The sequence below is a fragment of the Coregonus lavaretus genome (genome assembly GCF_964263955.1).
Source record: "Coregonus lavaretus genome assembly, contig: HAP1_SCAFFOLD_3698, whole genome shotgun sequence".
Taxonomy (NCBI): Eukaryota; Metazoa; Chordata; class Actinopteri; order Salmoniformes; family Salmonidae; genus Coregonus; species Coregonus lavaretus.
In genome coordinates, this window is record NW_028160527.1 from 1 (window position 1) to 59,550 (window position 59,550).

Sequence of the window (59,550 nt, forward strand, 5' to 3'; positions counted from 1 at the left end):
GGGAAAACAAGAGAAGAGGATAGGAGGAAAACAGGGGCGAGAAAGAGGACAGGAGAAAGAGGAAAGAGAGAGAGGGTAGGAAAAGGCCATTAGGAGGGAGGAAACAGAGGAAGAAAGAGGGATAGGCCAAGGAAACAGAGAGAAGACCAGGGAAACAGAAGAAGAAAGAGAGAGAGACCAGGGAAACAGAGGAAGAAAGAGAGAGAGGACCAGGAAACAGAGGAAGAAGAGAGAGAGGACCAGGGAAACAGAGGAAGAAAGAGAGAGAGGACCAGAGAAACAGAGAGAGGATCAGGGAAACAGAGGAAGAAAGAGAGAGAGGACCAGGGAAACAGAGGAAGAAAGAGAGAGAGGACCAGAGAAACAGAGAGAGGACCAGGAAACAGAGAGAGGACCAGGGAAACAGAGGAAGAAAGAGAGAGAGGACCAGAGAAACAGAGGAAGAAAGAGAGAGGACCAGAGAAACAGAGGAAGAAAGAGAGAGAGGACCAGGGAAACAGAGGAAGAAAGAGAGAGAGGACCAGAGAAACAGAGAGAGGATCAGGGAAACAGAGGAAGAAAGAGAGAGAGGACCAGGGAAACAGAGGAAGAAAGAGAGAGAGGACCAGAGAAACAGAGAGAGGACCAGGGAAACAGAGAGAGGACCAGGGAAACAGAGGAAGAAAGAGAGAGAGGACCAGAGAAACAGAGGAAGAAAGAGAGAGAGGACCAGGTAAACAGAGAGAGGACCAGGGAAACAGAGGAAGAAAGAGAGAGAGGACCAGGGAAACAGAGGAAGAAAGAGAGAGAGGACCAGAGAAACAGAGGAAGAAAGAGAGAGAGGACCAGGGAAACAGAGGAAGAAAGAGAGAGAGGACCAGAGAAACAGAGAGAGGATCAGGGAAACAGAGGAAGAAAGAGAGAGAGGACCAGGGAAACAGAGGAAGAAAGAGAGAGAGGACCAGAGAAACAGAGAGAGGACCAGGGAAACAGAGAGAGGACCAGGGAAACAGAGGAAGAAAGAGAGAGAGGACCAGAGAAACAGAGGAAGAAAGAGAGAGAGGACCAGGTAAACAGAGAGAGGACCAGGGAAACAGAGGAAGAAAGAGAGAGAGGAACAGGGAAACAGAGGAAGAAAGAGAGAGAGGACCAGAGAAACAGAGAGAGGACCAGGGAAACAGAGAGAGGACCAGGGAAACAGAGAGAGGACCAGGGAAACAGAGGAAGAAAGAGAGAGGACCAGGGAAACAGAGGAAGAAAGAGAGAGAGGACCAGAGAAACAGAGAGGACCAGGGAAACAGAAGAAGAAAGAGAGAGAGGACCAGGGAAACAGAGGAAGAAAGAGAGAGAGGAACAGGGAAACAGAGGAAGAAAGAGAGAAAGGACCAGAGAAACAGAGAGAGGACCAGGGAAACAGAGGCAGAAAGAGAGAGAGGACCAGAGAAACAGAGAGGACCAGGGAAACAGAAGAAGAAAGAGAGAGAGGACCAGGGAAACAGAGGAAGAAACAGAGAGAGGACCAGAAGAAAAGATGTCAGTAGTATGAGTCACTATTTCACATTCAGTTATCTATCATCCAGATATATTGACATGCAGGGATGTTGTACCTACCTCTGTCCGTCCACTGTACACAGGGACACACCCCAGAGATCAGGACTGAACTTGGCCAGGTGAGGAATGTAGACGGCTACCTGGAACCAGGAAGTACAGACCATCAGAACCATATCACATGTAGCTAATACTTATCGTGGAAAACTTTGTTATGCACATGCGCTGTATTCCTGGGTAAATGCGCATTATTTGGCAAAGTACTAAATTTATATTAATTGATATGCCATGGTTTGCAATCGTCAGATGTAAGTGAATGTGATTCCAGGACAGGGTCCTGAGTTAGAAGTAAGAAAATATTCCTGCAGGTTAGCACATTATTTTAGAACACCGCAATTTGACCAATGGACCCGTAGGAGAATTGGATATACTTGGGAAATAATTGGTTACGTGCATAAAACACATACATTTTGTAGTGGGAAATACTGTATGGGTATAGAATTCTCAATTACATAAAGAAATAAAAAGATATTTTGCATGCGAAGAAACGCCCCCTTTTGAGTTGAGTTAACCCATTATCAATTTATTTTTGAGTTAACCCATCATTAATTTTAAGAAAGGAAGACGTTCCTAACTAAATACTGTTCGTTTTGTGTGTGTGTGTTTTTGTTTGTCTCCGAGTATGTGTGTGTATAGATGGAGTTTCACAATGGGAGCCAAGAGCAGCAAGGGAGAACCTTGTCTGCCCGACCCGCTGACCGGACCGGTGAAGGTAATGGTGGATGAGTGGTGCAGGAACATTCTGGAACAGGCAACGCTCTGGCCCAAGGTAGCAGATTTACCCCTTAAAAAGGCACATCAAGTGAAGTTTTATTAGCAGAATGTAGAAAGAAATTGCAGGACTTTGAAGAAACCAAGAAAGGCAAGTAGAATAGAGGGGGATGATTTTAGGAAGTGGGAAAGAGAAGCAGAGAGAAGGGCAGACAAGAAAATGAAAGGGATCATGGTGAATGATAAGAAAAGGAGAAACAATTACTTTCTACCTCCCGGATCGGGTGGGGCAGGGCGAGGAAACTGGAGAACAGGACCGCCACCGAAAACGACCCTATACAACCCACACACAGACTGACGCAAGGTTGAGACAGTTGACACCCTTGGACAGCATTTAAAGATTTGTTCAAGCCCCCGTGAGGAGCCAATGGTTTGTCTCTTTGTCAATGTTGAGTCAATTGAATTTCTAGTAGATACTGGCGCTGCAATGTCTGTCATAAATTCAAAAATGATGTCCAATCCTCCCATGTCAAATGAATCAGTTAGCACTGTGGGGGCCTTGGGAGTGATTATGAAAGAAGTTCATCACGATGCCCCTGCCGGTTAAAATTGATGATACATGCAGGACACATCAATTTATTGCCTCCGCATGTTGCCCTGTAAATTTGGCAGGAAGAGATTTTCTCTGTAAATTGGGAATTCATATTATTTTATCCAAATGTGTGATTGGTACTATGCATGGGACATACAGGACATTGATGGATCACAATGTGACCCAATTGAAGAGATTTTCTCAACGGCCCTGTTGGAAAAAGAAAGGCAGTTTGATGGCACAGACAGACCTACAGACAGACCTACAGACAGACCTACATTGCACCGCCCATTTCTCACCAATTACGAGAGATTTACACTTTGAGAGATTTATATTATGAAAAAAATTGGCTGAAGGAAACTGCCCCCCAAGAATGCTTACTATGCAGTGATACTCACGACCTTCAGATTATAATGGGCCTCAGTTTTATTTTATGCTCTTAGTATTAAGATGTCTAAAGAACAGGCTTTTTAAAAATATTTTTAGGATACTGGTGTCTGGTTGAAATCCGTCTTGCAGGTCACTGACTGGGAACTCAGAGCGGATGGGTCTAAATTCTGTGGAGACTGAGTCACCCTTGTTGGCTGGTCTCCCAGAGTCTCTGTGGGCTAAGGATAAGTATGACATTGGGCGAATGAGGGGGGTGAAACTGCTTACGTCACACCTGAGAGCACACAGACCCGGCCAAGCCCAGCATTCTCTGAGTCAGGAGGCAGTGCGGGGGATTACCCTGTTCATGCTTCATTGGTAGAAATAGGAGAAATTGTGCCTTGTCCAGACTCTCCCTGCAACACCCCCATTCTTCCTGTCCGAAAAGCCTCGGGTGATTGGCGTTTTTGTTCAAGATCTTAGAAAAGTTAACGATGCAGTTTATGCAAGAGCTTCTGTTGTGCCAAACCCCGTACAGTACTATCTGCCGTGCCGGCGTCGGGTAAATGGTTTTCAGTTGTTGATTTGGCTAATGTTTTCTTTAGCATTCCCGTCGCTCCAGAATCACAGTTCTGGTTCGCGTTTACATGATACTGAATCGGACCGCCTGCGGTGTTTTCTGTCGCTTTGGCGCAACATTTAGAGGCTTTCATACCGCCCGCTGGGAGTATGTTAACCCAACGAGCATGCGAAGTCGACACAAGAGCTCTGTTAGCGCTCCTTGCTAAAAATGGCCACAAAGTTTCTAAGAAAAAAGCTGCAGCTTGTGTCTCAATCCGTTAAGTATCTAGGACATGATATTACACCAAATGGTAGGAAATTGGGTCTAGAGCGTGTGGCTGCAATTCTATTCTATTCAAAACAACATATGTTGACACTCACAGGAATGGCAGGCTATTGTAGAGCCTGGCTGCCTGACTATGCTGAGATGGCAATGAATGACACGATACAGTGGACTCCAGGGGGACTCAAGGAGAACCATCAGTGGCTTATGCAGTAACTATGGCTGCCACTACCCTAGAGTGCTAAATTACCACCACATATGTCAGCCCAAGCTGCAGAATTGTTTGCTCTCACTAGAGCATGCATTTTGGCTTTGGAATTGAATTTAAGTTAACCTAATTTAATTTAAAATAGATCTGGAATTAGTTAACTGATTGATCTAAGAGTTGACTGCTGTTAAGAAATGTAGATACCGTTAAAGAACTAAACAAATAAGGAAGGGTACCCAATGAATGTGTGGACGCACACAATAACAGAATGATTGTGAATGAATGATTGTATAAGGATGTTTAACACATTTTTCTTAAGGACAGGTCGAATACCCGTCAAGTACACTGCTGGAATGGTAAGTTACTATGCTCTGTGCTGCACTTCACAATGCTCTATTTTCTCAGGGTAAAAGCAGCTTTGCCTGAACCAAAGGGAGGACAGCTCCACAAATTGCAGCCAGGCAATTGGGTGGTCACCAAGGATCTCCGCAGAAAGACTCGGCACCAACAGCGCTGGACTGGTCCATTCCAAGTGCTCCTGACGACCCAGACAGAAGGTTGTGGAGAGGTCTACGTGGCTTCACGCCAGCCATTGCAGCTGTTGTATGGGCCCTGGGAGAAGTGGCCACAATGCAACTGAAGTACACAGCACCGGCAAAGTCCCACGGCGGGACTTAAATAACAGCCACTCCAGCTCGAGCCAACGGCAGGCTCAGGACGGGAGTCCAGCAAACAATAGCCGCCCCATTGTTTAAGAAGACGGAGATTCGATGCATCAACGTGATGATTGTCCTCTTTGTACAGATGAAGAGTGTACTTCTGTATAACTGTTTCATTGTTTAATGATTCCCTTAAGAATGTTTTGCACCGTGTGAAGGTAAAAAACTCAGTGGCTCAACAGAAGCCATTTACAAAGATAATGTACTAGTGTATGTTTCATATTTTGCTTGGTTGAAGTTTTGCTTAAATGATGGTATAATTGGCTTATATTATGAATTATTACTTAAATGCGTACTTGTAATTTTGTATTAGGTTGAGATTAGTCTCAAAAGGGAGGAAAAACGTGAACAATTACAAACTTTGTTATGCACATGCGCTGTATGAGCCTTAAACCTGCACATTTCCACTGTCTGTTTCTCTCATGTAAGACGAAGCCAGCGTTTTTCCTCTCTTGTTTCTGAGTAACTTAGTCAAGAGGCCAAAGATAAAGGGCCGTCTGAGAGTGACCAGTTTTTGGTCCATCGTGTTCCTTTCGTATCTTCAAGGGCACAGCTGTGTGGAGATATGAAGAGAACAGAGGCTGGCTTGAGCAGCAGCGACAATTCTATTAGCAGAAAGGAGTAACAAAACTGGCGTTATCAATTGTTTGTACGCTATGTTCCCACTATGATCTCACACACCTGCTAAACTGCCACGTAGACCGAGGTTGTATTTTCCTATATAGGCTGAGACCCAACTCTTGCTTGTTGGGTTCTTAACAATCACCTTTTGAGTGGTTGTTGACCAGCTCCAGATTTGCAAATCTTATAATAAAGTTGTTGTTTGAAGAATCTACAGTCTCGCTCTTCCTTTTGATTAGAATTTCCACAACATACTCCACACTTAAAACGTTTTGTGTGAGTATGTGCCATAGAACAACAGACACACACTGATGGAAAACATATCAGAGAAAAAAGACAAAGTAAGAGGACAGATGACAAAAAAAGAGAGATAGTGAGAGACAGAGATGGAGAAGAGTGACATATATGAAAGGTGTAGAGGTGGAAACAAATCTAATTACATGTCCGTTGTGGTTTTTGTGAACGGTGTTGTAGATTTGATCTATTTTTGTAACGAAGGAATCAAACTCAGGGATGATGAACTTCTTTCTGAAGGCCTGGATCAGAAGCACTATGTTCCCACCTACGCACCTGAGGGTTGGTACAACAAACAAAAACAGTATTAGATCATCAATACAGAAACCCTGTCATTGAACAAGCACTAGAGCATTCTAGAAATTCTAGAAATCTAGTTCTGTGAATGAGATTAACTGTGAACTTTTCCCAGATGTTTGCTTTGAAGTGGTGACACTTCCTGAGGTGCAGTGGATGGACTGCTGTTCATGACTGAATTATGACCTCTGACCTTCTTCTCTGTTGTTGTTTGCATGCAAGACTTGGTGCTCATAAGTGGTTTGAATTGTTGTGGAAAATAGGGTTCAGCGGAGCAATGTGAGAATGTGAACTCGATTCTCTGTGACACACATGGCTAATTATACTCCTTGTGTATCCTATTAACAGCCTGACCAAGGCCTTATAAAATTTTTTAAATATGTTTTATTGTCACATACACCGGATAGGTGCAGTGAAATGTGTTGTTTTACAGGGTCAGCCATAGTAGCACAGCACCCCTAGAGCAAATTAAGGTTAAGTGCCTTGCTCAAGGGCATATTGACAGATTTTTCACCTTGTCGGCTCTGGTTTTTTGAACCAGTGACCTTTCGGTTACTAGCCCAACACTCTAACCGCTAGGCTACCTGCTGCCTTATGTGGTCCTCTGTAGCTCAGCTGGTAGAGCACGGCGCTTGTAACGCCAAGGTAGTGGGTTCGATCCCCGGGACCAGCCATACACAAAAATGTATGCACGCATGACTGTAAGTCGCTTTGGATAAAAACGTCTGCTAAATGGCTTATTATTATGTGCCCTATATTATTTCCTACCCCAACCTACGTCTCATCTTTTTTTTTTTTTTTTACCTTTATTTAACTAGGCAAGTCAGTTAAGAACAAATTCTTATTTACAATGATGGCCTACACCGGCCAAACTCGGACAACGCTGGGCCAATTGTGCGCCGCCCTACGGGCAAACAAAGACATTTGATAAGCCTATAACTTTGTTTAACCTCCACTCTTAGAAAGAAAGACGCTATCTAGAACTAAAAAGGGTTATTCGGTTGTCCCCATAGGATAACCCTTTGAAGAACCCTTTTTGGTTCCAGGTAGAACCTTTTTTGGTTCCAGGGTTCCAGGTAGAACCCTTTTTGGTTCCAGGTAGAACCCTTTTGAGTTCCAGGTAGAACCCTTTCCACTGAGGGTTCTACATGGAATCCAAAAGAGTTCTAACTGGAACCAAAAAGGGTTCTACCTGGAACCAAAAAGGGTTCTCCTATTGGGACAGATGAAGAACCCTTTTGGAACCCTTTTTTCTAAAGAGTGTAGACTACTGTGCAGATATAAGGAACATTGGTTTTCCCCACTCGATCAAGATGCCTGGACTGTCAAAGTCTACTTTATACGTCAATAATTTACTCTTTAACTGAATTTTCATGAAACGACATGCATATCCACAGCTGAAACACAAAGCTGTAACAGGTCAACTGATAAAGGGTTACATCTAATTCCAATCACAATTTACTTTGGCTGTGTGTCTGTGTGTGTGTGTGTGTGCGTGTGTGTGCGTGTGTGTGTGTGTGTATGTGTCCCCAAGGACCAAGGCAGCTGGCACCTATCTATCTGAGTCATACCCTGCTCTGTTGCCCACACAAGACTACCCGTATCCTCCCACTGCCCTCAGCCCACTGTCCTCAGCCCACTGCCCTCAGCCCACTGTCCTCAGCCCACTGTCCTCAGCCCACTGCCCCTCAGCCCACTGCCCCTCAGCCCACTGCCCCTCAGCCCACTGCCCTCAGCCCACTGCCCCTCAGCCCACTGCCCCTCAGCCCACTGCCCCTCAGCCCACTGCCCTCAGCCCACTGCCCCTCAGCCCACTGCCCTCAGCCCACTGCCCCTCAGCCCACTGCCCCTCAGCCCACTGCCCTCAGCCCACTGCCCTCAGCTCACTGCTGAGTGGACTGAGAGCACATATACTGTTGCCTCTAGCTAACTCTTAAAATGACTTGATGTATTGAAGATTAAATGCCAGAGAGAGGAGCCGTGTGTGTGTGTGTGTGTGTGTGAGTGAGTGAGGTGGCTCTAGAAGCAGGTCCCAAATCCCCCCCCCCCCACACTTGGCCCTAACCCTTGGTTTATACAGACTAGCTGTAAGCAATATGGTGGAAGCTCCACTAATGCACTACTTGTACCTATCCAGACCCTACAGATCTGCAAACATCGAAGGGTTAGGGCCAGGGGGCAGGGGGTATGGAGCAATTTGGGAACGTCTAAATCCAACTAGTCGACAAGCTAGGCGACTCACTTGTGGAAGAGTTCCCGGTCCAACATGACGTCATGAAAGGATTCCGATACGGAGCGTTGCAGCTTGTCCATACAGTCCTTCAGTCGTGGGTCGGATGTATTAAGACCAGTCCTCTTGAGGGCCTGATCAAATCAAATCAAACTTTATTTAAATTGCATTTAAAGTCACAAGACACTTTACAGTAAACACCAATACAATGAAGTGGTTAAAATAAACAAAAGGCGATAAAAGAGATGAATAAAAGAACAAGGGTTTGGTTGGGGAGAAAGGAATTATTATATTATCAGCCATACTGCAAAGCCATGTTGTAGTTTTATTTAGAGTGTACTGTAAATCATTCTGCCTCGTCATGTCTCTCCACCCCTCTCCAGAACAGGGCAGCACGGCTGGCCCTTAAAAGTACACGGAGAGCTAACATGTCAGTCTCTCCTGGCTCAGAGTGGAAGAGAGATTGACTTCATCACTGCTTGTTTTTGTGAGAGGTGTCGACGAGCTGATTGTACCGAGCTGTCTGTTTGGAATACTGGCACACAGCTCGGACACCCATGCATACCCCACAAGACATGCCACCAGAGGTCTATTCACAGTCCCCAAGTCCAGAACGGACTATGGGATGCGCACAGTACTACATAGAGCCATGACTACATGGAACTCTATTCCACATCAGGTAACTGATCAGATTTTTAAAAAACTGGTAAAAATACACCTTGTGGAACAGCGGGGACTGTGAAGAGACACACACACACAGGCACATACACACATACATATAGACACTCACTCTACACACACGTACACATGGATGTTGTATTGTAAATATGTGATAGTGGAGTAGTGGCCTGAGGGAACACACTAAATGTATTGGGTAAAGTGTTATGAAATAATGTCATGTAATATTTTAAATTGTATATAACTGCCTTAATGTTGCAGGACCCAAGGAAGAGTTAATGGGGATCCTTAATAAATACAAATACAAATGTTGAGTCCACACCTCACACAGTAATTAGTACTGTTACGCGAGGCACTTGGATGTGAACTAACTTTATATGAACTAACTTGAACTCATCTTGAGGCCCACTGACATACATGCATCTTGTTGCAAGTTGAGCACCTGAGTCCCTTTTATTGTCCAAGCTGGACTGAAGCTTGTTTGGGTACGCTTTCAGTCACTTGTTGCAAGTGTTTGGATTCAAACAGTGCAGTAGTGCTGGTGCAATATGAAACACAGATCAAATCAGAGCTTTGACTATCATTAACATCTTCTACAATTGATTATTTCATTTAACAAGTTAGTTATTTTGGGGTAATTTCATTACATGTTGGAAGACAAAACACCCATGTTATTGTTGCATGATGATACAACCTAATCTCTCTCTGCAGGGTAATCTTTAGACTGATGTGTTGTGATCTTCACCAAACCCATTCCATCCAGTCCTTCATCAGGCCTGGAGACATGGAGACTATTTCATTCAAATAACATAATGAAATAGCCTACTGTTCCATGATACACCTTATTGTTTCTATTCACTCAATTGTTGCCTACTGTTTCTTGTGACACAGTATACATTGGCAGGGAGGGAGGGAGGGAGCGAGAGAGAGAGATTGTGCTTTTGTGTTTGTGGCTGTATGTCTACATCGAGAGAGAGTTTGTTGTCAAGGAGGGTTGTGTGACAAGAGTAACCTTTTTAATTTACAACCTAGTCTTCTTTCTTGTATAGGTTAGCTGATGTGTGTACTTACTCACAGAGATAAAGTGTGAGACGGGGACTTGTTCCTGACCCTCCGTGATGGTGTAGAAGAGCATATCTTCTACCTCTGAGAAGAGACCCTTCCCATTGCTCCTACATATACATACAGTGAAGAGGAAAGTTGTCAGCTTCAAACAACACAGACATACACAACTTGAATGGCTATGTATAGAGTAATGGATGATTGAGGAGAAAGCATTGTTTTGGAGATACAATAACATAGGCCTATATGTGATTCCCACACACAGTAAACTAATATCTGGCAATCAATACATTACACAAATGAACTGTCTGAACTGGACCAATAAAAACACAAACTCACAGTTTGGAAAACACTTGGTCCATGTCTAAGGTTGTTCCGATGCGGTGAAGATCTGTTGAGCTTGAGTTGAAACATTGTGCCGGTTGAACTTTCACATTAGGACGACAACCAGGTAATAAACCCTTATAACAAACCTTTTTGAAAACTATTTTAGTCGTGTCTTTTAAGGTTTCAACAGCTGCTGCGTTGGTCACCCGTAATATTTTCAAACAGTGCATGGTTACAATAACTTTACAACAATACAAGCAGATAAGGAGAATAACTGCCTTCGGATAACCTTTTAGTTATTTCCGTTACTTTCTCCACTACTTATCCGCAGTCTGAAAGTCAGCTTTGGTCAACCGACTACAGGTAGCTAGGCTGCAATCTCGTTTTCACGTTTGGAACTTGCCATGAGAGCACAGGCAGCGAACTCCGCCGACGACGTCAGAGTATATATAGCTAGGTCATTATCACTATAACGTCACAATACCCGTGCAGAGCGTTCGATTTGGCTGTTGGGGTCAAGAAAATCCCCAGCTCCGCTAAAACCATTGACAACTTTGTTAAATAAATGTTATAACTATTTGGTTTTAGTATCATCACCTTGAAGAGCATAGTCAGAACTACATATTTCCCATTACTCCACATTTAGCTCTATCATCGGAGTTATAAAGCAAGTAACTGCATGCTTTTCATGATCCGTAAACTTCGACTTTCCATTTGGCATGTAACGTTAGCTAGCTAAATAAACAATATGTGTCATTTAGCTTGCTTCATCGGAGATAAGGCTTTCGGAAAGGGCTTGACATCCGCAAATCCTCCTCCTGGTAAAGTTGTCAGTCGGACTACTGTCATCACCACTACAGTTTATGGCAAGCAAATCAAACAATATAGCCATCTAGTTTATCCCCTGAATGTTAACTTGTTAACTAGCCATATTGACGTGATCTGTTATTAGCTAGCCAATTTGACATAGTCCATCAGTCAATGTAGCCTATCATGTCTGTCAGCAGCATTATTAAACGCTCTTAAAAACAAAGTTGAAAAGAGGAAAATGTTAGATAACTTCGCTAGGTAGGCCTACTTTGATTGTAGAAAAAGTACATTAGGTCTACTTACCACTGTTTAGGCAACTGTACAAAGTTTCAATCGGTAGCTTGCAAAGTAAACATTATCAGCTAACAGTACATCGGCAAATGCTGATAATGTAACTGATAAAGCTAAATGTATTATTTGTTTTGCATGGAATACTCGGACATTTGTAGTTCTGACTACGCTCTTAAAGAGGTGATATTATTACAAACAAATAGTTAACATTTATTTAACAATCCCTTGAAAACGGCACCCAGTTGTCATTGGTTTTAGTGGAGCAGGGAGTCCCGTTGACCCCAGCAGGCAGGTGGAACGCTCTACACCTGCTGCCCAAACCGACCCCGTTGTGTGCGGGAGCGTTGCAAAAATACATGTACGCTAGTGATGTGCTGTTCATGAAAAATTCGTTATTTTTCATCCACTCCTTTTACTGAATCGAGAGTTGTCTTGTTTTGTATGCTTTGTACAAAATAATAAAATGCAAGACGACAGGATATTTATAAACGTAGCTCTTTATTAACTAGCTATAACTGGCATGTTCATGTGTCTCTGGCCATGATCGTCTTAGAATGACCTCACCACCTGGGTGGTCTTAAGCCAATCATAGCACAGTATGATATGACAGTAGAATGCATCCAATTACAATTCAGTATGCTGACACATATGAATATTACATCCCCCTTCTTTAAAAATAAAATAAAAAATATGTAGAACAAATAAAGCGTGTCTTTTGAATACATGCTCTGTAGTTTGAACTCGAGGTAAGTAACCATTTAAACTGCACCAACTGCATCAACATAACAGACTGAAACAATGATTCAGCATACTGTTACTTTTAGAACAAATATTTCTCAGCAACTCAGCTTCTCACTGTAGCAATGACATCTCAACATATCAAACAAATACAATACCAAAGCATTTCAAGTGAACTTTCAATAACAAGTTTACAGTCCGGAACTCTTTTAGGGCAGCGGTCCGCCTACACCCTTTGACATTTCACAGGTCTAGGACAGCTCTAGGCTTGACCTCTCTTCCTGACCTGGTGTGATATGAAGCTGAGTATGCTTCTGTGTCAATCAACAGTTCTATTCTACTGTCATATCATACTGTGCTATGATTGGCTAAGACCACCCAGGTGGTGAGGTCATTCTAAGATGATCATGGCCAGAGACACATGAACATGCCAGTTATAGCTAGTCAATAAAGAGCTAAGTTTATAAATATCCTGACGTCCTGCATTTTATTATTTTGTACAAAACATACAAAACAAGACATGGTGTCAGAGTAAAAGGACTAAAAGATGGATTTTGCTGGAGTTCCTTCACCTCGAATGGATTGGGGGTCTACAAATCTACCCGATGCATGGCGTAAGTTCAAACAGCATGTGGAGCTGATGTTCACGGGTCCTCTGAAGGAAAGAGGAGAAGAGGAAAAGTGCAGCTACCTGCTCCTCTGGATCGGTGAAAAAGGGAGAGACATTTACAACACATGGACACTTCCGAGGCTGAATCAAAGGTACTGAAAACATACTACGATCGTTTTGAAGCATATGTTGTGCCAAAGACCAATACAATTTTCGCTATGTACAAATTCCATGAGAAAGTACAAGGCGCTAGCGAATTGTTTGAACAGTTTGTCACTGAGCTGCGTCTGCTTGTGAAAGACTGTGATTATGCAAACAAGGATGAGATGGTCAGGGACCGTATTGTATTTGGAATACACTCACCGCGAGTGAGAGATAAACTTTTGAATGTTGGATCAGAGCTAACGCTGGACAAAGCTATCGACATTGTGGGGATCTATTCTCTTACAACTAGATGTGATGCCTAGCTTAGAAAGAATACATTAATGATTAAACATAATAGGTTTGTGCTGTACTGATATAGATTGTTTAACATAACAAGCTGTGATTAATGTGAGGAACCGTTAGGGGGTAGGCTGAGACAGACTTGTGACTCACACACACACACACTGCCTCTTTGTTAAACTGCTCAAGGACATGTGTACTGCTACAATGAAGAAGAACAAACTATGTCTGAGGTTGCTGACTCGAGACAAGTTGTAAAGATAGCAACTAATGCCCGGCAACAGTGAAGTGCCAAGGGTCTGGGACCAGCCTGAGCGCCAACGATAGGTTGGGTAAGTTTAAACCACACCCAGCCTCTATTCTGACAGGCCCAGCAGGGAGCGGGAACTATCTCTGCCAGAGTATTTAAAGAAGAACTTATAACAACGGCTCAGTTCTCTGACTGCCCTGCGTGGTGTTTCAGTGAGCCCGTATATACGAATCTCATATTTACCATTCAAGTGTTTGCATTAATTAAAATACTAGTCTATCTTAGAAGACGTGTATTGACCTCTTTTTGTTCCTATACCAGATTTGAATTGACGCAACTTGACAACATAGCCAGATCTCACGAGCTAGCACAGGTTCAGATGAAAACCATGTTGGGCGGCAGCACGAGCGCGTCACGTGAACAAGCAGTGGACGCAGTCAGGCAGACATCAAAGCACACCTCCAGTGCCCAGAGAGCATGTTTCAGAACGGAGACAGACAGAACTCCAAAACAGGTCGACACAGACTCCAAATGCCCCAAAACATGTGGATATTGTGGATACAAAGTGCATGGCGAACAGGGGAATTGCCCAGCTAAAGGCAAACAGTGTACTAAATGTGGAAAATGGAATCACTTTGCAAGCAAAAGTGTGCAGAGTTTACCGTGGAAAAACAGTACATACAGTGAGTGAAGATGAAATGTCAATCAAAGAGTCAAATGCTGATGAACTGTTTATTGATTCAGTGACACAGAAAAGTCAGATATCAGAGACAGAGCAAGCCTTTGCTGACATTGAAATAGGAAGACAAGGCACAGAGCTAAAATTCAAACTAGACACTGGTGCACAAGTAAACATTATTCCTCTGAGTAAGTACAGAAGCTTGACATCTGAGTGTGAGCTACAGCCCACCACGCACAGACTGACTGGTTATGGTGGTGAACAGCTCCCAGTAAAAGGCACATGCACTCTCAAATGCAAATACAATACCAAAGCATTTCAAGTTAACTTTCAATAACAAGTTTACAGTCCGGAACTCTTTTAGGGCAGCGATCCGCCTACACCCTTTGACATTTCACAGGTCTAGGACAGCTCTAGGCTTGACCTCTCTTCCTGACCTGGTGTCATATGAAGCTGAGTATGCTTCTGTGTCAGTCAACAGTTCTTGTGGTGTTGCAGGTACGTATGGTGTATGTTGTGTTGGGTCTGTGTTTAGTCCACCCCGTTCTCTTTCAGGGGAACAGTCCATCCCTTCAGTGTGTTGTTCTTTTGTGTTCAGTAGGTGACGACGATTGCGGCGGTACACCGCTCCTTCTGCGGTGCGAACGTGATAGGAACGTTCAGTGTCAGCTGGTTGGATGACGACTGCTGGTTTCCAGTAGCCATGCTCCTGGATTCTAACTGACTCTCCGTCGTTCAGTGGTGGCAGTGGTCTGGCTGACCTGTCGTAGTATCGCTTTTACTGTTGTTGTCTCTGTGCACGTTTTGCATGCATTTCCTTGTAGCTGACGACCTCAGGTTGCAGCTGCTGGTTGGTGCTGGGAAGGTTTGAGCGAAGTCTGCGGCTCATCAACAGCTGGGCTGGTGATTTGAAGTTGTCAACTGGAGTGTTGCGGTATTCAAGGAGACTGAGGTAGGGGTCTCTCTTGTCTGCTTTTGCTTTGTCCATGAGTGATTTAGCGATCTGCACAGATCAACGGAATCATTTTCAAGCTCTTTATTAACTAGCTATAACTGGCATGTTCATGTGTCTCTGGCCATGATCATCTTAGAATGACCTCACCACCTGGGTGGTCTTAGCCAATCATAGCACAGTATGATATGACAGTAGAATGCATCCAATTACAATTCAGTATGCTGACACATATGAATTTTACAAGAGTCATTAATCATTTTTTCTGAGTGACTCGTTAATTTTGTCGTTTGTTTGACCTGCTGGGCACAGTGACTACAGCAGGATTAATATGCTCTCTGGCTCATGGCTCCAGAGACTTGCTCTGACCAACAACTGTACAATAGATCATGCTGCACTGCTGACAGCAATAATATCATAGAGAAGAAAAATTCATGTTTAGAACTGGTAATTGATCGCATGGTACAATAATAAGTTATGGGCACAGCTTTGTAGAACCAAAAACATACACAGTCTGCATGCTTTGGGCATTACTGACTCAAATGAACGAAATGAGTCAGTCAGAAGATTAGTTATTTTTACTGAAGGAGTCGAAAAGATCAGAGTTATTAAAAAGAGCCGATCTTCCCATTAATAATTTACACATACACGTTATTCACTCATTTCATCCAAACTGCTCGGGTGCGTCAACGTCGCCAGCATAGACAGGCGCTAAAATAGAACTTGTTCTATCAGAGAGGAAGAGGAAAAGAGAGGCCCAACTCGGCGGAAGATCTGTCTTCCTCCAGCATTGTGGCGTTTTTTTCCATTGTTTCACTCACTAAGCAAGGAATTTTTGTATGGAGGTCAATGAGTGTCGAATTTGGTCAACAACAAATAAATGAATGGTTTATTTACTGTGGGGCTCTAGATGGGATGACTAGCTTAGAAAGAATGCATTAATGATTAAACATAATAGGTTTGTACTGTACTGATATAAATTGTTTCACATAACAAGCTGTGATTCATGTGAGGAACGTTAGGGGATAGGATGAGATAAGAACTTGTATTTCTCACAGACACATACATGTGTACTGCAAAAGTGCTGACTTTCTGGATAAGTTGCAAAACAACTAGGACCAGCCTGTTTGCCAACGATTGGCTGAGTAAGTCTAAACCACGCTCAGTCTCTACTCTGATTGGCCAGCAGGGAGCGGGAACTATCTCTGTCAGAGTATTTTAAGAAGAACTTATAACAATGGCTTAGTTCTCTGAGTGCCCTGCGTGGTATTTCAGTGGACCCGTATATACGAACATCATATTTACCATTGAAGGTTTTGCATTAATTAAAATACTAGTATATTTTAGAAGTCGTGTTGACCTCTTTTGTTCCTAATACCAGATTTGAATTGACGCAACTTAACAATTGGTGACCCCGACCTGATCTGGTAGAAGGGACTTCGCTGGGTATTGTCCGGCCCATTGGACATCTCTGTCATTGAACGGTGTGTTTCACAAAGAGTCCGGACTACTAAAAACAGGTAAGCAGACACCTATTGTTATATAACGAAAGTTCTGCACATTGGCTTTATCCAAATTAATGTTGTGAAACACCTGTCTGATGTAAGTGAACTAAATTATGAAATTATTATGAGTAGATAAGCACCATATTGTGACATGCAAACCTGTGGTGAATGTGATGTTAAACCATGGTACCATAGAGTATTGTTCTACCGGCAAGGTCCGTAACTACGGGGGTACGGCTAGGTTCGGAGAAAATACTGAAATCTATCGGCAAGGTCTGTAACTACGAGGGTACGGCTAGGTTCGAAGATACAGGGAATAATTGACTTAGTAATTGCTATCGGCAAGGTCCGTAACTACGAGGGTACGGCTAGGTTCGGGAAATTTTAGATAAATACTAGCGACTGGCAAGGTCCGTAACTTCGAGGGTACGGCTAGGTTCAGCTGAGTATTTTTTAGATAGGGAGGAGGATAGTAGGCGATGTTGAATTTGACAATGTCAAGGTAAAGATAATGAATAACTAGTATGACTAAACTGAAACGTTTGAACTGATATAACTGAACTGTAACGTTGGTGTTTGAAATAACATAATACTGATTTTAAATAATTATGTTGAAGCAATTTGGTTTAGTATTTGATTTAACGTTTGATGTTTAACATAGCATAATACTGGTTTTAAATAATTATGTTGAGGCAATTTGGTTTATTATTTGATTTAACGTTTGATGTTTGACCATGCAAAATACTGGTTAAATAATTAGACTGAAATAATTTGGTTTATCGTTGAAATATAAATATGCACCGACTTTTAACTAATTAGGTGGGAATAATTTGATTTAAATAAATAGACTAATGTACTTTAAATAACGGCAGAATATTGGAAATGCTAAAACGAAAAACAGACAAAGCCTGTTCCGACTGGACACAGAAGGGAGAGTTGCGAGGGGAGGGGCTGGAGACAGCGAGAGTGTGGCTTTTGGAGCCAGGAAAGACTGGGAGTTGGCTGGGAACACCAAGGGGCGATTGTTTGAGAGGTGCCTGTGGGTTTCTGACGATATATACGTATGAACTTGCTCACCCGAACGTAGACGTACATCATGGGTGAGAAAGTAGAGAATATTTACATTTGCATTTTTGTTCATTTGGCGGACGCTCTTGTCCAGGGCGACTTGCAGAAGCAATTGGGGTTGGGTGACTTGCTCGAGGGCACATCGGCATATTTTTCGCCTGGTCGGCTCGGGGATTGGAACCGGCGACCACTCGGTTGTTGGCGCGGCACTATTGGTCACTAAGCTGCCTGCCGCCCCATATGAGTTTAAGGTTGTGCCGTTGTTTGATCATGTGATAAGGTTTAATGGGTAATCGGACCATAACTAATGTGGTTATGGAAGTAATGTATAAATAGTGGAGAGCCAATAGGGGGCTCCATTGAACTATTATGGTTTATTTGGCATTTCAATGGCATAAGGTGAAATCTGTATGAATGAGGGGAATTCGATTATGTATTATTATAGTATTATGGACACTCCGTAATAAATAAACTGAACCAAACAAGACGTTACTACAGCAATAGAGGATGGTTAATGTTGTTACGTTAGTTTTTGAACCCGATGATAGAGGTAAATGCAGAACGCTGTTAGAGAGTGTGTTTTATTTTTGCTACTAGGGTGTTTGAGATGAGAGGTGCTGTTTGCACCTTCCCATTTACACACACCAAGCCCCTCCCCCTGCCTCTCACAACAACGACGATGACAGATCACATCTTCCTCTCTGACAAGCGGTTTCAACTCGCTATTTGCATTTGAGGTTTGGTCCAACAGAATCGGTCATATGGACAACGAAACACATTTGAGATATTATTTTACTGTAATAGAGGAGAAGTGAATCTTTCTACCGATACCCTTTTTATGTCTCAACTCCTCAAATTGAGCACAGAGCAGACACTACTAAAACGGGAGTATCAATGAACATTGATTCTGGAAAAGTAATGCTCAGTTTGTCGCAAGCGGCATTGAGGTACCACGTATCGCTAGCAGCATTTTCTACTAGCTGTCTAGTCTGTGTTTTATACATGTGCAATAAGCATAAAACAGAATTATATAAGGAATTGGCAACTTGTTCTTATTCTGAGAAATAAGGTAGGAGGTGGGGAGGAGGATTTATGCGAAGGGCCCAGTAACTACAATACATTCAGGGACCAGTAACCACAATACATTCAGGGACCAGTAACTACAAAACATTCAGGGACCAGTAACTACAATACATTCAGGGACCAGTAACTACAATACATTCAGGGACCAGTAACTACAATACATTCAGGGACCAGTAACCACAATACATTCAGGGACCAGTAACCACAATACATTCAGGGACCAGTAACTACAATACATTCAGGGACCAGTAACTACAATACATTCACGGACCAGTACATTCTGACATCCATTCCATTTAAAACAACAAAAACAAAAAATTATCAGTTGATGTCAAAATGTCAAGAAAATGGAAAATGTATAAACAGCTCTGGAAAAAATTAAGAGACCACTGCAAAATTATCAGTTTCTCTGGTTTTACTATTCATAGGTATGTGTTTGGGTAAAAATAAAAATTTTGTTTTATTCTATAAACTACTGACAACATTTCTCCCAAATTCCAAATAACAATATTGTCATTTAGAGCATTTATTTGCAGAAAATGACAACTGTTCAAAATAAAATAAAAAATGCAGTGTTGTCAGACCTCGAATAATGCAAAGAAAATAAGTTCATGTTCATTTTTAAGCAACACAATACTAATGTTTTAATTTAGGAAGAGTTCAGAAATCAATTTTTGGTGGAATAACCCAGATTTTCAATCACAGCTTTCATGCGTCTTGGCATGCTCTCCACCTGTCTTTCACATTGATTTTGGGTGATTTTATGCCACTCCTGGCGCAAATATTCAAGCAGCTCGGCTTTGTTTGATGGCTTGTGACCATCCATCTTCCTCTTGATCACATTTCAGAAGTTTTCAATGGGGTTCAGGTCTGGAGACTGGGCTGGCCATGACAGGGTCTTGATCTGGTGGTCCTCCATCCACACCTTGATTGACCTGCCTGTGTGGCATGGCGCATTGTCCTGCTGGAAAAACCAATCCTCAGAGTTGGGGAACAATGTCAGAGCAAAAGGAAGCAAGTTTTCTTCCAGGACAACCTTGTACATGGCTTGATTCATGCGTCCTTCACAAAGACAAATCTGCCCGATTCCAGCCTTGCTGAAGCACCCCCAGATCATCACCGATCCTCCACCAAATTTCACAGTGGGTGCGAGACACTGTGGCTTGTAGGCCTCTCCAGGTCTCCGTCTAACCATTAGACGACCAGGTGTTGGGCAAAGCTGAAAATTGGACTCATCAGAGAAGATGACCTTACTCCAGTCCTCTACGGTCCAATCCTTATGGTCTTTTGCAAACCTCAGCCTGGCTCTTCTTTGCTTCTCATTGATGAAGGGCTTTTTTAAAACTTTGCACGACTTTAGCCCTTCCCCTAGGAGCCTGTTTCGAACCGTCCTCGCCGTGCACTTCACCCCAGCTGCCGTTTGCCATTCTTTTTGTAGGTCATTTGATGTCATTCTACGGTTGTTGAGTGACATTCGAATGAGTTGGTCATCCCGGTCAGTAGAGTCGTTTTCGCCCTCTGCCGGTCTGTAGCTTTGTTGTCCCCAATGTCTGCTGCTTGAACTTGTTCTTATTTTAAGGATGGAAGCAACCTGACGCTCACTGTATCCCTCTGCCAGTAAAGCCAGAATTGAACCCTTCTTTTCCTCAGTCCAAACTTTTATTTTCAACTCTTTTGGCATGGTCAATACTTATTTTTTGATTGATATTACTTTTGAGATACTATTAGCACTGTTTTTGCCATCCAGCTAGTCCTATTGCAAGAGGATAGTGATGACCACAGCAGTGGTTTTTATACTTTTCCCCGTTAAATAAGATTTGGTTCAGGTGATCACCTAATCAGTACCTAATTCAGTAGAATGAGGTGTGCCTGTGTTGGAATTCAACAGACACTGGAATGGAATGGCTGTCAGACATGTAGAGATGCTGATTTAAGAAAAATGTGCAGTGGTCTCTTAATGTTTTCCAGAGCTGTATATATCTTCAGACTGTCAGTATGTAGCTGTCAGTATGTAGCATTGCACAATTGAGAGCATCCTGTCAGGCTGTATCACTGCCTGGTACGGCAACAGAACCGTCCGCAACTGCATTGCTTTCCAGAGGGTGGTGGGGTCAGCCCAACGCATCACCAGGGGCACACTGCCTGTCCTCCAGGACATCTACTGCACCAGATGTCACAGGAAGGCCAAGAAGATCATCAAGGACCTCAGCCACCCGAGCCACGGCCTGTTCACCCCACTACCATCTAGAAGGAGGGGACAGTACAGGTGCATCAAAGCTGGGACAGAGAGACTGAGAAACAGCTTCTATCTCCAGGCCATCAGACTGTTAAATAGTCACTACTAACCTTAGTCACTGTTCTAGCCAGCTACAACCCAGTACTCTACCCTGCACCAGACTGCAGCCCTATGTAGTATATTAATAAAAAAGTGACGAGTGTTCAATGACTGTCTTTACACACCATTATATATCCTGAACAAAAATATAAACACAACATGCAACAATTTCAAAGATTTTACTGAGTTACAGTTCATATAAGGAAATCAGTCAATTGAAATAAATTCATTAGGCCCTAATCTATGGATTTCACGACTAGGAATACAGATATGCATCTGCTGGTCACAGATACCTTTAAAAAAACGTAGGGGCGTGGATCAGAAAACCAGTCAGTATCTGGTGTGACCACCATTTGCCTCATGCAGCGTGACACATCTCCTTCGCATAGAGTTGATCAGGCTGTTGATTGTGGCCTGTGGAATGTTGTCCCACTCCATTTCAACGGCTGCGAAGTTGCTGTATATTGGCGGAAACTGGAACACGCTGTCGTACACGTCGATCTAGAGCATCTCAAACATGCTCAATGGGTGACATGTCTGGTGAGTATGCAGGCCAAGAACTGGGACAATTTCACAATTGTGTAGAGATCCTTGCAACATGGGGTTGTGCATTATCATGCTGAAACATGAGGTGATGGCGGCGGATGAATGGCACGACAATGGGCCCCAGGATCTCATCAACATTCAATTCACTGGCAACAGCTCTGGTGGACATTCCTGCAGTCAGCATGCCAATTGCACGCTCCCTCAAAACTTGAGACATCTGTGGCGTTGTGTTGTGTTGTGTGACAAAACTCTGGTAAAAGTTAGCTGGGCTCATCACCTAAGGTGGATATTCTTGTTGTATTTTAGATTAATTTGTGCATGCAATAACCCAAACGTCATGTTGTCAGAATTTACGAGAGTGGTTACCAAACAGGAATGTGATTGAGCTCCAGTGCCTTGTGACGCAACATTACTTTATCTTTACTTTGTTCTGTAGCTGGATTAACTTGATCATTGCTTTACTTTGTTCTGTAGCTGGATTAACTTGATCATTGCTGTACTTTGTTCTGTAGCTGGATTAACTTGATCATTGCTTTACTTTGTTCTGTAGCTGGATTAACTTGATCATTGCTGTACTTTGTTCTGTAGCTGGATTAACTTGATCATTGCTTTACTTTGTTCTGTAGCTGGATTAACTTGATCATTGCTTTACTTTGTTCTGTAGCTGGATTAACTTGATCATTGCTGTACTTTGTTCTGTAGCTGGATTAACTTGATCATTGCTTTACTTTGTTCTGTAGCTGGATTAACTTGATCATTGCTGTACTTTGTTCTGTAGCTGGATTAACTTGATCATTGCTTTACTTTGTTCTGTAGCTGGATTAACTTGATCATTGCTGTACTTTGTTCTGTAGCTGGATTAACTTGATCATTGCTTTACTTTGTTCTGTAGCTGGATTAACTTGATCATTGCTTTACTTTGTTCTGTAGCTGGATTAACTTGATCATTGCTGTACTTTGTTCTGTAGCTGGATTAACTTGATCATTGCTTTACTTTGTTCTGTAGCTGGATTAACTTGATCATTGCTTTACTTTGTTCTGTAGCTGGATTAACTTGATCATTGCTTTACTTTGTTCTGTAGCTGGATTAACTTGATCATTGCTTTACTTTGTTCTGTAGCTGGATTAACTTGATCATTGCTTTACTTTGTTCTGTAGCTGGATTAACTTGATCATTGCAGGATCTAGATACATTTTCTAACCTATCTGGATTACAACCAAATTTTGACAAATGTACTACATTACGTATTGGATCACTAAAAAATACAATTTTAACATTACCATGTAGTTTACCAATAAAATGGTCTGATGGTGATGTGGATATACTCGGAATACATATCCCAAATGAAATAAATGATCTCACTCCAATACTTTTTAATAGAAAGTTAGCAAAAATAGATAAGATCTTACTACCATGTCAATTTGTGGAAAAATCACCCTGATTAACTCTTTAGTATTATCCCAGTTTACCTATTTGCTTATGGTCTTGCCTACGCCTAGTGAACAGTTTTTTAAATTATATGAGAAAAAAATATTCAATTTTATTTGGAACGGCAAGCAAGACAAAATTAAAAGGGCATATTTATATAATGAATATGAATTCAGAGGACAGAAATTTAATTAAATATTAAAGCATTAGACCTATCACTAAAAGCTTCAGTCATACAAAAGTTATACTTAAATCCGAACTGGTTCTCAAGCAAATTAGTAAGATTGTCTCACCCAATGTTCAAGAAAGGCCTTTTTCCCTTTATTCAGATTGCAACAACTCATTTTCAGTTATTTGAAAAGGAAATCATCTCCCAAATATCACTATTTCTAAAACAAGATGTTTAAAAAAGGTATAATCTTCGTAAATGATATCATCGGTAGGACTGGTGGAGTTATGTCGCACATGCAGCTAACAAAAACATGGAAATGTCTGCTCTACCCAAAATTACAACCAAATAATTGCAGCCTTACCGCAAAACTGGAAGAGGAAAGGGGAGAAAGTAAGGAACTTGTCTGTCGGCCTTGCATTAAAGAACATAAAAGGAAAACTGTGATAAATAAAAAAGTATATCAGTTTCACTTAAGGACCAAAGGATTGACAGCTGTCCCATATAGATTGCAAAATAGTTGGGAAGAGATTTTTGACGTACCGATCCCATGGCATAGTGTTTATGAACTGACACGCAAAACGACACCGGATTCAAAAATTAGAATCTTTCAATTTAAATGATTATATAAAATTCTTGCTACCAATAGAATGTTATTTATATGGGGGATACAGAATCATTAGATCATTTGATTTGGTTCTGTCCATTTGTAGCTTGTTTTTGGACACAGGTCCAGGAATGGCTAAAGGATTGCAATATTTACCTGGAGCTAACCTTGCAGATAGCATTACTGGGTGATCTGAAAAGTCATAGTCAATCAATCAATAATATAATAATACTTTTAGCAAAAATGTTTATTTTTAATTCACAATCTGTAGAAGCAATGAGAATAGAAAGGTTCAGAATGTTTGTAAAACATCACAGTACGGTTGAAATATATATGGCAAATAGAAATCCAATATGGATGGTGTTAAGAGATAGATGGGAGGTATTGAATGGAGTTGAAGGATGGGACTAATAACAACAACAAAGATAGCTAATAATGTAAGCATACTGTGTCCATAATAAGTATATAGGTTGTATGTTGGGAGCTTTTGGGAAAGAGCACAGTTAGAAAGATATTGCATATAGAAGCAAACCGGATGGACAACATGAAAATGATCGGAGAGGTTGAGAGTAGAAGAAGTTCAGGAGCAAAAACAAAAAATATATATAATAGAATTATTGTAAAATTAACTGTGTCCATAAGGTGTAGATAGTAAGTATAGGCTGGAAGTAGAGGCCTGGGCATTGTTGTTCACTAATTTACTCCAAGTAGGGAAAGGATGGCGGGGTTGAAAAGTAATAATGGGGAGTATATATATAAAAAACATGGGGGATTGGAAGTGACGCAGACAATTACATTGTGAGAAGTTACAATCTATCTGCAATATTAAGCTGATAAATACAGAAAATCGCCAATCTAAATAAAAGTTATACCACAGCAACCATGTTATTTTTGGGAAGCCTTTTTGAGTCCAAGCTCGTACATATAAAGTTGTATGTGAAAACTATTTCTAAGATGCATACTTTCAGTTTTTCTGAACTTCACTCACGCATATTCTAAGGAGACTTGTGCTGCTGGTTCTGGCACATGTGCAGGTCAAATATAGCGCTGGAGCTCCGTTTAAGCTTTTTACATGTCCTAATAATTCAAAAATATTGCTCAGAAAACCAGATGTTTAAATCGGCATATGCTTACTTCTATTACGACCTCACGCCGATTAAGATAAGCAGAGTAAGGTGTTTACATGACTATTGCGTAATCTGCCTACTGCCACAATCCATTTAATATAGAGTTATTAGTGTGCATGTAAACTTACTCAACAATGAACAGATCATTCAGTGTGGAACAACCAGGGTAGGTTGTTTTAGTCAGACAGGGAGAATCCAGTTACTAGTCAGTCTCTTTCTAAACAGGAGACTGGCTCTTGTAATTACAAGCCAATAAATTAAAATTTACCCCACGCTACTTTTACACAAAACAGGCCTCTTTTGTTCCACGCCTAGCTAGCTGTCCTGTTCATCCTCATGGGAATAGGGAAATGGAAGAACTTTTAGAGAGAGACTAGCACCCCAATCTGAACTATTCATCTTCACAGGAGAAGATCTTACAAAAGTGATTAGTTAGAAATGCTGTGTCTTGTTCTCCCACATTGATCGACTCACTGGGGAAACAATGTTTGTGTAAACGGCTAAATCATTATTAGGAGTGTTACTAAATTCACATGGACCATCTGTGAGGTTCTGGCCCAATATTACACATAGCAGGAGGCCAGTTATATATTTCCACCACGAGGTTAATATAGGTGGTGTAGACCTTTTAACAATTCGAGTGTTGTTAACAAAACAACATTGGGCGACGGGCCTCAGATGCTCTGATCAATAATATTTATTTGTCCATAGACATACCTACTGTAACACAATGTGTCACTCATGAACACTGGAACAAGCATTAAAGTCATCTCTGAAGCCACCTATCATCCTTTGAGATGGCTTATCGGGATTCTGGTATCCACAGTAAATCCACCCACTCCTTCACAGTGAGATGGTTCAGCTACTGGCCCTAGCAGCAGTCCACCGGTTCTGGGTTTGGGTTCAGAGTGTCTATGAAGAGGCTGATGTGAGCTGTCCCTTCTGTACGTACTCCAGAGCTGTGGCGATGGTTCTCATATCCATCTCAATACTACGTGCCCAGTTCTCCACATCACCGATTTCCTGGTCAAGAGAAAGATAAAAAAAAAGGTTAGATAAAAGTTAGGGCCTTATTAGGGGTCAACACTAAAGATACAATGGGGAGGGTTAGAACTAAACATGCCAGAAGTTCATGAATAAGTAACCTGCACGTTATAGACTACAAATGGATAACTGTTTTAGTTATTCTGGTAATGACCTGGGCCAGGTTTCCCAAAGCATCTTGGGAAAGGCTAAATTAATCTTAGAACCATAGGATCAAATAAAATAAATTGTTATTCTTCACTTGCTTCGTAAACAACAGGTGTTATCATTTAAGGCTCTAGATTGCAGGAAATGGCTGTTACAGGTGTTAAAAAACGCAAATATCAGAGTCCTCCTCTCCCACCTGGATTGTATATGATTTGCACATTATTATTTTTAAAATTCTTGAAGCTCTGTCAAGTTGGTTGTTGATAAATTAATAGACAGCCATTTTCAAGTCTTACCATAGATTTTCAAGCCGATTTAAGTCAAAACTGTAACTAGGCCACTCAGGAACATTCAATGTCTTCTTGGTAAGCAACTCCAGTGTATAGTTGGCCTTGTGTTTTAGGTAATTGTCCTGCTGAAAGGTGAATTTGTCTCCCATTGTATGTTGGAAAGCAGACTGAACCAGGTTTTCCTCTAGGATTTTGCCTGTGCTTATCTCTATGTTGTTTATTTTTATCCTAAAAAAACTCCCTCGTCCTTGCCAATGACAAGCATACCCATAACATGACGCAGTCACCACCATTCTTGAAAATATGAAGACTGGTATTCAGTGATGTGTTGGATTTGCCCCAAACATAACGCTTTGTATTCAGGTCATAAAGTTAATTTCTTTGCCACATTGCAAACAGGAGGCATGTTTTGGAATATTTGTATTCTGTACAGGCTTCCCTCTTTTCACACTGCCATTTAGATTAGTATTGTGGAGTAACTACAATGTTGTTGATCCATCCTAAGTTTCTCCTATCACAGCCATTAAACTGTTTTTAAGTCACCATTGGCCTCTGAAATCCCTGAGCGGTTTCCTTCATCTCTAGGAAGAACACCTGTATCTTTGTAGTGACTGGGTGTATTGATACACCATCCAAAGTGTAATTAATAACTTCACCATGTTCAAAGGGATATTCAATGTCTGATTTTTTTTTTTTACCCATCTACCAACCGGTGCCCTTCTTTGCAAGGCATTGGAAAACCTCCCTGGTCTTTGTGGTTGAATCTGTGTATCAAATTCACTGCTCGATTGAGGGACCTTACAGATAATTGTATGTGTGGGGTACAGAGATGAGGTAGTCATTCAAAAATCATGTTCAACACCATTACTCCACACAGAGTGAGTCCATGCAACTTATTATGTGACTTGTTAAGCACATTTTTACTCCTGAAATTATTTAGGCTTGCCATAACAAAGGGGTTGAATACTTATTGACTCAAGACATTACAAGATTTTTCATTCATTTGTAAAAAAATAATAATAAATAAATAAAAATCACTGACATTATGGGATATTGTGTGTAGGCCAGTGACAAAAAAATCTAAATGGAATCTATTTTACATTCAGGCTGTAACACAACAAAATGTGGAAAAAGTCAAGGGTTGTGAATACTTTCTGAAGCCCCTGTATATCCAAATACAGTATATGTTTATGGTAATGGCCACAAGGGGGTGGTATTGTCAACTTTATGAATGAGCACCAGACATGATGATGGAGGTTCATCTCATTTAATCGTCAGAAGGTCCTGAAAGTCATCCTCTTGAGAAAGCAAAAAATTAGCTTTGACTGAGATGACTCAGAGGTATTTTGACGGTAACAAAACATCTCTCTCCCTCTCCTCTCTCTCCCCCTGACCAAGCCAAGGTCCCTCAGGCTAGTGACACTTTCTTTTCTCAGTTTGCAGTATATGACACAAGCACAATGCACCAGCTTCACAGAACATTGTAGAAGGCCAGAGAGAGGGAATGTTGTGTTTGATGTTCAACAACCAGAGTTTGGATTTACCTCCACTATGCTAACAAAGACACAGCACAGAGATTGTCTTACAGCCGAGCGGTCTTGGTAGAACAGTAGCTAGCTGTGTGAGTCACATACATATTGATGTGCTTGAGGCCTACAGTAATGGAACGGAAATTGTATATATATTTTTATTTAACCTCTTTTTAAAACAGGCAAGTCAATTAAGAAGGAATTCTTATTTACAATGACGGCCTGGCAAAAGGCCTCCTGTTGTGACGGTGGCTGGGAATACTATATATATATATATATATAATTATTTTGAACATTACAATGTTTCACTGGATAGGTGACAGAGCTCATGTTACATCAAAAAAAGGAGTGGAACAGTTCAATCCAACTTCAATGCCTCTAGGGATAGTAAAGATACTTTGTTTTTGTCGCAAAAGGAAAATACCCCATACCACTTCTCCTGAAATCTTTTAAAACACTCATTAATATGGGGGTCTGCCACCACTCACCAACCATCAAAAGATTTAGAGATGTTGGTTACTAATCTAAGACCATATAGGGTTGACGGTGTGTGTGTGTGTGTATACCTTCAGGGCCTGGTTGAAGCCTTCCACCATACTAATCCACTGGCCAGTCTGCTTGGAGAACTGTCCGGCCTGCACCTGTAACGTCTTCACCTCATGGTCCAGCTTCCTCTGGTTCACATACGCCTTGGCCACCCTGGAATTAAAACATCGCACACAGCAACTGGAAGATGAGTAGGCGATAAGATGTATAGCACCTGTTAAAAAATAAGCCGCAAGAGTTAGGAGATGATCAGAAAATGATTTCAAAGATTGACACAAGGATGGAAGCTAACTAAGTTCCATTATTCAATAGAATGTTGATCTGACGACATCTTAAGGGCAAAGATACCATTTGATATTGTAAAATGAAGAGAAAGTAGACTGACAGCTCCTGAAAGTGTAAAATGATGTCCTTATGGACTCCTTAACGTTAAATCTCAAAGAGAGAGAAATGTTGAAACACCTGACTTTATCCTCCTCTCCTTCACTGCAGTAGAACGTAGCGGCACAACAATGGTGGTCACGTCCAACTGTTGCTCACTAAGCTGCTTTTCTTTGGGTTCGCCACTAAGTAACTTTCATAATGATTCAATATTACCAGTGTACATTGTGCTGTGGAGTCACATGCCATCATTGGTTAACTCAGTGATTGAAAGCTAAGCACACAGAGGGTCGTTTCCCCGACCCAGATTATGCCTAGTCCTGGACTGAAAACCCAACTCAATTGAGAATCTCCATGAAATGCTTTTTAGTCCAGGATGAACTTTAAAATCGCTCCACAGGTTTCGATTGGCAGGCATTCTTCTATTATAACATGTTATAATAAGTCAAGGCTACTCATATAGATGACTGTAGCAACACATTTTCAATGCAGGTTACAACATAGGTCTAATTTGTCACGTGTCAAGGCATTTGAGCTGAATTGGCTGAGTTGAACAGCTGAATGACTCGAACCAATAGGACATAAAATGGGGCACATAAAACAGTAGTTCCAAACAGGGCATACATACCCGACATTGAGGTGGTCCACCAAGGCTTCTGTTAGACAGGTGGCAGCAGTAATTGCCTCTCGTCTACGTCCCTCTGTGCAGGGAAAAAGAAAACAGCTGTCATGTCATGATGGGTGAATGGAATAGCCTCCACTGGAGATGGCAGCAAGCTGGTTAGCTATCAGGTCAAGAAGAAGCGAGAAGCTAGCTAGCTGATTTCTGAGGCTACTTAGTTATGTGCTAGCTAGCTTTGTTCCAGGGCATCAGTGTGAGTTCCTCTACTAACACAGAAGCAGATACAATTTCTTGTTGTCGTTGAATGATGGGACCAGAGTTACAGGCCGTCCACACCAAGGATGATAACCATAACAATAAAAAATTAAATAAAATCTAATTCAAGTGAACAGGAGCATTCATACTACAACGATAACTACAAAAAGAGTGGAGAACGAGAGCTATCGTTTGGATCACTTTCAGAGTGATTTTTTCCCTGTCCCTCCAACGAAATCAAAGAATGCGTTCCATTGAAGTGTTCTTAGTCCTAGGTACGCAAGGCTGCTTGGAGAGGAGTGCACGGTAAGCTTGCCTGGAGAACTGGGCATGTGAGCATATTGTTGGCAACATTAATTATAGGAGAATTTAGGAGAATTATAATCCACAACAAACAGAGCGTATCAATATGCCAATGCCATATTTTCCAATAGTATCTGTGAACGCTGATAACATCCTGACAAAATATACACTGACTGGCTGCTAATGTGCCTTTCTGGACCTTGTAAACTGTAGAGAAAATACTCATTACTGACCCAAATGGTTGCCTAATCGAATTATTATTATTTGGGAATGAAATATGCATTCAGAACGCAGAGCTTTTTAGTGGTTTACAGCTCACTGCAGTTTACAGCTTCGACTAGAATTCTTTATTAACCAAAATAAAATAAAAATGCATTATTACATTGTGTTGTTATTTTGATGTTGTTGGCTTGATCGCTTTCTTGTCCTTAAAAAGTTTAATAAATTGGGGAGATTTGAGCTGCGTACCCACAGGGACTGGGAGCCCACAAAGTGTAGCCTGTCATCTCATGATGCGCTTCGTTTTTTTTTTACTGTGGAAATTCATTGGTTAGGCCTATATCCTCTTCACTTAAGTATTATGCCTATTATTTAGCTAATGAATGATGGGTTGCATATTTATGCAATAAGGCCCGAGGGGGTGTGGTATGTGGCCAATACATCACGGCTAAGGGCTGTTCTTAAACGCGACGAAGGGCTATATAAAATAAAATTGATTGATTGATTGACGCAACGCGGAGTGCCTGGATACAGCCCTTAGCCGGTTGCGTCGTGCATAAGAACAGCCCTTAGCCGTGGTATACTGGCCATATCCCACAAACCCCTGAGGTCCCTTATTGCTATTATAACATATTGGACATTAACATTACAACATATTGGATACCGACCGCAGTTAAACCCCAAAGAAGAAGGAAGAAGTCACTATGACAATGAACACACCCAGAAGCACTGAATGGCCTGTGTTACCACATTATTAATAGGCCTACAGCGAGCAGTTGGACGTTTTGATCAGTTGATTGACAGGTGTATGATACTTTATAACGATACACTTTCCTCTAGTGTGGATGCTCGCCAACGTTTTATAGCTATGTATAATGTATCGTTGTAGTTAGTTATCGTCCTTGGTGTGGACGGCCTTTACTAGTTAGTTACCTATACATGCAGTTAGTCACGAAATTCACAATTTACTTGTCCCATCTCAAGCATTTACAACAGTTGTCTGCCTTTGCTCCAGTCTAGGTTCAGGATCACAAGTAACTTAATTAGAACGACCTTCATGTTGCTGCTAACAAATTAGCTAGCCATCTACATTTACTAGTATTGTTTTAGCATTAAGTATCGCTAGCTAGCTAGTCAGACAACTTCCGTTTCCTCTCACCTTGAAGTTCTTTTCGTTCGTTCTGCTTCGATTGGTGCTCCTTTAGTAAACGAGAAAGCATTTTTACTTTGTTGTTCTTTCAGTTGAATGTTTTAATCAGATATATTTTCATTTAGCTAGCAGGACTCAAAGCTGTTGTCACGAGACCGCCCAATGCGGAAGAGACTTCTACCACGTGATGATAATCGATCGCGTTTCTCGTCTTCTTCTTCTTCGATGAGGTTTACCGGCGGTTGGCATCCAATTTGTTGCATTACCGCCACCTACTAGACTGGAGTACAACTCCCTTATCTTTCCTTGAAAAATAAAATAAAGAAATACCCTACCATCTAACACTACACTCACAGATTCAAAAATATTATTAATAATTAACACCACCCTACTCCACTATTTAAATATATTCATTCCTACCTCATGCCCTCAACCTGAAATGATGGGACATCACCACTTAACACTCCCTGTAACTCTTCTGATGTCAAGTTTCGCACACCCAAATACCTCTCTGCAGCTGCCACCACAACCTCAATTTTCTTCGACTTACATTCCATCCCTGCAGTACAATTAATAAACTTTGCTATAAACGCTAAAAATCCAATCTTACTGAAACATATATCACTTGTTCGCCTATCCCCATCATTTACTGCTACCCCAGTAATTACATTTACATTTACATTTACGTCATTTAGCAGACGCTCTTATCCAGAGCGACTTACAAATTGGTGCATTCACCTTATGATAGCCAGTGGGACAACCACTTTACAAATGTTTTTTTTTTTTTTTTTTTGTCTTAAATTTTTTTTTATTATTATTATTATTATTATTTTATATATTTTGTGGGGGTGGGGTGGGGGGGTAGAAGGATTACTTTTATACTATCCCAGGTATTCCTTAAAGAGGTAGGGTTTCAAGTGTCTCCGGAAGGTGGTCAGTGACTCCGCTGTCCTGGCGTCGTGAGGGAGCTTGTTCCACCATTGGGGTGCCAGAGCAGCAAACAGTTTTGACTGGGCTGAGCGGGAACTGTGCTTCCGCAGAGGTAGGGGGATCAGCAGGCCAGAGGTGGAAGAACGCAATGTCCTCGTTTGGGTGTAGGGACTGATCAGAGCCTGAAGGTAAGGAGGTGCCGTTCCCCTCACAGCTCCATAGGCAAGCACCATGGTCTTGTAGCAGATGCGAGCTTCAACTGGAAGCCAGTGGAGTGTGCGGAGGAGCGGGGTGACGTGAGAGAACTTGGGAAGGTTGAACAACAGATGGGCTGCAGCGTTCTGGATGAGTTGTAGGGGTTTAATGGCACAGGCAGGGAGCCCAGCCAACAGCGAGTTGCAGTAATCCAGACGGGAGATGACAAGTGCCTGGATTAGGACATGTGCCGCTTCCTATGTAAGGTAGGGTCGTACTCTTCGAATGTTGTAGAGCATGAACCTACAGGATCGGGTCACTGCTTTGATGTTAGCAGAGAACGACAGGGTGTTGTCCAGGGTCACGCCAAGGTTCTTTGCACTCTGGAATGAGGACACAATGGAGTTATCAACCATGATGGCAAGATCATGGAGCGGGCAGTCCTTCCCTGGGAGGAAGAGCAGCTCCGTCTTGCCAAGGTTCAGCTTGAGCTGGTGATCCGACATCCACACTGATATGTCTGCCAGACATGCAGAGATGCGATTCACCACCTGGTTATCAGAAGGGGGAAAGGAGAAGATGAATTGTGTGTCGTCTGCGTAGCAATGATAGGAGAGACCATGTGAGGATATGACAGAGCCAAGTGACTTGGTGTATAGAGAGAATAGGAGAGGGCCTAGAACTGAGCCCTGAGGGACACCAGTGGTGAGAGAACGTGGTGCGGAGACAGATTCTCGCCACGCCACCTGGTAGGAGCGACCTGTCAGGTAGGACGCAATCCAAGAGTGAGCCGCGCTGGAGATGCCCAACTCGGAGAGGGTGGAGAGGAGGATCTGATGGTTCACAGTATCAAAGGCAGCAGATAGGTCTAGAAGGATGAAAGCAGAGGAGAGAGAGTTAGCTTTAGCAGTGCGGAGAGCCTCCGTGACACAGAGAAGAGCAGTCTCAGTTGAATGACCAGTCTTGAAACCTGACTGGTTTGGATCAAGAAGGTCATTCTGTGAGAGATAGCAAGAGAGTTGGCTATAGACTGCACGCTCAAGAGTTTTGGAGAGAAAAGAAAGAAGGGATACTGGTCTGTAGTTGTTAACATCGGAGGGATCGAGTGTAGGTTTTTTGAGGAGGGGTGCAACTCTCGCTTTCTTGAAGATGGAAGGGACATAGCCAGCGGACAAGGATGAGTTGATGAGCGAGGTGAGGTAAGGGAGAAGGTCTCCGGAAATGGTCTGGAGAAGAGAGGAGGAGATAGGGTCAAGCGGGCAGGTTGTTGGGCGGCCGGCCGTCACAAGTCGCAAGATTTCATCTGGAGAGAGAGGGGAGAAAGAAGTCAAAGCATAGGGTAGGGCAGTGTGAGCAGGACCAGCAGTGTCATTTGACTTAATAAATGAGGATCGGATGTTGTCAACCTTCTTTTCAAAATGGTTGACAAAGTCATCCACAGAGTGGGAGGAGGGAGGGGGAGGAGGAGGAGGATTCAGCAGGGAGGAGAAGGTGGCAAAGAGCTTCCTAGGGTTAGAGGCAGAGGCTTGAAATTTAGAGTGGTAGAAAGTGGCTTTAGCAGCAGAAACGGAGGAAGAGAATGTAGAGAGGAGGGAGTGGAAAGATGACAGGTCCGCAGGGAGTCTAGTTTTCTTCAATTTCCGCTCAGCTGCCCGGAGCCCTGTTCTGTGAGCTCGCAATGAATCATCAAGCCACGGAGCAGGAGGGGAGGACCGAGCCGGCCGGGAGGATAGGGGACATAGAGAGTCAAAAGATTCAGAGAGGGAGGAGAGGAGGGTTGAGGAGGCAGAATCAGGAGATTGGAGGGAGAAGGATTTAGCAGAGGGAAGAGATGATAGGATGGAAGAGGAGAGAGTAGCGGGAGAGAGAGAGAGCGAAGGTTGCGACGGCACATTATCATCTGAGTAGGGGCAGAGTGAGTAGTGTTGGAGGAGAGCGAGAGAGAAAAGGATACGAAGTAGTGGTCGGAGACTTGGAGGGGAGTTGCAGTGAGATTAGTAGAAGAACAGCATCTAGTAAAGATGAGGTCAAGTAATCACTCCTTAAATGGCGCCCTTTTCTTGAGAGCGAAACAATTCACAATTCTTTCCCCCATTTGTTTAACTCTGAGCGCCTTCACCCTCTGACCAACAGAAACACAAACAATTATCACTAGACCACTTCTGGTAACCCGCACCGATTCCACTTTACCCAACGCTTTTTTCACCCATCCTGAAACCACAAATGGATCAGCCAAAAGGCAAGGGTCCACTTTTTCCAAAAACGTCACTCCTACTGTCACAGACTCATCTTTATCCTGACCCTCTGTGCAATCCTCGGGCTCCGAGTACTTCACCACACCTACCACCTCCGATACTTCACCCTCATTCACTTCCATTTCTCCTCCTGTCTTCAGCTCACTTTGCTTACATTTCCTACCATTCTTCTTTAACAAACCTTCTCCCTTTTTCCCGCCATTCTGTACCGACACAAGCTCACAATCTTCCTCCCTCTCTCTCTTAGACCTCCTCTGCCTCTCTTTTTCCCTCCATTCCTCCTCCGTCATCCAAGTATACGTCTCCTTATGATAATAGTGCACTTCTCCTGACATACATCTGTTTCTTGCTTTCTCAAGGGATGCCATTTACGAGGCTCTCCCCCCCTCCCGCGTTTCTCGTAGGTTAGGATCAGCCAGAAATACTTCTGGATCAGCTGACCATCCCAAATCTGGAACGTTGAATCCGTCACAGTGGACGCATCATAATACCCATAAAACCTAGTGGTCAAACACGGAATTGGTTACAATTGTCTTTCCACCATTCATTTTTCACACATCGTGAATTTGACAAACACTTCAAATGAAGTATGTGTTTGGTGTAGTCTTACCTTGGCGTGACGTTTTGATAACCGTGTAATTCTCTCTCGGACATGGTTAGTTTTATCAATATATTTGCCTCAATTTACTCTCAAAAATGTGAAATGATTAACAACAGAGAAGACCTCAGCAAGACTACAAATTCAGCAGGAAGCTCCAGCACCTCATTTCTATCTGACGCTGTCAGCTACCGTTCACCAGCGCGATCAGAGTCCTGTGCCCAATCCATGATGAATCCATGTGCTGTATTGTCATGAATTGAATAAAGTATTGGACTTCTTCGATCCCCTTTCTCAGTTTTAGCTAGCCACTGACTACACTTTAGCCAGCTAGTTTGCAGAGTAGTAGATCAAAAAATCATTTTGTATTACTTAGCCTAGAATTGTTTGTACAGGATGTCGACTTTGGTGTCTATTTCAGACCTCATGGCATTTTTCAAGGATGAGCATTAAAAGGGGAGAAGACCACTATAAGTCTGGCCATGTGGAGAAGAGCAGCTATAGTGAGGGGCAACTTACCGGTTTGGTCAGGGCCAGCATGAGGGATAAAGTTTATCCTGTGTCGGTGAGTGTAGCTATTAAGTTAAGTTTGAGCATCTTAGCAATACAATGTGTTCTATACAGCTGTCAACATTCTACAAGGAAAGAGCTACATGCTTGTCCGTATATGTATATTTTCTATTTTCTTACTAGTTTTGTGTGTATTGGGTATATGTTGTGAAATTGTTAGATATTACTTGTTAGATATTACTGCACTGTCGGAGCTAGAAGCACAAGCATTTCGCTACACCCGCTATAACATCTGCTAAACACGTGTATGTGAGAAATACAATTTGATTTGATTTGATTTACTTAATCAATTATATAATCATTACCCAGGGTACTAGACTTAGATGAGTGATAAATCAGTTCTAGAATGCTGTCATTGATGAAAATGAATAAAAAAATCTGACATTCAGAATTGACTTTGTTTATGCATCCAGCCTGTATTGTAGATGCATGACCAGAGACAAATCTTCAAAGGCACAGTATTTATTTGGTGTGGTACATGCAGTCTTGATTTATAGGATCCTTTCCACTATATGATATGTGATAAAATCCCAAGTTATCAATGAAAAGTTTATGGAAAAACTGCACTTGTCCTCGTGACAATTACAGTTTATTCATATTCTACAGCTGTAATGTCATCAATCAAATCAAACTACTTTATATAGCACATTCCTTACAATAAATGCACTTCAAGGTCTTCAAAGTCATGCATTGAAAGGCATGTGGCACTTAACATCCTTCCTCTTGGCAGGTCTCTATAGATGACCAGGGGATTCTCTCTACCGCATGCGAAGGCCTCCGTGGCGCTCATAAGTGTAGCCATGCAGCCTATTTTGGCGGTTCACAATATCGTCCGTACGGATGTGGAATGCGAGTGGAGGAAGCCAGCCGTGCCCAACCAGGTGCAGTCAGTGGAGGTCCTGTATCTGGCTGAAGACTACAACCCTCTGTCCCGAGAGCCCACAGAGGAGGATCTTCAGTGTCTAAGGAACCGTCTCCGAGGCAGGTTCAGGGGAATGGCATGTCTCCTTGAACCTGAGCCAGAACAACCGCTACGCTCCCTGTCATCCCTGTCTGTACCGGACATTGTTAAAAACAAGGGCACCTGGGCCATGCAGACATCCTGGCTGGCATGGCGCTGTCGGTAGAGCAGCAGGCGGCTATACGCAGGCAAGTTGGACAGCGCACCAACCCCAACTGGCACACCATGAGAGGGAGGTTGACGGCCAGCGATTTTGGAGCAGCGATTAGGGCCAAACGCGTTACTCCGTCGCTGCTAAAAAAAGGGGTCCTCAGATCACAGTCGTTGAATGGGGTGCTGTCTGTAAAGTGGGGCACAGATAACGAAGAGGGCATCAAGGCATTTCAAATGGCTACAAGGATGAATGCGCAGGAATCACGGCTTTGGGTCACGGGATCTGGGATCCAGTGTGCTTCACCGGATGGTCTGGTGGGCACCACAGCAGTGGTGGTCAAGTGTCCCTATGGTGCAAGGGAACGTACCATTGAAGAGGCAGTGAATTCAAAGGATTTCTATATCAAGGAGGGAGGGTCTTATCGCCTACATGAAGACCATCCTTACTGGCACCAAGTCCAAGGGCAGCTCCACATCACTGGAAGGGACACCTGCTTCTTCGTTGTGTGGACTCATATTGCTCCTCCTGTCAGTACCTGTTTTCAGGGAAGCCAATGGTCCAAACATATTCCACATAGTTCATACACACACATTAGGCTCCCAGAATAGGTTTTATTACATACAAGTTTTGCTCAAAGCAGCCAACTTAATTAATGTAGTTAACTTTATCATGGGCACAGTGGGAATTTGTGATGTTGAAATTATCGATGTGCTGTAGTCTCCACAACTGGACGTTTCGCGCTCGGATCACACTGGCACAGGATGTCCATGCACCGGATGGCCTGAGTGATGCACTCCTGTTGGACTGGAAAACAAAGATACAGTATGTTGGAAGTCCCACCTGGGTTTCTACATTAAAATGGTGGAAGGCAGAGAGAAAGAGGTGAAGCGAGAGGGATGACTCAGCCCAAAAGTTGTCTACTCCAGCAGGTGGTGTTTTCTTTATTTTTTGTATGGAGGTCGAATTTGGTCAACAACAAAAAAATTGAATGGCTTATTTGCTACGTGAGGTATACCTGATCGAATAGTTTTGTAATGCTTAGGTTGTTAAGAGTGTAGGCCTACTGATATAAGGAGAAAAAAGCACTTTATATTGGAATTGTGCCTGTTAGTGCTCTCCAGGTTCCGTCCCTACCCTATACCCTTTACCCTATACCCTATACCCTATACCCTATACCCTATACCCTATACCCTATACCCTATACCCTATACCCTATACCCTATACCCTACCTATAACCTTAACCATTTTACATTACAACTTCAATGGGGTAGGGATGATCCAAGGATCCCGGATAGCAAGTACCGTTGTGGTTGTTCACGCGCGTATCTGCACTCATTGGCTAGAATGGCCCCATCTGATCTTGCCACCTCCCAACTGCTTTCGATTTTTGAATATATTTATTTTATAGTAGTAGTAGTATAGTATAGTTTTCATTGTTAGATCGGCCAATGGAGTGTCTGGGCAATATAATAGAACATCTGTGTGGAAGCCCTCAAGGGCGTTGCCCATGGTAATACAGCCTTTTGGCCACTAGAGACCTCTATCATTCTCTATGATTTAGCCCAAAACCTTTAGAATTAATTGTTTGTGTGCTCTGATTGGCAGCAGGTATGACGGAATGCACCTCCACCTGTAAAATGGGGGGTTTCCACTAGTTATGGTAAAAATTTATGAAAACAAAAAATAGCTTTCTGGTCTTCCTTTAAGGTTAGGCATGAGGTTAGCAATGTGGTTAAGGTTAACATTAGGTTTAAAATCAGATTTTAAGAAGATTAATTGTAGAAATAGTCGGGGTTTATGACTTTGTGGATGTGGTAACTAAACTAGTGACGGCCGTAAAATGGCAGTGCATTTCCAGTTCTGTAAATCTGCAGAGAGAAAGGAAGGAAACATGACAGGGACAAAACTACTGCTGTCCAAGTTCATCCAGACCAACTGTAGCCTTCAAACCCTGCTCTTATTTGGACTAATAAGACACTGCCATCCTCTGCTCACACCAGCCTACTTACTCATGGTAATGCCATCTCTGGAGCGAACAGAAACAGCCATTTTTATACAGGTAACTCTGCCAACGCCCTTTATTAAAATTGCCAACACCTGAGACGGTCAGGGGCTGCGTTCAAAACAGTTCTACCCCATTATGCTAGCGACTAGCCTACCATTCATTTTTCAAAAGGCTCCAATATTGGGCCTAATCATATAGCTTAGGCCTACTTTCACGAATTGGTAATTTTTCAGGAAGGTTTATTATAATGAAATTGAATAATGTGTTGTAAAGATTCAGTTTATTGCCAGTGAGGAGATGCACAACTTGATTGTAAAGAAATTGCATTTGTTTTATTCAAGGGACACCACCGGGACGCATGCCCAGCCATAACACCACAGTGTGCTTATCTGTAATCAACTGCCGGATCCGGACCCAGAACGGCATATGAACACACATAATAGGTGCCAAAATGTGTAGAATTGCAGGAAATGTGCTTTAAAACTGCAAAATGTTCTCTCTGCCCCATGGCAAAATGTGTAGATTTTCAGGAAATGAGCATTACAACTGCAAAATGTTCTCTCTGCCAACAAGAGGGGTGTGAACAGTTTGGGATCACATGGGTTGCAAGTACCCCTGATATACAGGAAGCACCTCCTCACCCTTCTCTCTCCTGTCTCAACCATGAATCAATACAGTAATACTGCTGACTGCAGAAGCAGCGTAAAGAGAGGTGGGGATAAAGAGGGGAGCAGAAAAAAATGACCCTGGCTTTAAGTACTGGCTACCATCTAAAATAAGCTTCCTCCTTGAGTTAAGTACTGGCTACCATCTAAAATAAGCTTCCTCCTTGAGTTAAGTACTGGCTACCATCTAAAATAAGCTTCCTCCTTGAGTTAAGTACCAGCTACCATCTAAAATAAGCTTCCTCCTTGAGTTAAGTACTGGCTACCATCTAAAATAAGCTTCCTCCTTGAGTTAAGTACCAGCTACCATCTAAAATAAGCTTCCTCCTTGAGTTAAGTACTGGCTACCATCTAGAATAAACTTCCTCTTTGAGTTAAGTACCAGCTACCATCTAAAATAAGCTTCCTCCTTGAGTTAAGTACTGGCTACCATCTAAAATAAGCTTCCTCTTTGAGTTAAGTACTGGCTACCATCTAAAATAAGCTTCCTCCTTGAGTTAAGTACTGGCTACCATCTAAAATAAGCTTCCTCCTTGAGTTAAGTACTGGATACCATCTAAAATTAGCTTCCTCCTTGAGTTAAGTACTGGCTACCATCTAAAATAAGCTTCCTCCTTGAGTTAAGTACTGGCTACCATCTAAAATAAGCTTCCTCCTTGAGTTAAGTACCAGCTACCATCTAAAATAAGCTTCCTCCTTGAGTTAAGTACTGGCTACCATCTAAAATAAGCTTCCTCTTTGAGTTAAGTACCAGCTACCATCTAAAATAAGCTTCCTCCTTGAGTTAAGTACTGGCTACCATCTAAAATAAGCTTCCTCTTTGAGTTAAGTACCAGCTACCATCTAAAATAAGCTTCCTCCTTGAGTTAAGTACTGGCTACCATCTAAAATAAGCTTCCTCCTTGAGTTAAGTACTGGCTACCATCTAAAATAAGCTTCCTCCTTGAGTTAAGTACTGGATACCATCTAAAATAAGCTTCCTCCTTGAGTTAAGTACTGGCTACCATCTAAAATAAGCTTCCTCCTTGAGTTAAGTACTGGCTACCATCTAAAACAAGCTTCCTCCTTGAGTTAAGTACTGGCTACCATCTAAAATAAGCTTCCTCCTTGAGTTAAGTACTGGCTACCATCTAAAATAAGCTTCCTCCTTGAGTTAAGTACTGGCTACCATCTAAAATAAGCTTCCTCCTTGAGTTAAGTACTGGCTACCATCTCAAATAAGCTTCCTCCTTGAGTTAAGTACTGTCTACCATCTAAAACAAGCTTCCTCCTTGAGTTAAGTACTGGCTACCATCTACAATAAGCTTCCTCCTTGAGTTAAGTACTGGCTACCATCTAAAATAAGCTTCCTTCTTGAGTTAAGTACTGGCTACCATCTAAAATAAGCTTCCTCCTTGAGTTAAGTACTGCCTACCATCTACAATAAGCTTCCTCCAAGAAGTTAAGTACTGGCTACCATCTAAAATAAGCTTCCTCCTTGAGTTAAGTACTGGCTACCATCTCAAATAAGCTTCCTCCTTGAGTTAAGTACTGGCTACCATCTAAAACAAGCTTCCTCCTTGAGTTAAGTACTGGCTACCATCTACAATAAGCTTCCTCCTTGAGTTAAGTACTGGCTACCATCTAAAATAAGCTTCCTTCTTGAGTTAAGTACTGGCTACCATCTAAAATAAGCTTCCTCCTTGAGTTAAGTACTGCCTACCATCTACAATAAGCTTCCTCCAAGAAGTTAAGTACTGGCTACCATCTAAAATAAGCTTCCTCCTTGAGTTAAGTACTGGCTACCATCTAAAATAAGCTTCCTCCTTGAGTGAGTGTGGCCTAGACTGCTAATGAGTTATTGTGTTTGGTTGTTGGGTGGCGGTGTCACACACACAACCACACACACAGGGTATCCGTACAGATCTGACTGATAGCTCTGTAGTCTCTAGTCTGTGGACACCTCGGCCAGCCATCAACTATTGTTCGTCCTCTACCACCTGTACTGTGCTTTGTTCACACATTCTGGGCTCTGAGCCCAAGCTGGAAAGATATTTTCAACATCATCTCTCAAGCCCACTGACTTGCAATTCCTTCAATCTCTTTCTTTCTTTTTTCCTTTCGAGTTTAAGAAAGCTTATTGTTCTTTTTTTGTAAAGGTCATGAACAGTCAAAATCATGTTTTTCATGACATTTTATGATGTTTGGATGAAACCAGATCAAAGTATGATGACCAAAGTATGAAAAATGAAGGTCATTGCTTCTAAGTTGATAAAGCTTGGTCATAAAGTTACTGGTCCCCTCCCCCATGTCAAACGCTTGGATTCAGGAGGCATGATTATTAAGGGTATACAACAATGGTAACATGATATTCTCTTACCTAATTTAAATAAGTACCGCCTTGTAACCAACGTCGGACAAGAGGGGCAGGGTTTATATAGCTAGATAGCTCTATACATTTGACTGTAGGGTGGGGGGGGGGGTCGTTCCAAACTCTGAGGCAGTTGTCATGTCAACACATCCGTCAGTGCTGCTGTGAACCGCATCACAAGAGACATGCCAAACAGGAGATGTATAAAAATATAATAAAAAAACATTATTGATGAAATTCCAATGTTGTTTGAGTTGCTTTGTGTATCACCAAATTAGCTTGAGATGATTTTACTGCAACACTGCTCACTGCATTCTTGACATAGGCGTTCCAAAGAGCTGTCAGCCAAGGCGAGGTCATGAATATAAGCTCCCCGCCCACTCAGCCTGTCTTTTCATACTTCCTGGTAGTTAGCCATGAGAGAATATTTAGCATTTCTAGCCCTAATATATTATGGCTGATATTTTAGTCACTCAAAAGGCTGTTTTACATGGGAATCAGAATGACTGTTCGGTACCTGTGATGTGTGATTTGAAGGAGTCAGGCGCACTGAAACAAAACAGGCACACGGGGAAAATATACCCCGGCAATACAAAATTCACTGAGCTCAACGGAGCTACTACTCCTCACAATAAACAATCACCCACAAGGACAAGGACAAGGGGAGGAGGCAGCTTCGGAGGAAGTCATGACAGAACCCCCCCCTCCCCCCCTTGACGCGCAGCTGCAGCAGCGAGCTGACACCAGCCTCGGGGACGGCCAGGAGGACGCGGCGCAGGGCGAGCCAGATGGCGATGGTGGAAATCCCGCAACAGGGAGGGATCGAGGATATCCCTCACCAGGACCCAGCACCGTTCCTCCGGACCACCCCCACCCACTCCACGAGGTACTGAAGGCCCCCCACCCGACGCCTCGAACGCCGGGGCCCCCTCGATGTCCAGAAGAGGCGGAGGGACGTCCCGCACCTCAGACTCCTGGAGCGGACCAGCCACCAGCCACCACCATGAAATGAGGGGTTAATACGATAATCATGGGGGAGTAATAACCTATAGGTAACCTCGTTGATCCTCCTCAGGACTTTGAACGGCCCCACAAACCGCGGGCTCAGCTTCCGGCAGGGCAGGCGGAGGGGCAGATTCATGGTTGAGAGCAAGAACCGATCACCCAGTACAAAGACCGGGACCTCACTGCGGTGGCGGTAAGCGTTGGCCTTCTGACAATGCATGGCGCGATGGAGGTGGACGTAAGCCGAAACCAGTCATCCACCACAGGAGCCTCGGTCTGGCTCTGGTACCAAGGTGCCAGAACCGGTTGGTAACCTAAAACACATTGGAATGGCATTAGGTTAGTGGAGGAGTGACGGAGAGAGTTCTGGGCATATTCGGCCCATGGCAAGAACACCGACCACTCCCCCGGCCGTTCCTGGTAGTAGGACCGCAGGAACCTACCCACATCCTGATTTACCCGTTCCACCTGCCCATAAGGCTCGGGGTGGAAACCAGAGGTCAGGCTGACCGAGACTCCCAGACGTTCCATGAACGCCTTCCAGACCTTGGATGTGAACTGGGGACCCCGGTCAGACACTATATCCTCTGGTACCCCGTAGTGCCGGAAGACGTGTGTAAACAGGGCCTCTGCAGTTTGCAGGGCCGTGGGGAGACCGGGCAGAGGAAGGCCAAGGCTTTCGACTCTTTCAACCACTGCATTCTTATTGGCAGACTAAATAGCCTTGGTTTCTCAAATGACTGCCTCGCCTGGTTCACCAACTACTTCTCAGATAGAGGTAAATGTGTCAAATCGGAAGGCCTGTTGTCTGGACCTCTGGCAGTCTCTATGGGGGTGCCACAGGGTTCAATTCTCGGGCCGACTCTATTCTCTGTGTATATCAATGATGTTGCTCTTGCTGCTGGTGACGCTCGGATCCACCTCTATGCGGACGACACCATTTTGTATACATCTGGCCCTTAATTGGACACTGTGTTAACAAACCTCCAAATGAGCTTCAACGCCATACAACACTCCTTCCGTAGCCTCCAACTGCTCTGAAACACTAGTAAAACTAAATGCATGCTCTTCAACAGAACGCTGCTTGCACCCGCCCACCCGACTAGAATCACTACTCTCGGCGGGTCTGACCTAGAGTATGTGGACAACTACAAATACCTAGGTGTCTGGTTAGACTGTAAACTCTCCTTCCAGACTCACATTAAGCATCTCCAATCAAAAGTTAGATCTAGAATCGGCTTCCTATTTCGCAACAAAGCCTCCTTCACTCATGCTGCCAAACATGCCCTCGTAAAACTGACTATCCTACCGATCCTTGACTTCGGCGATGTCATTTACAAAATAGCCTCCAACACTCTACTCAGCAAATTGGATGTAGTCTATCACATTGCCATCCGTTTTGTCACCAAAGCCCCATATACTACCCACCATTGTGACTTGTACGCTCTTGTTGGCTGGCCCTCACTACATATTAGTCGCCAAACCCACTGGCTCCAGGTCATCTATAAATCACTGCTAGGCAAATCCCTGTCTTATCTTAGCTCACTGGTCACCATAGCAACACCCACCCGTAGTCTGCGCTCAAGCAGGTGTATCTCACTGGTCATCCCCAAAGCCAACACCTCCTTTGGCCGCCATTCCTTCCAGTTCTCTGCTGCCAATGACTGGAACGAACTGCAAAAATCTCTGAAGCTGGAGACACTTATCTCCCTCACTAACTTTAAGCATCAGTTGTCAGAGCACCTTACCGATCACTGCACCTGTACACAGCCCATCTGAAATTAGCCCATCCAACTACCTCATCCCCATATTGTTATTTATTTTGCTAATTTGCACCCTAGTATCTCTATTTGCACATCATCTTTTGCACATTCCGGTGTTAATACGAAATTGTAACTATTTTGCACTATGGCCTATTTATTGCCTTACCTCCATCATTTACTACATTCGCACACACTGTATATATATTTTCTGTTGTATTTTTGACTTTATGTTTTGTTTACCCCATATGTAACTCTGTGTTGTTGTTTTTATCGCACTGCTTTGCTTTATCTTGGCCAGGTCGCAGTTGTAAATGAGAACTTGTTCTCAACTGGCTTACCTGGTTAAATAAAGGTGAAATAAAATAAAAAATAAAATCCTTTGAAAAAAAAACACATTCTTCAGTATAAAGGCCCTCTAACATCCATCTGAATTTCCCTAGAGGCACCAACTCCACTAACCTTAAAGGGAAACTTCACCGCTAGACACTATTTGGGATGTTTTTCCAGATCCCTGTGCGAAAATGTTAAAAAATACAGCTATGGTGCATAATTATGTCTGAAAAACATAATTATGAGTGATGAGAAGGTGTTTCAGACATAATTATGCACCATAGCTGTATTTTTTAACATTTTCGCACAGGGAGAGATCAACCAATGACGTCATTGGTTGATTAAGCCTGCTGTCTGATCTAAAAATGAATGGAATCATTTTTTGTAGCAATTATTGTGGCTTTTGTGTTTTGCCGATTGCATGATCATGCTAGCAGTGAGTATTTATGGTTGTCCTAAAGTCAAAAATACAACAGAAAATATATATACAGTGTGTGCAAATGTAGCAGGTTATGGAGGTAAGGCAATAAATAGGCCATAGTGCAAAATAATTACAATTATTATTAACACTGGAATTATAGATGTGCAAATAGAGATACTGGGGTGCAAATGAGCAAAATAAATAACAATATGGGGATGAGGTAGTTGGGTGGGCTAATTTCAGATGGGCTGTGTACAGGTGCAGTGATTGGTAAAGTGCTCTGACAACTGATGCTTAAAGTTGTGAGGGAGATAAGAGTCTCCAGCTTCAGAGATTTTTGCAGTTCCTTCCAGTCATTGGCAGCAGAGAACTGGAAGGAATGGCGGCCAAAGGAGGTGTTGGCTTTGGGAATGACCAGTGAGATATACCTGCTGGAGCGCATACTACGGGTGGGTGTTGCTATGGTGACCAATGAGCTAAGATAAGGCGGGGATTTGCCTAGCAATGATTTATAGATGGCCTGGAGCCAGTGGGTTTGGCGACGAATATGTAGTGAGGACCAGCCAACAAGAGCGTAAAGGTCACAGTGGTGGGTAGTATATGGGGCTTTGGTGACAAAATGGATGGCACTGTGATAGACTACATCCAATTTGCTGAGTAGAGTGTTGGAGGCTATTTTGTAAATGACATCGCCGAAGTCAAGGATCCGTAGGATAGTCAGTTTAACGAGGGCATGTTTGGCAGCATGAGTGAAGGAGGCTTTGTTGCGAAATAGGAAGCCGATTCTAGATTTAACTTTGGATTGGAGATGCTTAATGTAAGTCTGGAAGTAGAGTTTACAGTCTAACCAGACACCTAGGTATTTGTAGTTGTCCACATACTCTAGGTCATACCCGTCGAGAGTAGTGATTCTAGTCGGGTGGGCGGGTGCCAGCAGCGTTCTGTTGAAGAGCATGCATTTAGTTTTACTAGTGTTTCAGAGCAGTTGGAGGCTACGGAAGGAGTGTTGTATGGCGTTGAAGCTCATTTGGAGGTTTGTTAACACAGTGTCCAATGAAGGGCCAGATGTATACAAAATGGTGTCGTCTGCGTAGAGGTGGATCTGAGAATCACCAGCAGCAAGAGCGACATCATTGATGTACACAGAGAAAAGAGTTGGCCCAAGAATTGAACCCTGTGGCACCCCCATAGAGACTGCCATAGGTCCAAACAACAGGCCCTCCGATTTGACACATTTAACTCTATCTGAGAAGTAGTTGGTGAACCAGGCGAGGCAGTCATTTGAGAAACCAAGGCTATTTAGTCTGCCAATAAGAATGCGGTGGTTGACAGAGTCGAAAGCCTTGGCCAGGTCGATGAAGACGGCTGCACAGTACTGTCTATTATCGATCATGGTTACAATATAATTTAGGACCTTGAGCGTGGCTGAGGTGCACCCATGACCAGCTCGGAAACCGGATTGCATAGCGGAGAAGGTACGGTGTGATTCGAAATGGTCGGTGATCTGTTTGTTAACTTGGCTTTCAAAAACTTTCGAAAGGCAGGGCAGGATGGATATAGGTCTGTAACAGTTTGGATCTAGAGTGTCACCCCCTTTGAAGAGGGGGATGACCGCGAAAGCTTTCCAATCTCTGGGGATCTCAGACATTACGAAAGAGAGGTTGAACAGGCTAGTAATAGGGGTTGCGACAATTTCGGCGGCTCATTTTAGAAAGAAAGGGTCCAAATTGTCTAGCTCAGATGATTTGTAGGGGTCCAGATTTTGCAGGTCTTTCAGAACATCAGCTGTCTGAATTTGTGTGAAGGAGAAGCGGGGGGGGGGCATGGGCAAGTTGCAGCAGAGGGTGCAGAGCTGGTGACCGGTGTAGTGGTAGCCAGGTGGAAAGCATAGCCAGCCGTATCAAAATGCTTGTTGAAATTCTCTATTATTGTAGATTTATCAGTGGTGATAGTGTTTCCTAGCCTCAGTGCAGAGGGCAGCTGGGAGGAGGTGCTCTTATTCTCCATGGACTTTACAGTGTCCCAAAACATTTTGGAGTTAGTGCTACAGGATGCAAATTTCTGTTTGAAAAAGCTAGCCTTTGCTTTCCTAACTGCTTGTGTATATTGGTTCCTAACTTCCCTGAAAAGTTGCATATCGCGGGGGCTATTCAATGCTAATGCATTACGCCACAGGATTTCTTGAATGGGGCATGCTTATTTAATTTTGAGAGGAAAGCACTTTTAAAGAACAACCAGGCATCCTCTACTGACGGAATGAGATCGATATCCATCCAGGATACCTGGGCCAGGTCAATTAGGAAGCCCTGTTCGCTGAAGTGTTTTAGGGAGCGTTTGACAGTGATGAGGGGTGGTCGTTTGACCACGGACCCGTTACGGACGCAGGCAATAAGGCAGTGATCGCTTAGATCCTGGTTAAAGACAGCGGAGGTGTATATAGAGGGTAAGTTAGTCAGGATGATATCTATAAGGGTGCCCATGTTTACGGATTTAGGGTTGTACCTGGTAGGTTCCTTGATAATTTGTGTGAGATTGAGGGCATCTAGTTTGGATTGTAGGATGGCTGGGGTGTTAAGCATATCCCAGTTTAGGTCACCAAGCAGTACAAACTCTGAAGATAGATGGGGGGCAATCAATTCACATATGGTGTCCAGGGCACAGCTGGGGCCTGAGGGGGGTCTATAGCAAGCGGCAACAGTGAGAGACTTATTTCTGGAAAGGTGGATTTTTAGACGTAGGAGCTCAAACTGTTTGGGCACAGACCTGGATAGTATGATAGAGCTCTGCAGGCTATCTCTACAGTAGATTGCAACTCCACCCCCTTTGGCAGTTCTATCTAGACGGAAAATGTTGTAGTTGGGGATGGAAATGTCTGAATTTTTGGTGGCCTTCCTAAGCCAGGATTCAGACACTGCTAGAACATCAGGGTTGGTGGAGTGTGCTAACGCAGTGAATAACTAAAACTTAGGAAGGAGGATTCTGATGTCAACGTGCAAAAAACCAATGCTTTTACGGTTACAGAAGTCAACAAATGATAGCTCCTGGGGAGTAGGAGTGATACTGGGGGCTGCAGGGACTGGGTTAACCTCTACATCACCAGAGGAACAGAGGAGGACTAGAATAAGGATACGGTTAAAGGCTTTAAGAACTGGTCTTCTAGTGCGTTGGGTACAGAGAATAAAGGGGGCAGATTTCCGGGCATTGTAGAATAGATTCAGGGCATTATGTACAGACAAGGATAAGGAAGGATATGAGTACAGTGGAGGTAAACTTAAGCGTTTGGTAACAATGAAAGTGATAGCATCACTGGAGGCACCAATTGAGCCGGTCTCCGTGTGTATGGGGGGTGGAACAAAGGAGCTATTTGAGGCAGTTTGAGAGGGACTTGGGGGTCTACAGTGAAATTGTATAATACAAACTAACTAGAACAGCAATAGGCAAGGCATATTGACATGGGAGAGAGGCATAAAGCAATCACAGGTGTTATTCGGGAGAGCTAAGACAACAACTGGTAATGGCGATGAAAGTTTGGGCTGAGGCTAAACAGATAAACAGGACAGGGTACCGTGTAAAGGAACAGTCCAGCAGGCATCAGCTGTGCAGCTGAGTGATCATAAGGTCCAGTGAACAACCAATATGTGAGTCCGAGAGCAGTTCGAATTGGTGCTACAGCACAGGCTAGCAGGAAGCACGGCTGTTGTTTGCGTGTGCTAGCGGGCCGGGGCTAGCAGATGGATCTTCGTGGTCATCGCAACGGGAAGCCTGTTGAAACCCCAGATGATTACGTTGGCAGACCAGTCGTGATGGATCGGCGGGGCTCCATGTCGACTCTAGGAGGTCCCATCCGGTTGACAGAGAGGTAGATAGCCGGGAGATGGGCCTGACTCGAGGCTAGCTCAAGGCTGATTAGCCAACAACAACATCCATTTGGTTGCAGCTAGCTAGATTGCGATGATCCGGTGTTAAAGGTCCAGTGATTCAGTGATTCCGGCAGAAAAACCGATATGTTCTGGGTCGATAAACACGCTGTGCAGACAGTGCAGACTGGCCGATAATAGTCCAGGCTAGAGCTGGCTGGTAGGTAGTGCAGGCCACGGACAATGGTGAAAAACCGCTAACGGTGGCTAATAGCAAGTAGCTAGTTAGCTGGCTACTCCCGTCCGGTAGACAGAGAGGAAGATAGCCGGGATATGGGCCTGGCTCGAGGCTAGCTCAAGGCTAACTGGTGCTTGCTTCGGGGGCAGTGGTGATTAGCCAACAGCAACATCCATTCGGTTGCGACTAGCTAGTTGCGATCCGGTGTTAATGTCCAGTGATTCAGTTATTCTGGCAGAAAATCCGATGTTCTGGGTGAGAACCGCTAACGGTGGCTAATAGCAAGTAGCTAGTTAGCTGGCTAGCTAGTTTCAACTGGAGATTCTAGATAAAAGGTAAGTCAATAATAGAATCAGTTCCGCATTGAATGAGGCGGGTTGCAGGAAAGTATATTTAATAGAACGATGAAAAGTGTGATAGGGAAATATGTACGAAATATACAAAAAAATACAACAAAACAGGCTATTTACACGGACACACAAAGAGTACACGACCGCACTGCTACGCCATCTTGGATTTATATTGTTTTGTGTTACCTTTTAATGTATTGTGTAACTGATGTGTATATAGACAAATGAAATAATTTCTTATTAGCCAATGTCAGCAAAACAGTTGCCCTGCACTACAATGAGCAGAGAGGACATTCTGAAACATATTTTTTTGGGTGTGAATTGTGTTTATAATTCCTAAGGTGTGTCACTGCTGCATGTTGGAGCTCAGGCCTACATCTTGACCAAATAACTAGATGGAGGTATTATGGCTACATTAGTCTCAGAGCAGTGGTCCAGAGAAGCACTATGTGGGTGCAGGAATGTAATCATAGATGGGGCCTCTGTTTTGGTTTGGACCAGTCTTTTCCTCAGAGACAATACACTCCCTACATGAACTGCAGCACAGTTCTTTCCCTGATATTTAGGAGTGATGGGGGTGTGGTGCCACACATCCATGGGAAAAAAGCAATTTAAGATCAGTTTATTTATATTTTTTTTCCATGAAATACAAAATAAGCAACATTCAGTATTTAACTGCAAGACTGTGAACATAGGAATATATTATTAAGCAGTGTGTATATAAAATGTTTTATCTAAATGCACATAAGATCATGGTGTGATATACTGTATGGATTGAAGAGACATACATCTACTGTAAGTGTACAGCTACTGTTTAAACTGTTTAAGTGTATAAAGAAATACCAATAACTTTTAACCTTCTACCTGCATTACAGGAAGACCTACTTTATCTCCAGACGTAGCCCTGATATGCTCTCATACAGGTCTGTTTACTTCCTTCCTACACCACCTCAGGGCAGAAGAGGGCAACAAGAGCAGCAGCCAAGCAATGTAGCCGCCACAGCCAGCCGTTAGCTCAGTGCAGGCCAGGACCCCCATGCTTGGCTTGCTTTTATTCTGCAACGTGACAGTTCCCTCAGTGCAGGCCAGGACCCCCATGCTTGGCTTGCTTTATTCTGCAACGTGACAGTTCCCTCAGTGCAGGCCAGGACCCCCATGCTTGGCTTGCTTTTATTCTGCAATGTGGGAGTTCCTCTGTAATGCCAAGCCGTTCACATGAGAACGATGATCTCAGGGCTGGGAGCCGAGTGAGGGTAAACATCTGTGGCTGATCCAGATCACCCAGTGAATCATCAGTGAGTATTACATTTACCACTGTAGTTTATGACACATAGCTACAGTTCATATTCAGCTGAGGAAAATATAGATCTTGATTTTTTTAAAATTTGAGTAAGATTCCCCCCTTTTTTTATACGGGCTCGTTTTGACATGGGCTCGCTTTCTCACTTAGCCGATTGTTGCTGATATCCAAGACAGTTTTACGATAAATACGAACAATTCTTATACCCAGTATTTCCTGCAGGTGTTTTTGTAAGAAGGTGTGAGAAGGTATCATAAGAAGGTGACTAACTAGCCTCAGAGGGAGGATATGTATCCTCAGACAGCTGTAGGCTCAATACCAAATGGCACCCTATTCCCTACATAGTGCACTACTTTGGACCAAAAGTAGTGCACTTTGTAGAGAATAGTGTGTAATTTGGGACTGAGATGTATAGAAACACAGGGACAGGAATCAGCTGGTCCAGAACAGAACAGCTGTGACCGGGCTGCTACAACATTCCCACAATGCTGTGAGGGCATGACTGACTAGACACGGGACTTTGGTGTGGCAGAGCATGGGTGGGCACGGTGTAATCTAAGCCGGTAGTTTTTAGCCAGGCTGTAGGAAGTCACATTGCTTCACACTCTAGTGTTGTTGTCTATTAAAATATGACAAATACGTTTTATGTTTATTATTCTGGTGTTCAACAGTAATTTAGATTTAAAGAAAAAGACAAGACTATGGTAATTTACTCTACTCAGATTATATATTTTTGCTTTGATGTACTCTACTCAATGTCTTCAATTTTCTCAATTATGTCACTCTAACTCTGGTCACATTTTCCTGCCACAGCACATATACTTCTGTCACTCTCCGTTTGATACCCTCACATGTTTTTCCTTACGTTTCTTGGGTCACTGTGCACATTACCATGCTCCATTGTCTTTGAGGTTCATTCCAGATCACTGCAAGTTATTGGACTCCAGCCCAGATTCCATGCAGGTTCTTTGAAAGAAAAATAACCTTTAGAACATTATTGATCACCCTGTTCCTTCAGCAGCTAACAGCTATCTTGAATTTCAATATTTTTGAAATGCCATTTTCCCCTTTGTCTAATTCTGGATTACAGGAAGTTGAATTAAGGGATTCCGGCCTTCAAAGAAGAAAAAAAAGAAGCAGTTAAATTGACGAGATTATTGTTCAGCCGTGTTCTCCTGCCAGAACTATCTTCAATGTTCCTCTTGTCTTCTATTCAGATATTCAAGCACCTGTTCCATTTGCTGAAGGGGATGGATGCCTTTTGGACACCGTGAGTTTAACAGATAAAAAAATGTCTGCTTTCTTTTCATTATTTTCTGATTCAATTGGGTCCAAGTATCTTGACAACCTTGCCTGGTATTTTGGCAGCAGTCCCTTGAGTGTTGATGTCAGCTGAGAGAGAGAGAGCGAGAGAGAGAGAGAGAGAGAGAGAGAGAGAGAGAGAGAGAGAGAGAGAGAGAGAGAGAGAGATTGAAAGAGTAGGGGAGGGGGAGGAGTGAGCGGGCTATTCAAGGCACTTGTCCTCTGTCTCTCTCAGTCACACAACAGAAGAGGGGGAGGCACACATACACACACTGCACACCATTCACGCCACACACACACTCTCACAAACAAGCCACATTTTCTCAGGCTGCTCCGCAGACTGACAGCAGAAAACGTAGGAGGAGAGAAGAGAAAGAGAGAGTGAGAAAAGGAAACAAGGGAAATATCAACCGAGCCAGAAGAGGAGAGTCAATCAGCAGTTATCCTCTCTCTCCATTCACTATTATATTAAAACACGGGGAATATAGAACTCTTCATTAATCTGTAACTGAACAGGGACCTGCTCTGCTCTGTTCTGTTCTGCTGAGGGACCTGCTCTGCTCTGCCGAGGGACCTGCTCTGCTCTGCCGAGGGACCTGCTCTGCCGAGGGACTTGCTCTGCTCTGCCGAGGGACTTGCTCTGCTCTGCTGAGGGACCTGCTCATTCTCCAGGACTATGGCACCACATCTGAGACATGGAGTCTCTGTCTCTCTTTCACAGCTTCCTTTCCTTTCTCTCCTTCTCTCCCTCTATTTCCTGACGGTCGCAGGGTTCAACCTGGATACTACCATGACTCTGACCAAGGAGGGGGAGGCCGGCAGCTTTTTTGGATTCTCTCTAGCACTTCACCAGCAACTCACACCAGAACCACACAGTTGGTAAGTCGGTGGCTAGCTGGCTGCATAGCATGTGTCTCTATCTGTGTGTGATTGTGTGGGTACGCTGAGCCAAATGCTCTCCCAGGTCAGATAGGTGTGTGCATGTTGTATGTACGTTTCGGTATATAGCAGATACATATACATGTACCATAATCATAGGGATAACACAGGACCATACTGATTGAGTGGAGTTGAAACAGTTACTCTAGTATTTCTACGTTGCCCTGATTGTATCATGCAGTCCTTTGATTCAGTCGTTCAGGTACAATATAATTTAATCCATGATGATTTAAAAGCACTGCACTGGGAGCAGTAGTTTCATTATGGTTGCGTGCACTTGCATGCATGTGTGTTTGTGTGTGTGTGTGTGTGTGTGTGTGTGCATGCAGAGAGGGCACCCTGTAGCTAATTGAATGGTCCCACCCGCTGCCATGTGATTTACAGTGTGTGGGATGGGGTGCAGGCGTGGGTGAGACTGTACAGCTGAATCAGCAGATAGATCAGGAGGAGAGGGTGAATGGGTTTTACTCAGATTTTTACTACTACAGTTCAGTACAGATATGCAGCTGTAGTGTAGGGGTGGTGTGTGTGTGTGTGCATGCGTGCTTGTACAGAAGGTAGATCTGGAGTGGAGAGAGAGTGATTTTAGTGGTTTTACTGATGCAGTTCAGCAGTGGACAGACATGCTGCAATATATATAATAATAATATGCCATTTAGCAGACGCTTTTATCCAAAGCGACTTACAGTCATGCGTGCATAAATTTTTGTGTATGGGTGGTCCCGGGGATCGAACCCACTACCTTGGTGTTACAAGCGCCGTGCTCTACTAGCTGAGCTACAGAGGACCATATATGATGGTGTGTGTGGCGGGGAGGGGTAGTGGATTGTGTGTGTGTGTGTAAAAGCTGCTGCTGGTTGTTATTGGTGTCCCTGGAACACTATAAGAGAGCAGCACATCCTCCAGGTCTGAGTCAGCTCTGCCTTAAATGTTTACGTGTCTCACAGTGTCTTTCTGCAAAGAGGAAGTAGTCTTATTTCTCCGTTCTGGCAGCAGCACAGATATTGAGTGAAGCATTTTTTTTTTAGATTGAGACATTAATTACATTAATTACTTGCAATTGGTGTTCGGTATAGTTACTCACGTTATACCTCCAGTATTTTGCCCGTTATCTTAGCAAGAGCTGTTCAATCATTACAATTCCTTGCTGTTGTGCATATTATTGGAGAATACCCAGCAAACTGGCCTTTTTTTGCCCAGTGTTTTCTGTTCTTTCAGTAGATCTGGTCCTAAACAGTCTGGTATTTGTAGTCAGTGTTAATTTACTAGAACCACACTGAAACATACAGACAAGAAGTCCATTTTGTAGGTGTTGCTCTTCTATCAGTAGACCTGGCTCTGAACAAGAGGCTTGGTACTCTGCGTGTTAAAGTCGGTGTTAATTTACTGTTTAGGAGGTCCGTGTTTAGCAGCCGGACGCTTAATTTACTCTTAGTGGAGTCGACCTGTCGGCCAGCACGCCGTGAGGACATTTAGAGGGATAACGTCAGCCAAATGTCAGCACTCACAGACAGTAGCGGGAAGCCAGGAAGCCGGCAGACTTTGGTCATCGAGTGTCGTCCCATCCTGGCCGGCCCCGCCCACGTATTGACAAATAGCGTCCCTTTCCTGGACCTTATTTTAACCGTCACTTCATGGAGAGCTGACATGCTCTAAATCTTCCTGGAATATTATGAGCTAGCAACCCTGATGCCAGTGACTGTGCCATCAGAATGTACTCACCCCAAGAGCACGATGTGCTCACCCCAGTCTTGTTTTGACTCCCTGAACAGTATCATTTTGAGGTATTTGATTAAGCACCTGAATCATACTCTTTGTAAACCTTATCTGAAGTAGGTGCACATTTTACCATGACGAGGCATAAGATCCTTTACAGTACTTTGATTACAACCAGAACTGGTATTTTAGTTGAAAGAAGTGTCTGTTGTATGGAACCTTTCATAAGAAGTGGTGCCAAACATGATTAGCCTCAAGCTTGAAGCTTAGTAATTAGATGCTATTGACTCATTGAGTCTTTGTGTTAACAAGGTTTGGGTTTCACTGGGTATATTGCATTGTCTTCTTAGCCAGGCTCCAGTTGATTCTGTCCTGAGCCAGCTGAGTCTCCTGACACTCCAGAGTCCTAAGCTGGATATAGTTGCCTTGTCACCCTTCATTCGGAGTCATTGCCAACACTGTCAAATGATTTCATACAACTCATAAAGCTTCTATTATTGATCCAGTGACTCATAACCTTTACATTTTGTGATGACGTTGGCATGCCTACTAGAATATACAATATTAATGTCGGTCTATACTGAACGGGGTCTACACACACACACACACACACACACACACACACACACACACACACCTTGTTCTGCTAGTCAAGTGGATGATATGGTCTGGCATGTACGTACAGATGGTCTAGGCCACAGGAGGTTGGTGGCACCTTAATTGGGGAGGACAGGCTCGGAGTAATGGCTGGAGCGGAATCAGTGGAATGGTATCAAATACATGGTTTCCATATGTTTGATTCCATTGGCTCCGTTCCAGTCATTATTAAGAGCCGTCCTCCCCTCAGCAGCCTCCACTGGGCTAGGTATGTGTGTGGGGGCTGCTGCTGGTGTTATGTGTCTGTTTATACTGGTATGATAGGGGGATCCTGTAATAGCTCTTTGCTTGATGGAAAAGACCTCTCCACTGGCCAATTCGCCTGAGTAGATCTGATCGGCCATCTTGCTTTTTGTGTATACGTAAATGTGAAAATGGCATTATCTCGTAAGAAGTCGGTAGGTCTTTGTGTAGGCACTGCCTGAGACAGATGCTTTGGTATTAATCGTGTGGTGAGGTGTTAGCAGTATATTTACGGTAGGTACCATTGTCTTTAGAATGACGTCATCCAGTAGCCTATACTACTGTATATTGGTCTCAAGGTTTCACATTAGGGATTTCTCCTCTGCTGCTGTCTGTGTGATTGGGGCGAGGAGAGTCACTGCCCTTTACCTCTGTAATGCAGGTCACACATCATCTACACCTGCTTCTTGCTGTAAGATCTATATCAGTCCCTGGAAGATGTTTATTATCTCTGTAAGATCTTCTCCTGGCCAACTGGAAGATGTCTATTATCTCTGTAAGATCTTCTCCTGGCCAACTGGAAGATGTCTATTATCTCTGTAAGATCTTCTCCTGGCCAACTGGAAGATGTCTATTATCTCTGTAAGAACTTCTCCTGGCCAACTGGAAGATGTCTATTATCTCTGTAAGATCTTCTCCTGGCCAACTGGAAGATGTCTATTATCTCTGTAAGATCTTCTCCTGGCCAACTGGAAGATGTCTATTATCTCTGTAAGATCTTCTCCTGGCCAACTGGAAGATGTCTATTATCTCTGTAAGATCTTCTCCTGGCCAACTGGAAGATGTCTATTATCTCTGTAAGATCTTCTCCTGGCCAACTGGAAGATGTCTATTATCTCTGTAAGATCTTCTCCTGGCCAACTGGAAGATGTCTATTATCTCTGTAAGATCTTCTCCTGGCCAACTGGAAGATGTCTATTATCTCTGTAAGATCTTCTCCTGGCCAACTGGAAGATGTCTATTATCTCTGTAAGATCTTCTCCTGGCCAACTGGAAGATGTCTATTATCTCTGTAAGATCTTCTCCTGGCCAACTGGAAGATGTTTATTATCCCTGTAAGATCTTCTCCTGGCCAACTGGAAGCCAAGACACACAGTATGTTTTGAGTCAGTTGAGTATTTTTGTTAGCCTACTCTCCAACTGTAAACATTTAGGGATGGTTTCCCCAACACAGATGAAGCCCAGTCCTGGACCAATTCAATCTATTTCAATAGAGATTCTCCATTGAGCATGTTTTGTAGTTCAGAACTAGGCTTAAACTGTTTCCAGGAAAACAGCCCTACAGTAAATCTCCCACTACCTTGGCAGCTTCTGTATGTGAATGTGTCCCTGGTCGTTTTTAAAGTGTCCCTGGTCGTTTTTTAAGTTTATTACCTAGTAGTTGACTGGTTGACTGTCCTTGGTCATTTTTTAAGTGTCCTCCCCAGTGGTTGACTGTCCTTGGTCAGTTTTAAAGTGTCCTCCCTAGTGGTTGACTGTCCTTGGTCAGTTTTAAAGTGTCCTCCCCAGTGGTTGACTGTCCTTGGTCAGTTTTAAAGTGTCCTCCCTAGTGGTTGACTGTCCTTGGTCAGTTTTAAAGTGACCTCCCCAGTGGTTGACTGTCCCTGGTCATTTTTAAAGTGTCTTCACTAGTGGTAGACTGGTAGACTGTTGATGTCAGTGGACCTAAAACGTCCTTGGTTTCCACCACAGGGACTACAGCGGGTCAGGTTGCACTGAGGTTCATGTTGAGAGCCCAGTTCCATTCTTAGTAGGAAGGCCGCCTATTTTAGACAGTATCCCAGTACGTCTGGAGCCGAGGGCTTGACTAGGCCCATAAAACTGTACATCATCATGCTGCCAGCCAGTTGAATTGCTCTTTTGCTGAATATAATTCAAAAGAAATGTGCTCTGAAACTCAAAAAATCCTACATGGGATTGAAGGCATGATTAACTTTATGCACTGTCCCCAGCGCTGCTGATGCTAATTTTTATACAATGAAACCGCACAAAAAGACACACAAAAATAGACCATGTTTCACTTTGTCGATAAAGGTGTGTTTAACATTTAACATGCTTTCAGCTTTCTAAAAACCAGGTTCTTTTTTTTTTGAGAAACAGAGAAACTGTCTCTGGTCTTACAGTAGGAGTTACAGCTGTCCCTCGTTGTGTCTCTCTGCATCACACATTTATGAATGTGTTAGAAAGGGCACCGTACAAAACTCCTTCACACATTCCAAACACATTTAACAATTTCTGAGAGCTAATTTGCATTAAAATGGACAAATAACCCCCTCCTTTAGAAGAGCGGCTGAAGGGTTGACACCTGCCCCTTTTTTTCTTCCCTAATTCAATTCATTTTCTTTTTTTTCAAGGTCTATCCTCTCTTCTCCTTTATTCAACTTTCACAATAGTAAATCTGGTTGCTGAATCTCCCAGGGGCCATTCAAGTGTAGGACTCGTAAATGTCGGAGCTTTGCTATTGGACGGACTGGTGTTTACCTGTTTGTGATGGATCAGAGGGGGGGGGGGGGGGTATGGGTGTTGTGTACTACAGTGTTGCAAAGTTGCGCACACACACACACACACACACACATACACACACACAGCACGCTGCAGTTTTTCTTCCTTCCCACACCATTCCCTCTCTGTCTTTTTAACATTCTCCCAGTCGAGCCAGTGAATAAAGACTCAGTGGGTAGCAGGGTGAGAGCTTTCAGCAATATTACTCTGCAGCCCTTGCAGGCAGCCAGGGGACAGACAGGCAGCCAGGGGGACAGACAGGCAGCCAGGGGGACAGACAGGCAGCCAGGGGGACAGAGAGGCAGCCAGGGGGACAGACAGGCAGCCAGGGGGACAGACAGGCAGCCAGGGGGACAGACAGGCAGCCAGGGGGACAGGCAGCCAGGGGGACAGACAGGCAGCCAGGGGGACAGACAGGCAGCCAGGGGGACATACAGAACAGATAGACAGGAAAGACAATCTGCAGAGTCAGGGAGATCTGATGGATGCAGATAACAAACCTGCTGCTCCGTTTTTCTGTCTTTGAGTGTGTGTATGTAAAATAACGGTTTGCTTATTCGGCAGAGAGCAGCACA

General features: G+C 43.3%; 2 protein-coding genes and 2 long non-coding RNA genes across 5 annotated transcripts; 2 read left to right on the forward strand and 2 right to left on the reverse strand.

Moving 5' to 3' along the window:
* Positions 1–1,578: 1,578 nt before the first annotated feature.
* LOC311121703 (glutaminase liver isoform, mitochondrial-like) lies at positions 1,579–12,096 on the reverse strand. 2 transcript variants are annotated; one of them, XR_014612321.1, is made up of 6 exons: positions 10,552–12,096; positions 10,226–10,322; positions 8,485–8,606; positions 6,092–6,221; positions 2,265–2,371; positions 1,579–1,670 (listed from the first exon to the last, which is right to left on the reverse strand). XR_014612321.1 is itself a non-coding variant. In XM_084196159.1 (5 exons), the coding sequence occupies exons 1-5, from the start codon at positions 10,767–10,769 to the stop codon at positions 1,587–1,589; spliced, it is 651 nt and encodes a 216-aa protein (XP_084052285.1). In that variant the 5' UTR covers positions 10,770–12,095; the 3' UTR covers positions 1,579–1,586. The 2 variants fall into 2 exon arrangements, 1 of the variants encoding a protein (XP_084052285.1); XM_084196159.1 differs by lacking the exon at positions 2,265–2,371 and having other exon boundaries at positions 10,552–12,095.
* Positions 2,378–5,863, forward strand: LOC311121705. The gene is made up of 2 exons (XR_014612323.1): positions 2,378–3,821; positions 4,717–5,863. It is a non-coding gene; the product is annotated as an uncharacterized lncRNA (long non-coding RNA).
* LOC311121704 lies at positions 8,621–10,564 on the forward strand. Its single transcript, XR_014612322.1, has 2 exons — positions 8,621–9,151; positions 9,862–10,564. It is a non-coding gene; the product is annotated as an uncharacterized lncRNA (long non-coding RNA).
* Positions 12,097–24,284: 12,188 nt separating the features above from the next.
* On the reverse strand, positions 24,285–31,840 carry LOC311121702 (biogenesis of lysosome-related organelles complex 1 subunit 1-like). Its single transcript, XM_084196158.1, has 4 exons — positions 31,678–31,840; positions 29,748–29,820; positions 28,759–28,891; positions 24,285–26,205 (listed from the first exon to the last, which is right to left on the reverse strand). Exons 1-4 carry the CDS (start codon positions 31,736–31,738, stop codon positions 26,095–26,097), a joined length of 378 nt encoding a protein of 125 aa, XP_084052284.1. The 5' UTR covers positions 31,739–31,840; the 3' UTR covers positions 24,285–26,094.
* Positions 31,841–59,550: the final 27,710 nt, after the last annotated feature.

Coding starts and splice junctions, on each gene's coding strand:
- LOC311121703 (XM_084196159.1), bottom strand. CDS start 10,769: ATGCACTGTTTGAAAATATTACGGGTGACCAACGCAGCAGCTGTTGAA. Junction 6,222..8,484: donor GACCGGGAACTCTTCCACAA/GTGAGTCGCCTA, acceptor ACCAACCCTCAG/GTGCGTAGGTGGGAACATAG. Junction 1,671..6,091: donor ACAAAAACCACAACGGACAT/GTAATTAGATTT, acceptor TCCTGGTTCCAG/GTAGCCGTCTACATTCCTCA.
- LOC311121702 (XM_084196158.1), bottom strand. CDS start 31,738: ATGCTTTCTCGTTTACTAAAGGAGCACCAATCGAAGCAGAACGAACGA. Junction 29,821..31,677: donor CGAACGAAAAGAACTTCAAG/GTGAGAGGAAAC, acceptor TTCCCTGCACAG/AGGGACGTAGACGAGAGGCA. Junction 28,892..29,747: donor GTGGACCACCTCAATGTCGG/GTATGTATGCCC, acceptor TTTTAATTCCAG/GGTGGCCAAGGCGTATGTGA.